Here is a 72,089-nt window from a genome sequence, read left to right as displayed (position 1 = left end):
CCCCACAGGCTCCGTTAAAGGCCTAGCTCATTATTTCACCCCCCTGGCCATGCATCCCCTCGGCACGGGTCGCATAACGCCTTGGGATTAGGGGTTAGGGACGATGGTCCCTTTGGTCGCACCCACTCTAGCTGATGTCAGAAGGACAACAGTGCCCAGGCTGCACTACCAGCTAAGTACAAAACCTTTAGCTGGCGGTCGATTGTCATGGGAAGACCCGTGGAAGCGTGAGATTGGAACTTGTGAGGACCAGAGCTGTGTACACACTTAATTTGTTTTACCGGGATCTCAGCAAAATGTTGAACTTTTACCGAGATTCGCACAGCCGTGCCCCAGCAAACATGTTTTTTGCCGATATTTCTGTCAAAATTGCTGAGAATCAGCAAATATTTTGCCGAAAATCAGCTAACAAACGTCATTTTCGCTGAAATATCAGTTTTTTATTTTGCTGGCGCACGGCTGTGCGGATTTTTGCCGAGCTGCAGAAATAAAAACTAAGTGTGTAGGTCGCTCCTTCCCCGATGTCAACTCACCATTTCGCAGCCCTTGGAAATGCGTTGCAGCCATCAGTACGTATAAGGGATGACTGAAAAGCTCCAACACTAGAAGGACCAATTTCCTCTTGTAAAGTTAGAACGGGAGGTTATGGATGGACAGATTGATGTTACAAGTAGTATGTATAACGGTAGTACTACTTTGGTAAGGCCGTTCCTTTTTTAATTTACATTTCCATGTAATGCGTTCACTGAACGCGCTTTATATGAATATATATAATTATTATAATGAACATTCTGCTAGGAGTACAGCATGGTAGAAAGTGACTCCCGCATAAATTATAATTACTTTTGCAAAACTAATTCATTAATGGCGATTACATGTTATTTACCTTAAACATATCTCGGTATTTTTCTATAAATCGCATTACTTTAAACCTGTTAATGCGAATGCGGAACGAATATTCCATAATATTTTATGAAATAGATAAAGTGTTTTCAAAAAGTTTTGTTTTGGGGTGATAATCCAGATAACGATTCCAGGAACGAAACATACGGAGCTCTTGTGTTGTAAGTAAATATGGAATAGTTCAATCAAAGGTAATTGCCTATTTCCGGGGATTAAACCACCCGACTTGGACGTTAATTTAGAATGTTATGAAAACTCATATGTGAATATGTACGTTATGTGGAAGATATTGATTTGAAAAATGTATTGGAGGTAACCACTTTCCCTTCGATGGGACTCGAACCCATGACCCTACAGTACGCTAGACTGGTGCTTTAACCAACTAAGCTACGAAGGACCTCCGTCGGCCTTCGCAACCTAGCGGCTACTGAACGAGCTCGAGATTCCCAAATTGGACGCATAGTCAAATCACTCGCAATCCATTTATCAAGCCAATATTTCCACATGTGTATTGTACACGTCCACATTAGAGGAGCGTGAGTATTTAGAATGTCTGGCGGCTATACACATTCTTCATCAGCAACGGTACTGATCAAGTGAGGTTGTGTAAGCTATTTGCCAGTCGGTCGTCAAGCTCAGACCCGACCGCATTGCGTAGGCAAGAGCACGAGCATCAAAAAACAAAAAAATATTTCCCCCTTGTGAGAAAAAAAAAGTGTTGATTAATTTTGAGCACCCCTAAATCATGTCCGATTTAGCTCAAATTTTGCATAGGGGGATATTTTTGGCTATTTTTTTGGGATAACATTGGATCTCGACGTTTCATGCATTTTTAAGTCATTTGGCATCACAAACAAAAATTCCGAAAAGATCAAGAAGGTCTATTTTGTAGCCATGCATATAACATCTGAATTTTAGGAGGTCTTAAATTCGCATTTGTGCGATTCGGTTTGGAACATTCTGACACAAACTAAAAAAAATGCATTTTCACACAGTAGGTTCCGATCCGCGTGTCTTCAAGCTAAGCGTAGTTAAAAATCCTTTTTTATCATCCCATCAAACGTCACCGCGAATCGCACCGTCATTGCACCATGGCAAACTTCACCTTCGTCCTTCTACTCCTTTCTCTACTCCTTCTGAGGACAAAGCTCCAGAATCGGACGCGAAACACCAAATTAGGCAAAACGGTGGCCCTCTGTGCAGTTCTGCCACTACTGTTTTATGTGCGCAGATGAGAGATGCATCACATGTTGAAACGTGCCCACGTACGCCACGTTTTCATTTAGCCTTATGTTACCTGGTCGGGAGATCAGAGATCAACCGTGCAGCTGGGTGACATCGAGCCACCGACTGACTTCAACCAACGAGCTTTCCAACGCGAACAAACAGGCTTTTGATACAGTGAGAAAACGGATCTCACCCCCGAGATGGTGAGCTCGATTCTTGGACCGGCCCAGGATGTTTTCGGGTGGGAAAAATTCTCGGCTCCCTGGGCAAATACTGCATTTATTGTACTTCCCGGATAAAAATTTCCAGTAACTTGTATGACATAACCCATTGAAATACAATAGATTGTGTGGCAAACATTACAAACTAGTGTATGCTTATTGTAAAATGTTCACGGTTGTAAAAGATCTTTATTGTACGTACATTAAAATAACAATATATTTAAATGTTTCCGTTATGTTCTATTATATTTGTATTGTTCGCTTATGTTTAGTATTGCTCATCCAAAAACTAAACAAATTTTAAAAGTATTCGGTTTGGATGATCTGGAAATCCATCTAATGTTATTGAATTAATATAATTTTGTAATATTTCATGGAATTATTATATTGATGAAATATCAATTGAAAACAATAAAATTACAATAGCTTTGTTTGTTAAATAAATGAAAATGTTATACCGATTCTCAAGTATATATTTGCATATTGCAGGTCTTGTTGCAGGTCTAGAAATGTTATGCAATACAAATTTGATTTCAAAAAAATGAAAGGGAACAAAAACTTTTGCTTATCATTTTACTCGGAGAATGGCTGGATTCATTTGAGCGTGTACAGTTTTGTTTATAATTAGTGAAGAGATGAAAATAATGAAACTGTATGGTGCAGAAAGTGTCTTTTTCATTACAGTTTCTGGTTCTGGGCAAGCGGTAGATCACTATGGCTTCTGTACCGTGGTAAATATCTAAAGTGTTAGAGCGCGTTAGAGCATCATTACTGGGCGCGAGTATTTTGATCACCCTCACTGTACTGCCATTTTAGATTATAGTCACTCTTTTTCGCATCGGTCACTATTTTCGGTATTTTCGGTTATCATTTTGGTGGCTGCATTCCGTATCGGTGACGTTCGACGTTTGATAGTTCATCAAATAGTAGCGTTGTTATCGCGGTGTCAAATTTGGTCACCTGTCAGCTGCGCTACTGTTTTAGCAGCGCGTTTAGTAGCGACCGGTAAAGTATCAAGTAATGATACTGCGCTGACAAACGGTTTATAGAGATGAGTGACGTTTAACGCTCGCACACTGATGTGCAATTCGGCATGTGTAAATACATGTTTGTTTTCCTTCTGCTCATAACCTCAAAATTGATCGAGTCATCACGATGGTTGCGAAGGAGTCAAAAAATATATGGAAATATACTCATTTTTACCCAAACTTTGCTGAGTAGCACCATCTAGGAGTGTTTGTTTTCCTTTTATCGCCACTCACACATTCGGACGTGAGAATCTCAATACTCACCATCGGTAATCGTAATCCTATACAACAAAAGTTCAATGCACATAATGAACGCAGTGGTTCACCCCGATCAAAAAATAAATGAAAATTTTATCATCATAATACCTGATGACATGCCTGGTAACATGTATCCTTGTTCCTTTACAGAAATGAAGCTTATGATAAATAAAACACTGCTGCTTGCTGGTCACTGATTCAAGATCGTTCAGTGGCTACCATTGGCCAATCTCACCAACGGGATATAATAAGAACTGATGCAGGTATTTTTTCTTTGCTTCTCGACGTATTTTTTCTAATAAAACTGACATTCTTTTATATGTTACATTTTTCACAGGTTTATATCTATATGTATTGTCTATTCGGAACAAAGTCAGTACGCTTTTTAAACCGATGTTGGATTTTTCTCCAGATACAGGCAACCCACTAAACTTTGGAAGTAGTGCGCTGGATTTGTCTAAAGATATGCTAAACAACCGGAGGAAAATAAAATAATTTGTAAAACAATTAATTGTATTGTATTTTTATTGTAATATTGGAGTATAATGTATTCTAAATCTTGTTGTATTTCTATTGTAAAACAATAGAAACAGTAATTAAAACATTTAAAACACAATGTTTTCTATTGTTTTGTCGCTCCAAATCATCCCATTGAAGAACCGTTAAATCAATTGTTTTGCTCCGAATTTTGTATGGAAAATTTTCGATTTTTTTATTGTAAAGATACATAACAACCCCCCTTTTTAATTGTAAAAGTCCCATTTACCATTCATTTTATCGTGGAAAACCATTATTTCTCATGTGATTTTATTGTCAAAATTCCATTATATTCAATGGTAAAAATTATGTTTTAAACGGTGTTGTAACAATAAAATTTATGATATTTTAATGATATTTTTTATCCGGGTTGCCACACACACTTTATATATAATCATGCATTTTGGCGGGCATCGAAAAGCTTTCATTTAATAACTGTGGAAATACTAGAATAAGTTGAAAAGCAGGTCAAGCTCCAGTTGGAATGTAGAGCCATCAAATAAGATGACAGTGAGAAACCATTACATAAGGACTGTTCATTAAAGTAAGTGGACACCTTTTTATGAATGATTTAAGGTTAAAACTTAACGAAAATTTGGTAATTTTCGCCCTGTGTGTAAAGAAATTGTTTAATTTTGCAGCACACCTGAACAATTTGAAAAACCTTAGAAATTAAGAATGATAGGTCGGATCAGTTTATCAACTCGCAGATTAATTCTGCACAAATGGTACAGTGCATTTTGATGGACGACGAGATATACGTTAAATTGGACTTCAGTACACTTCCAGGGCCTCATTTTTTCAACGTTGAATAGAGGACAGATGTGCCATATAAATGCGATATATCCGAACCGAAAAAAATGGGAAAATGTTTTGGTATGGCAAGCAATTAGCTCCTGTGACTCCGTATTTCACAAACAACGGTGAAAATTGAAGAAAATAATGTATCAAAAAACGACTTCTAACCATCTACCGAAATCATACGGATCCTCTATTGTTTTTGCCCTATCTAGCATCGGTTCACTACGTTTCTGCTACGTTGGAGACAGTGACGGGAAATGTCATATCGATGTCATGGGACTAACTTGCTAATAGGGTATCCAATCATGGTTTGAACTAAATTGCGGGTTTCAGATGATCCGTCAAAACAAAGTTGATTTATTTCATTAAAGGAACATGTTAGAACAGCGATTTCTAGTTTATATGGAAGCTTAGTTCATTATCTTTCTAAAAACATCCTGGGTGCACATATTTATGCTTAGTTTCATTGAAAAAACTTAATAATTACATAACTTTGATTCGTATCATGGTTTGAACTACACTGTTTATGGTTTGAACTAAAATCGTACCATGGTTTGAACTACTGCAGCAGCCAGCAGCTCCTAAATATAATACTAATCACATGCATGAAACGCTGAGGAAATCTATGGAAAAGCAAATTTGTTTTACTATTAATCTTCTCGCATTAGATTAGTAACTTGAAACGTGTGAAAATTGTCTACATTATCGATATGAAAATTGCGATTTTTTCATATTGGAAATGTAAACAAAACGCTCCAGCTAGGCGCATGCAGCGCTCCTAGCGGACAGCAGCAGAACATGACTGCATTTGCAAGTTCAAACCATGATACGAATTTAGTTCAAACCATGATCAGTTTTTACCTTGTATAAATGTTACTATTTTAACTATTTAAAACTGTTTCTCAATTGGATGATGGTGTCAATCGATTACAGATAAAAATAGCGTTCTTTTGATATATTGATCTCACTCCTGTGTCATAAAATGCGTCCTTTACGAGCTTTTTAAAATGATGCCACTGGTGGGGGGGATTTAGCGCAAATTCAGGACGTTTTTAAATCGCTTTATTTTATTACTTAAACGATATGTACGAATGTTTTAATAAACTCTATCACTTCCAGTATACCTAAATATGCCATTCATACTGTTTTAGGTTCTTCTTTTGCCAATAAGATGGTAATTTCTACTGAGTTCAAAATGGTTCAAACCATGATACGCTTTTCACTAGTTCAAACCATGATTGGATACCCTAACTTTTCTCACAAGTCATTTACAATTATGTTTTCCATATAAACATGTAGCCCTCAAATGACCCGAAAACTTTTTCTAATAGGTAATTTCTCTAAATGTGATCTTGGCGGCTTGAGAGCCGAATTAGTGTCAAATGACATTAATATCATGACATTCCGTGACATTTTTTCAGGCATTGCAATATCATCTGAGCACAGGATATCATCTTTGCTTGTGCAAAGATATTATCCCTCATCAAAGAGCACTCTGGAAAGATATTATCATTTGAGCATTTGATGATGATCCTGATAGCCAGCGCGGTTCGGAGTTTGTTCACGTTGCGAGGGCGTTGCTACAACAAGAGAAGTGAAAAAACTGTTCTCCATGGCGAACATTGCACTTTGTTTACCAAGATCGATATCCCAGCATATCATCAGTATCTTTGCTCAGAAGATCGAATGATGGGATAAATTGCAATGCCTGCATTTTTTTAATCTCGCTCGCATGGCTCACACTTTGTATTTAGAACAATGATCTGTTCGACAAAGTTTTAGGACCCTTTAAGTACTACATGTTAATAAAAAAATCCGAACTGTAAATGACTTTTGGAAAAAGTTATTACGAAATTAGTAATAGCAATGCCATGACATTTTTTTGACATTTCCCATCACTGGTTGGAGATGCTGAAGAAGGAAAAAAGTCGATTTTGTCGAAAAATGCCTAAATCCACCAAACTGCCCTGAACTGCGTCCTATCGAAAAATACTGGGCAATAATTACGCGGCATCTTAAGGTAGATAAGAGAGAAGCAAGTTCTGTTGGCTGCTTCCAGAAAATTTGGTCTGCGTACATTGAAAAGTTACGGAAGAAGTTGTGCAGAATCTAATGGGAGCTGTCAAGAAAAAAGTCCGAGCATTCTTCAGAAAAGAGAAGTGAATGCTTAAAATCACGTGAATTCGTTCACATGTATGTTGATTGTCATTTATATAAAGCAACCTTATGAATTTGTTTCAAAATAAACATGTTCCTTTAACCTTTCCACTTTCCACTTGAACTGTGTCCACTTGTCCACTTTCTTTAATGAACAGTCCTTATGAGTTTTCAGTCAAAATTTAATCGTTTTACTCATTCTTCGTAAGATCTTTCGTCCAAAACCCTGTGATCAGGCCTTGGAAACTTCGTTCAAAAACGAACGAATGCCTCGTTTTTAGCCCACAGTGAGGTTTTAATTTTGGTACACCGATTGATGTTCCTTCGATGACGTTCACTACCGAAGTACTACCGAAGAGGCATCGTTCAGTAGGGAAGCGTGAAATGAGGATGCTTCCTTCGTTTACGGCAGTGTTTCATATGCGAGTGAGTGTGGTGTAAATACAAAACCACATTAGCGGGAAAGAGATAACCTGCATTATATACCTCTCTTTTACACATTCATTCCAACAGAAATGCGCAACTCAGTAAAAGCTTGGCAAGAGAGTTAAATATTCTCTGAACAAGCGGGTGCTTGATTTCACTCTCCAGCTGTTTCGTACAGCGGTGCCATATGGAGCAAGGAAGCATTCTTCACTAAGTACTTAGAAACTGTTCTCTCATGAAGCTACCTTCCTCGGGAGTATATCTGGTGCTGAAGCATCGGTCCTCATCTTCATTGCTTCATTCATCCAAGCCCTGCCTGTGATTGATTTCAATGAATTATATGTCGTCCACTAAGCTCAAGAATGTATGCTATCCTTTAGATCCTCCAATCGCAGCCTCGAAAGCAAAGTTAAGTAGCAAATATGAAAGCGTTTCACTCTGATGCAATGCACCTTTAGGTTACAAATGATGTTGCACTTCGTCTGCAATACGAATACTCGATTACCGAACCCAAAACGTATCAGCCTAATCAATCTCACTGGAAAACCATGTCTTCTAGCTTATTGTTTTTCAGTGAGTCGCAGTTCAAGCAGTCTCCAGATCATACCAATGATTTCGGTCTTTTCCAGATCAGTATTATTTTTCATGGTGATGGTGATGATCAACTGACAGAACAATATAATAAATGTTTATTTCGAATGTACTGAACATGTAAACGACTGTAAGTTGTGAAAATACCTTACCTGTGTAAATACAAAGTTGGCTCCATTTACGGTACCGAGCCATATCAAACAGCGATCCACTCGAAATGGATTGCATACTGTCAATCAACTGAACTTTGGCTTTGTGCGCTTCTGCAGGTTGCGAACGCCTAAAAACCCCACCGCGCCACCACGGGGCAAAGTCAGATAAAGTGAATGAGTAAGTGCATTCTTGCAGGTTCTGACTTTTTGACTGACACCACCGCTCGGGAAAGTGGCATTCGGCCCAGCAGCAGCGCTGCGGTCTGTTGGTAAGCCGATCTTCGCAGAGCAGAACGCAGAAGAATGCACACGCGCACGGTCTCACGTTTTGCATTCACGAACTTGACTTGCGGTTCGGTTGCGGTCGCGGCTGACTGTCGCACCGACAGCAATTTATAACGCACCTAATAAAGTTTCCGTAATTTAAAAAATCAAAAATTGGTTATGGAATCAATAATGAATTTAAAATTGTGGAATGTCATCGATCATGGATTTCCAGTAACCCTTACAAGCAGAGGCGTAGAGTTGCCAATCCGGAGATGGCGAGTTCGATATTCGATCCTATCTAGGATGTTTTCAAGTAAGAAACATTCTCGACACCTTGGGCACTGCATACCTATCCATTGTACTTTCTCCTCAAGATACATACTCATGCAATGGTGGAGATTAAATTTGTTTTGATTATATATTAGATTATTTCTAATGAAGTTTAGTAATTTCGTTTGTGACATCGTATTTATTAATATTTGTTAAATTTTGTAAGAAAAACATTTCTTACAAGAGAAACGTATCCATTTTATTCGCGGCAATCATCGCTTGGTGATCGCTCGCTCGATTGCATTTATATTGCGGCTGAGGCTTTTTCGATTCTTTAATTTTCTCACTCGGCTTGCTCTATACCCGGCCCGGGCAAATCCAAAGATGGGAGGGTGGAATGTTGCGTCCAATAAAGGAGGCAATCAATATTATTCAATCTTCCTGTCGAAGCGATCCTGGCTGCTGGTTTGGTTGGTTCTCGGTTCTTGCTGCAGGGGCGGCTGCCGCATTCGGGTTGGCTTTTGACAGTAAATCGATTTTTTTTTATCGCTGAACTTCTGCAAGTGTGAGAACGCATCTTCTGGAATTACGTACAATGCCACAGACTCGGAGCATTTTGTTGACTGCGGTTCTAGAGGCTGTAATGTGTGGTGCTGAAGAAGAAGGATTGGTTGCGGTTCAGATGTCACCTGCATGCAATGTTTTACCGTAGCTACCGTTTTCCGCAAGCGAAGCCTCCTGATGTGGTAATTGCGTGATGACATCACGTGTGGTTTAAGTTTCAGAAGAATTGTGTTACAAAACCACAAAAAATATCGATAATGTTTGCATCTCTGAAGGTGAAGTAACAAAAAATATTGTTTTTTTTAAATTTAATCATTTACAACATCTTCAGCTTAATTTGTCTTTGTATTATGATATTGAAATCAAATGTGGGTACTCCGTTAAGCAAATTAAAACATTTTCCTAATGCTTGGTTTTCTCCAAACAGCGTGCGATTTTGATTTGTATGAAATAGAAAACGTTAACGGGAGTCGACGTGCTGGAACATAGAAATTTACCTGACGCATAGGCGTATCATCATTCAAAGAGAAGCTCAACTTTGGCTAATAGTCTCAAACCTTGTTCACTGACATCGGTTTTCGTTGGAGGGCAAGTGGAGCAAATTGTTCCATGGTAATCTTTTAGACAGGGCTCAAAAATCAATGATAACCAAGGTTTATTTTTCATTTGATATGAAATACCGTGAAAGAAAGGCATAAAGCTCGTACCTGTTAGCTTCACTTCTCAAAATTTATTAACTATTCGCATGTGGTTATTTGCATGTGGCCGAAAACTAATTTGGCCAAATATTTCAGCTGAACAACACGTTTGACCGAAGAAGTATTTGACCATAAGAGAAGTTTGGCGGAAAGGGTCATATGCCGTTTGACGGAACGGGTCTCTCGGCCGGAGATGTCGTTTCGTCGGACAGGTCATTTGGCAGAAAATGTGGCTTGGCCGAGCATGTTATTTGATAAGAAAATTATTTTGAGCTTTTTAGTGGAATGTTTTCACCGGTCATACGACGAGTTTATACAATCCCATTGAATTCCACCACTTATTTGGTCAAAAATGTCATTTGGTCGAACGAGTCTTACAGTCGAATAATTCTCTTGGCCGAACAGCTTATTTGAATTAGGGGCCATCCAGAAACCACGTGGTCATATTTTTGAAGATTTTCAACCCCCCTCCCCCCATATGGCTTATCGTGGTCATTTGGTAGACCCCCCCCTATGACCACGTGGTTTTTTTTTCAAGTACAAAAATTTAAAAAAAAAACCTTATGTAACTAAAACATATGGTTAATCCGATCAATTTTGAAGATGGACAATTTCAATTGATTCAAAATCAAACTAAACCCAGCATGGAAATTATAAATTTTCATGAATTCAAAAATGTTGATGTATCCGTGTATCGCTTAGCATCCAAGCAGGTCTATTGAGCCGATGCGATTTCATTTATTACTTTCTGGCTACAACAGACCTTCCATGAGTCGATGTTCTAAGATACGATATCGACTGAAGTAAAAACGCAGCCTGAAACTTTTTAAAAAAAATCCATAACAATTAGGAAATTTCCAATAAAGAAATTATGGTATGATCAAGAAAAAAAAAACACTGGCGCCTGCCACGTCAGAATGCAAGTCAATGTAGGGAAAGGGAAGGAAATGATGCTGCAATCACTCGCCTACTGCAAGCCGAATATTCCTCTGCACTTGCCACGAGTTTATGCGGAATTTGTTAGAATTTTTGGGTTAGGTTTGAGAGGCAGAGGTTCGTCTTGGTTAACGAGCTGCCAATGTGACAGATAGGAGAAAGCAACTGATAAGGAAACGAGCTTTTTCGTTCATTTCCAATTCTAGCAGCTACTACTAGAATAGTTAAAGTTGAGTATAGCATTGAAATAGAAACGATATGGAAGTCCATTTCCAGTTCAAGCGATTGTTAGAACATGAGAAATATTGAGAAAGATACAAAGTAGAAGAATGGAACGGACCTGCACAAGTAAAAATCCGTTGCAAAATCCATGACTAAAAAGTCATGATTTCATGAAACTTGTTACTTCTTGATATCATGACTACAATTCATGATATCATGACCTAAACTACGATAACCATGAATAATGACAGCATTTTTGTCTGAAACTAAGGTAGTAATCACCAGCGGCGTTATCAAAATGCTATTCCTATTTTCATAAATAAAATATCACGATTCGGAGCCACGTTTTCATGACTTTGAGTCATGAAATCATGACGCTGAGTCATGAAAAACGACGCTAAGTTTTAAAAACATGACTCAGAGTCATGAAAACATGACTCAGAATCAATAAAATATGTCAAAAAATTCTGAAATCAGCGTAACGCAATCTTGTCAGTTGGGTGTCGGCAAAGCAGCTAGAAAAAAAAAGTTTCTTTCGAAAAGTGTAAAATTTGTGTACTGGCAATCCGCCGTCTCCAGGCAGTCCGATTTCACAAAACAAATTCTCCTCGTAGCAGTCGAATCCGAATCGGATAGGGGTTAAATCGTTTTTATTTCTCGTTTTTATAACCAAATTGTGTTCTTGTACGTGAATAGAAAGTGTGATTATTTTGTCTTCGGTCTGAAATCGAATCGCGGAAGTGTCTGGTCCCGAGCCATCATTTTGTGTTAGTGAAAAGGGAGTAACATATCACGAAACGACGGGAAGGATGGTTAGGGAACCTCCTTCACTGTACAGTTCCTGCCTGCTGGCCTATGTGCGGAACCTGGATTACAAGATTTCCCAGTATCACAATTTAGGCCGATTTGGTTGCAGCAACTCATATGTGACTGAATTTGGTCGTGCGTATTTCACAGTATCTCGTTTATGACAAGACTGCTGCTAGGGTTCCAAAAGGCTGAGCACCGTAGTCGATTTATGGATGCTGCCGACGGCAGTATTGGCAAGCGTCTTGGAACAGAAGTGCAACCACGATTCACTCAAACTCCCGAATCAACACCTTCCAAATAGTGAGCCGACATGCCCCCCTCAAGCAGATAATGTTCAAGTGCGTTCAAACACTAATGACGGCCTGAGAGCCCGTCGTCTCAGAGCTGCGTATCAAATTCTGTCGAACGTGTACTATCAGAAGAACGAACACGTTCCGGCACTGAAGGAGGCACGCCTGGAGGACTTTCTAGGTTCTCACGGTGAGGTGTCACACGTTGAACGGATGGCGTTTACTTCATGAACAATGACCTCCAGTTGGGGTCGTCTTTGTGCGAGTTCGGTTGGCTGAAGAAGGCACTGTAGAACCACACTAACTATGATCCAGCTGTTGAAGGCTAGCTATCTTCGATCATTGCCAATAAGCTAACAAATGGATAATTGTAAGTATAGAAAATATTAAACAAGGAAAAAATCACACACTTTTTTCTTGAAATCATGACTCATTTTGCCACTTTTTGTTTCCGGATTTTTTCTCGTGTAGGTGGATTATTCTGGTTTTTTAAATGGTGAAAACATCGAAAAAGCTTGAGGGGTACGTTTTGGACTGTTCTCTCCTAAGTTTCTTGATGTTGCTTTATTGGGGGGTATATTGCAGTGTTTTTAAGCTGTTTCTTAAACAAATTTAATAAATTTCAGTTCTTTTGTTAATAAGTATTAGGCGATAACAATATCTCCGCCTTACCAACAAGAATTTGTTTACTTTGCTCGATAGGTAGACGGTTTGACAATTAAGTAGGTAGATTTAACTATTGACTATTTGCGAAACTCTTTATAATACACTCTGCATGGACAAATATAACACTTAGGACCAATACTATAGATCCAGTCCAATTCTACAATCCAGTTTAATGTTTCTCAGCCAGCTTTCTGAGGCTTGTTGGGCAAGTTTCTTTATTGAGGAACATCGCGCCTTCAATACCGCACTATTGGTCGAAAAAAAAAACTTTGTGGTAATTAGGTTCTGCAGCGTCTGTATCTAACCTCAAACTGATGACTGATTAGTAGTACTTCGCGTTGGACTCGGGGGCAGCCAACCAATCACGAACTCGATCCTTGTCGGAGTCAGTGGAAAGTACTACTGAACTGTCAAAAAAGTTCATTCGACGAGGACCGAATTCATTCGTGACGTCATGCTGCAGAACCTAATAGACCTGTGCAGGAGTTCATCAAATTCACTCACCCGATGGATTTTGACATTTGAGCGGGTCTTCTCGAACAAAAGTTCATTTTGCGTTCATTATGCGACCCGCTCAAACGTCATAATTTCTTGGAAGAGTTCATTTTGCGTTAGTCTATTCGTTATTTTGTAGCTTGAAATCCTTACGACTTCTTAAGGTCTGAGGGAAGGGTTTTCCGTTAAAAAAGCACGTTGTAGCACTCTCTGAGAGAGAAAATTGCCCAATTCAACGCGCCAGAATGACGCTGTCAGTGTCGCCAAAATTATTTCATCATTATGCAGTTTACAATTGCTTGAGAATTTGCCGTAAACGGAGAACAAAAGGAATTGGCAACAATGGGGAAGAAATTCATCACTCATGCAGTGGTTCGGCGAGAGAACAGCAGCAGCGCCGACCAATCACGCAATGAGGAAATCAAAATAAACAAACTCCAGCTGGTTTTGGAAAATGAAAACATGAGCCGTTTCTAGAACAACATTAGAAAATATCGTGAGAGGATTTCTGTACAAGGTTTCCACACAAGCTTTGAAAAGTATTTGGGTGATAACAGTGGTGCTGGTGTAAGTAAGACAAATAAGACAAATAAGACAAATAAGACAAATAAGGCAAATAAGACAAATTAGACAAATAAGACAAATAAGACAAATAAGACAAATAAGACAAATAAGACAAATAAGGCAAATAAGACAAATAAGACAAATAAGACAAATAAGACAAATAAGACAAAAAAGACAATAAGACAAATAAGACAAATAAGACAAATAAGACAAATAAGACAAATAAGACAAATAAGACAAATAAGACAAATAAGACAAATAAGACAAATAAGACAAATAAAACAAATAAGACAAATAAGACAAATAAGACAAATAAGACAAATAAGACAAATAAGACAAATAAGATAGATAGGACAGATGGGACCAAATGGGACAGATGGGACAGATGGGACAGATGGGACAGATGGGACAGATGGGACAGATGGGACAGATGGGACAGATGGGACAGATGGGACAGATGGGACAGATGGGGATAGATGGGACAGATGGGACAGATGATAGATGGGACAGATGGGACAGATGGGACAGATGGGACAGATGGGACAGATGGGACCAGATGGGACAGATGGGACAGATGGGACAACAAGACAAATAAGACAACATGGGGACAAATAAGACAAATAAGACAAATAAGAGAAAACAGATGGGACAAATAAGACAAATAAGACAAATAAGACAAATAAGACAAATAAGCCAAATAAGACAAATGGGACAAATAAGACAAATAAGACAAATAAGACAAATAAGACAAATAAGACAAATAAGACAAATAAGACAAATAAGACAAATAAGACAAATAAGACAAATAAGACAAATAAGACAAATAAGACAAATAAGACAAATAAGACAAATAAGACAAATAAGACAAATAAGACAAATAAGACAAATAAGACAAATAAGACAAATAAGACAAATAAGACAAATAAGACAAATAAGACAAATAAGAAAATAAGAAAAATAAGAAAATCAAGACAAATAAGACAAATAAGACAATTAAGACAAATAAGACAAATAAGACAAATAAGACAAATAAGACAAATAAGACAAATAAGACAAATAAGACAAATAAGACAAATAAGACAAATAAGACAAATAAGACAAATAAGACAAATAAGACAAATAAGACATATAAGACAAATAAGACAAAGACTTCATCCGGAAGCTCCTCCAGGAATTCTTCCAGAAGTTTTTTGAAGAATTATTTTGGAAGCTCCTCCAGGAATTCCTCCGGAAGTTCCTCCAGGAATTCCTCCGGAAGTTCCTCCAGGAATTCCTTCGGAAGTTCCTCCAGGAAGTCCTTCGGAAGTTTCTCCAGGAAGTCCTTCAGATGTTCTTCCAGGAATTCCTTCGGAAGTTCCTCCAGGAATTCCTTCGGAAGTTCCTCCAGGAATTCCTTCGGAAGTTCCTCCAGGAATTCCTTCGGAAGTTCCTCCAGGAATTCCTTCGGAAGTTCCTCCAGGAATTCCTTCGGAAGTTCCTCCAGGAATTCCTTCGGAAGTTCCTCCAGGAATTCCTTCGGAAGTTCCTCCAGGAATTCCTTCGAAGTTCCTCCAGGAATTCCTTCGGAAGTTCCTCCAGGAATTCCTTCGGAAGTTCCTCCAGGAATTCCTTCGGAAGTTCCTCCAGGAATTCCTTCGGAAGTTCCTCCAGGAATTCCTTCGGAAGTTCCTCCAGGAATTCCTTCGGAAGTTCCTCCAGGAATTCCTTCGGAAGTTCCTCCAGGAATTCCTTCGGAAGTTCCTCCAGGAATTCCTTCGGAAGTTCCTCCAGGAATTCCTTCGGAAATTCCTCCAGGAATTCCTTCGGAAGTTCCTCCAGGAATTCCTTCGGAAGTTCCTCCAGGAATTCCTTCGGAAATTCCTCCAGGAATTCCTTAGGAAAGTCCTCCAGGAATTCCTTCGGAAATTCCTCCAGGAATTCCTTCGGAAGTTCCTCCAGGAATTCCTTCGGAAGCTCCTCCAGGAATTCCTTCGGAAGTTCCTCCAGGAATTCCTTCGGAAGTTCCTCCAAGAATTCCTCCGGAGGAATTCCTGGAGGAACTTCCGAAGGAATTACTGGAGGAACTTCCGGAGGAATTCTTGAAGGAACTTCAGGAGGAATTCCTGGACAAACTTGTGGAGGAACTTCCGGAGGAATTCCTGGAGAAACTGCTGGAGGAATTCCCGGAAGAACTTCTGGAGGAATACCTGGAGGAACTTCCGTATGAATTTGACTTGTTTTTCTTATTTGTCCTATTTGTCTTATTAGCTTTATTTGTCTTATTTGTCTTATTTGTTTTATTTTGCCTATTTGTTTTATTTGTCTTATTTTCTTATTTATTTTCAACTGTATATTTGATTTCAATTTATATAGGGAAATGTTCCGATCTCCATCTCACTGTACATATATCCATCTCATCGCTAAACAAAGAAATAAGGCACCAAATTCGTCGTTTCTTTTTGCTAACATGCGTGCTCACTGCTGAAAAAATCACATCAAATCAAAATCCCTTTAATTGCTTTGTTTTTAATGGGATTGAAATGGGAGCTATGATATAAGGTGGCGAACCGTTCCCCTATTTGGTATCCTCGTGCTTACAAATAGGAATGCGCTTTTTTCTTGTGTCACGCTAGATACAAAGTTGACGGTCTTTCTATTGGCCCTGACGAAAGCGAGAAAACAAAATGGGGGCCGGCTGATGCTTTTTTATTTCACCCAGCAAGGGATATAGGACGTCAATTTTAAAATGCTTATTAAAGCGTTAAAACACATTTTAGCCTAAAATTGTTCACTTTTTCGGGTTAGAAATTTAATTTACTTTCATATAGGTAACACGAAAGTTGAATTATTTTGATTAAAAAAACATGTGTAGATAAGGAGCCTAACATGTAGTTTTTCAAAATTCTAATCCTACGTATTAAAAAGTTTTCAACATATCACTGTTGACAACATTTTAAAAGCATTTTAAAATATACTTCCTATACTTCACCATGTTGAAAAACAGTGATTTCACGCACACGTCCGTTGCCGCTAGATGGCAACAGCGCGGCTGCGTCAAAGCGAATCGCTCTCATCGCTCCTTTCCTGCCGTGCGCCACAAGAAAATATGCTGTTGGCTGCTCTCCCGAAATGGTAACTTTTGTATGGAATTTAAAAAACTTGGTTGAAGTAAAAGAGCTTCCTGCAAAGTTTATTGCGGTGACATGTACTTTTTATTACATCAAAATGATCGTTGGAAAAATTCAAAACTTTTGTCAGTTGGGTTTTGCGAAATTTGGTTCCTTTGTGCCTCAAATCATCGGAGAGAGGTACTGAGAAGCGAAAATTTCAGTTCTACAATAGTTCAGTATTTAGAGCTTAATTCAAATTTGGGAAATAGTAGGTCCATGAAATTTTGTAGGAACATTCTTTGATAAATTTCAAAGAGATTGTCAGTTGGGATAAGCGAAATTCGTTTCCAATTCCGAGTTATAGACATTTTAGTACGAAAATAGCACTCTACCGCGAGAGAGCTTCCCTCAGACCTTAAAACTCCAAAGAATCATCCGATCCTCACAAAATTAATCCGAAATCAATTCTACTAATCCGCATAACAGATTCCGCAGCTGCATCCTCAGTTCTTTAATCTCTAACATTTATCCGATTGCTCCATAAAACCTGATTTTAATTACCAACGGGCGGCATCCAATATTCACCCATCAAATGTGCAACTTTACGAACCAATAGGTTGTTTGCTCTTCAAATTGCATTCTTTTCTTCCTCGGATTCCCAATGCACTTCATCAACAAAGCCATCTGAGTGCACCGCGTTCTTCTGAAACCGTGACCGATAATCATCATAAAATTCCCTAATTGTGCAGTCGAACCGCAAAAGCAAAACTTTCATAAATCATCAAACACCGAATCGAATCGCGCGCACACACGCCATGGAACCGAAAGTTCCTCGGAAAAATGAACGAGTCTATTTGCGTGCGTTTGCACAAGTTTAGTAGAACCAGACCCAAACAACACCATCATCGGACCTTTTCGGGTGCAATTAGGAGCGCTGAGAGTCCTCATCGTCGCATCACCGTAGTTTTTGATTCTGCTGAAATTCGCGTGCGCCGTACCTCATCCGCGGACTCAACAAACTGATAGGCATTTGTGCGATTTGGTTGGCCAAAATAAAATGTTTTGGAAATATTCAAAATTGTAATTTGATTGGGCAATAACTGCCAGGCATCTAATGATTTTTTTTCGGCTGTTGGAAATACTGTTGCGTCAATCTTTATTTTATGCTTCCTTCAGGAAGATGTATCGTCCTCAAAGGAATCGGATGAAATCATCTGGAAATGTGGAGAAAACTTTTCCTCTACAACCAACAAATATTCTATTCCGATAATAGTGAGTTTACTATAATTGATGTTTTCGCTGCTTCCCAAACCTTCTCAAATGTTTCTATTCAATGTTTAACGTATTTGCGGGAGCAAAAGTTCGTACTCATGTACCAAAACAGATCGCTCAAACCTTCGACGACTTCGGCATGGTTTTGGTCAGCCTTGCTCGGAAAAACTCTACTGTGCGACATTTTAAACGTTGGGTATTTGCCGTGAGGAAGTTCGCACGGGATGTGTCGAAATGTCGAGACTCGATTCGTCTTGCTCTGCGCTTAAGCCTTGCAGACTTAGTCATACATAAAACGAAATCCCCCCGGCCTCCACTAATCGACAGCCCTATCGTCACTCTGCCCTAGCAGCGGGTCCCGGCAAAATCTCGAAAGGGTACGAAACGATTTCAGATTAAATCATTAGGATCAGGACCCAACACCGATTAGTTTAGAACTCCGGCACCGGCTGCTGTTGGTGGGGTTGGGGCAAGATTTGGATGACTAAATTTACGGCTCTGAACTAAATTGCAACTGCATGTGGCCGGGCTGTGATGGCCGCAGACATTTCGGTCGTCGTCGTCATCGTCTAAGGAAACCTGATTCCGGGAAGATATGCCATGCCGCCGAAGAGAATATTCGATGCACCTAATGATTTTGTTTGCAGCTGAAACTGGGTCGTTTAGAAAACCACACACGCCAAAACGTGCCGAGTTTTGAAAAGCAATTAAAACCGCATTTGGACCGAGCACATAAATCTTTTCGACTTTCAAGGCTGCTAATTAGAAACAGGATGAGAGATTCTCTGAAGTCCTTCGGATGTTGCAGGGTTGTGATGGTGTAAGATTTGCAAACCGAATTTGGATGGGATGGTTTACAATTGTAAATCATGTAATATGCTGAATGGCATTAAAGCATGTTATAATACTTATAATATATGTTAAAGATATTGACAATTGTTTGGAAGAACAATGCACGCTGAGACAACTTGCAGATGATGCCGTGGTCTCTCTAAGAGGTCCATGTGCAGATGTCTTGCAAGGACCATTGCAAAGTACCCTAGATAATCTGACTGTTTGGGCCAGACATTTAGGGATCGAGTTTTCACCGCAAAAAACTCAGTTGGTTGTGTTTACTAGGAAGCGGTACCCTGCTCAACTGAAACTAAAGCTGTTGAATGATGACATTAACCAATCTTTATCTTCTAAATACCTTGGGGTCGTGTTTGATTCCAAATGTACCTGGAAACTCCATTTTGAGTATTTGATAGAAAATGCCGGAAAGGATCAATTTTCTACGTTCTATCTCCGGAACATGGTGGGGTGCTCACCCGGAAGACCTCATCAAACTCTATAGAACGACTATTCTCTCTGTTTTAGAGTATGGCTCTTTCTGCTTCCTCTCAGCAGCTGATTGCCACCTGATCAAATTGGAACGTGTTCAGTATCGTTGTTTGCGTATTGCCCTTGGCTGCATGCATTCAACGCATAACATGAGCCTGGAGGTGCTTGCTGGAGTCACTCCTTTAAAGCACCGTTACTGGGAGCTCTCACTAAGAATACTCATCAAATGTGGAACAAGTAACACACTTGTCCTAGATAACTTCGAAAAATGCTTGAACTGACTTGCCGTTCAAGACTCCTTAGAGTTTATCTCAACTACATCTCACCAGATCTTTGTCTCCCGTGTTATAATCCATCTCGAGTTCACTTCACCAACGACAGTTCCTCCATTGAATACGATCTATCCATGAAACATGCCATTTAAGGAATACCAGATCATCTTCGAAAATATCCATTCCTCTCTTTTTCCGAAAAATATGAACATGTCAATTGCAACAACAGATACTTCACTGATGGTTCTCGCATTAACGGATCCACTGGCTTCGGTGTTTTCAATGTGACTTCAACCACCTTCCGAAAACTTCAGGAACCGTGTTCGGTTTATGTTGCTGAGCTGGCAGCAATTAACTTCGCTTTGGGGATAATTTCCAATCAGCCCGTAGACCATTATTTCATCTTCTCGGATAGTCTTAGTTCTATCGAGGCACTCCGGTCGATGAAACCTGTTAAGCACGCATCTTACTTTCTTACAAACATAAGAGAGCAGATGTGTGTTTTGGTCGAAAGATCATTCAAGATTACCTTTGTTTGGGTCCCATCTCACTGCGCAATCTACGGCAATGAGAAGGCGGACTCGCTAGCAAAGGTGGGCGCACAGGAAGGTGAGGTTTATAATAGACAACTCTCGAACAACGAGTTTTTCCCATTAGTCCGTCAGAGTACTCTTCAGAGTTGGCAAAGGAATTGGACACACAGCGAACTTGGACGGTGGCTATTTTCTATAGTTCCTAAAGTTTCTGCGCGAGCGTGGTTCAGAGGTGCGGACTTAAGTCGAGGCTTCATTCGCACGATGTCGAGACTTATGTCCAATCACTATTCACTAAACGCACATCTGTACAGAATAAACCTTGTCGATAGCAACTTATGTAGGTGCGGAGCCGATTATGATGACATCGATCACGTAGTTTGGTTCTGCTCGGAAAACGACGCCTCCAGAGAGCGACTATTGGATACCCTTGTGGCCCGAGGTAAACAACCCTTCAGGGAAGTTCGAGGTGTTTTGGGAGATCGTGATGTAGTCTATATGCAGGCCATTTATGGTTTTCTTTGTTCTTCTGACATCAAAATCTAATACTTTGTTTTTTTTCTTTCTTTCAAAGTCTCTGTCTGTCTGTTCCGTAGAGCTCCGTAGCTCTGGCCATCCGGAAGATGCTCCCAGTCGAACCATTCTTCGAGCACGACGACACACCACATCGTAACTGACACCAAATAACCGGATGAGCAGCTGACATTCTTTGATTATGATGATTCCCTGATTTCCGAATCCTAATCCCCTTCCATCCCTGAACATTGTAAATCTAACCTCGAGTCACCACGAGTACGTTGGCTTCTTCCCTTCTCTTATTAACTTCAAAAAAAAAATGATATTGATTTTACATATCCCAAAGAACCATGGCTCCGTAAAGTGTTATACACGCCTGAGCCTACCAAATAAACGAAATTGGAAAAAAAAAAAAAAAAAATACTTATAATATCACTAAGATATCGAGTAGTTGAAATCTTTTGGCCGAATGATCGCGTGTCATTTGACCGAAAGCCATTTGTTTATAATTTTTCATCAACGCTCTCACTTCTAGCTTCTCACTTCTAATTTATTTCTTCTTCTTTTCTCATTCTCACGTGGACCGCTTCTCAAGATGCGTTCCGATCTACATAAAGTGCTTTTGCCTATCAATTGGGAATAGTTTGAATATTTGGTCATTAATTAGATATTAATTAGAATATTTTGTCATTAATTTGACTCGAAATTGAAATGTTTATTGAAGATGATTATGAGAATTTGAATGAATAAATTTTCCAAATTTTAAAGTTGAGTGCATTTTGCCATGAACTTTTGAATGTAATAAAGGGCAACTTAACAGATTTCATGTATAATATCAAACGCTCCCATGTGCTAGCCAAAGCGAGACATGATTCATCGATTTTTTTGTACTCAAATAAGATTGGCTATCTACACGCTTAAAATCAATAACACAGAGATGTGTTTGCATCACACAAAACGGACCTAATGTGGAACATCCCCTAGATGAGCGATAGTTACACAGCCACAAAAATAGCTCGTGTGGTTTTATTGAAGACAGGATTTCAATATTTTCAACAGTATTTGGTTCCTCATGAAACAAGGAATCTGTACAAACGTTTACATGTTGAAAAGGACCGTTATCACGACCGTACGAGGCTTTTTTGTGCCTGTGTAACTGTCGCTCATTTAGGGGATGTTCCACATTAGGTCCGTTTTGTGTGATGCAAACACATCTCTGTGCTATTGATTTTAAGCGTGTATAGCCGAGCTCCTCTTTGCTCTTTATGGCATAATTAACTCCACCGTTCAGTTTCACGCTAGACACGTTTCTTTTCGGGTGTTTTCATACAAACGATTTCTTATCGGAATCTGATGACCACGCGCTGTTCTGTGTGAAGCAGTGTGCCATCTAGCTGATACCCTGCGTTGCCGTCTTTGTTTTGTTTTGTCGCAAGCTTCTCGCCGCACGTTCTTATTGGCTTGTATGAAATGTTTTCGTTCCTTCTTTTCGGGGAATAAGCACGCCTCGATATGACGGCTCATTCGCTTCCCACTGTGTACCGAGCTGATTGAATATGATTCATAGATACGCGTGATGGGAATCTAAAAATAGGAAAAATGCTTCCAAGTAGTAAGATACTATGTGAAGCAGAGTGGCGCAGTGGAAGCGTGCTGGGCCCATAACCCAGAGGTCCGTAGATCGAAACTACGCTCTGCTATCCATCTTTTTTGAACACTGCAATTCAAGTTAAAATGTTTAACACATGAAGAAGAATGTTACAGCTTTGGACACACAGCCTCGATGGCGCAGTAGGTAGCGCGTAAGTCTCATAATCTTAAGGTCGTGAGTTCGATCCTCACTCGGGGCATAGCCTTTTGAATCTATGGCCATTAACATGTATATGCTATTGAAAAAGTTTGCTTTGAAAAACTAGATTTGATAAAATGGAATGAAATGTTCTCAATGTGTCAAGGAGGATGATACTAGTATTACGGTTAATTTAGATACGATAATAGAATGACATCGCTTTATTCTTTCTATTAAATTTTTTATAGCAGTTTGAAAGACACCGCTTTATTTTTTCTATTAAATTTTTTATAGCGGTTTGTGCAACTAGTTGAAGAAAGTACGAATTGTACGTTTCTCGAGGCTTGTCGAGTTGGATAAATATTATGAGTGCTGAAAAAACGAGTTTTGCAACGAGTTACACACGCTATTTTTTACAATGACGCAACATGGACTTTAATGAGAAAAAATTGTAACAAAATTGTACAATTTAATTTACCTCACATGATTTATCTTGCCAATAAATCATGTTTCTGCAGTAAATCAGATTCCATGTTTTCGTGCCACATTACATAGCTTGACGAAAAACGAAGCAATAGATAAACTTGCCTTTGGAAAATTTTGATGTCATGTCCATTAAAGTATTTAAATTATTACGCGATGCAGAGAATACATCATTTAAACACTTACCCAAGCTGATTCAGCAAAACATAGTCTTATAACTGATATTGGTTTTTCATTATAACACCCAAATGAGTGTTATAATGGATTTTATGCAACTCATTTGCGTTGAATAATTGCCATATAATGGCCATAATCCATATCATTTGTATGGAAAAGTAGGCCGTTTTATCACTCAAACACGAACTGTGCCTGGTATTGTAAACAAAAATTGTAAAAAATATTGTTTGTGACTTTGCTTGTTAAATTACGAAGATTGAACAAATTGATTACGAAAATAACGTTTTCACTATACAGGAGCGTGAATCAGACCGTATCATTTTTTTAATTTAAGAGATTTCAAGCAGGTTTAAGAGGGTAAACGCTCCTAAAGCCGTGAGTGTTCCTATAGTTGCAGTAGTGTTGGTTTCACACAATCTACGTATTAAACGCGGCAACCCACATAGTCTTTCAAATTGACGACCTGTCATAGCACGAAATAAGAGAAAACAGGTTCGGAATTGCATCAAATTCGGTAAAGTATCATTGAAATATCTTATCCTTTTCTCTGCTTTGCATCAATAGTTGCGGTAGTGTTCCTATAGTTACGAGTCCCATATGGGATTCGCAACTATAGGAACTATAGGAACACGAATAAAAAAGTATCGCAACTTTTTCAACACTGCATCAATGATTGGAGGTTCAATTTTAGGTAACAATGATAGATTCTGCTGTGATCGGATTACTTTGAGAAAACCATTTAGAATATGCCTACTTTAGGGTTATCCTGTATTTAAAAAAATAGCTGGAATGTATGGCCTTGCGAAGTATTCTGCAACAAAATTATTAGTTTTGCGCTCGTTGCGTTGATTACTCGCAGAACTCTAGGACATGTTTTTGTAATGTTGTTCCCACGGCTTAAGTTAAATGAAACTAACAACACTTTATATGTGCATATGAGCATGAAAAAAGTATCACAGTTAGCAGAGCGTAGTTTCGATCTACGGACCTCTGGGTTATGGGCCCAGCACGCTTCCACTGCGCCACTCTGCTTCACATTGAACGGTTATCAATAACTCAATTTTTATTCATTGAGGAAGTTCAGCCTTTTCCTGTTTCTAGAAGTTTAACTAGTACAATCTTTGAATGATCAAAGTATGTAGATGAATACTTTAATCCACTTTGTTATTCACATCAAAACTGTGAACTTAATAGTTAGTTCCAAATTTTAATTAAAAGCTTTCTAAATTAATGATTAAAATGTAGAAAGTGGTGAACTAGCTTTCTAAATTTTAATTATTAGTTTGAAATTCTTGAGCGCCACAAGATCCACAAATGGTCGGAGTTCTGCCAAATCGCATCGAGTGCTAATGAAAAATATCCAATTTTTCTGGCAAAGTTATCGTGTATCATATTCAATTGATCACAAATCGCATTGGACATCGTTCAACGCCATAACTGACGATATCCTACAACAAATGTACGTATGAATTGCCATAAAATATTTTCTGTTTTCCCTTAGCGAACATAAAGTCAGTAAAAAAGCCGCTTGGTGCGGTTTGGCTGAACCCAGACCAAATGCTAATCTCAAGTAGAAATTTCGGACAAATGTAAAACTCGTTTTGATCATAAAAGATTGCGTAGCTGTTAATTTTGTTGGCTCTACAAAAGTGAAATATCTAAAAACATTCAAGAAGACTGTCAAGCTTTTTCGACATAGCCTCGATGGCGCAGTAGGTAGCGCGTAAGTCTCATAATCTTAAGGTCGTGAGTTCGATCCTCACTCGGGGCAATTTGTGTTTTGAAAATTGATCGTCTCTGCCATAAAACACAAGCTCTATTGCTAATGTTTGCTGTGATGGAAAAATAACGAAAGAAAGACCCAAATAGTGAGCAATTTTGAATAGTGTAAATAAAATTATTTGTGTTTGTTCCCAAAATAATCGATTAGCCATCCACCACCACTTCATTATTTATTTAGAGTTATCGATTTAATTTTTATGCCAGTTTTTGGTTTGCATTTACATGTCAAACTACATAGATCATACATGTTCATTATGAAAATGGCATAATCGATAGCAAAAAAGAGAGTGCGATTATTTTCATTTTTTGGCCATCACTCATTGTAGTACTGAAATGCAGTTTATGATGATGAATGACTCCACTTTAGCTTTAAATAAATAAAACTTGCTTCTTATTACCTTACAGTCGTTTCATTTTCATGATTTTTTAGAAAATCCATTCGAAATTTTTTGTTTTGTTTAGTCTAATCAGATTTCAATCCATGTTCTTAGAGTACACAAATAATAAAAATTATTCAAATATCAAATATTTTTAAAGATTTATACTCCTCAACTACGGACCCGAATAACCGATACGGTTCATTATGATGTTGATAATACAAAACAATCAACAAATAAACATCATTTTAGATTCAAATATATTCGCAACATTCTGCAATTAATCTGATGCGTGCCGACCATCGACCAAATACTCAAGCAAACTAGTTTGCGATTTTCAAAGGTAGCATCATATGGACAAACTCGACAGAGTCCCAAAATGCCACAATGACTGTCCAAGCCATTATCTCGCCTTTTAACGGCACAATTGTAAATTTATGGCAGAAAAATAAAATTTCCATGAAGAGTTAAAAACTATCCATAATTTTTTTTAGGAAATTGCCAATAAAGAAGGGTATGAGCAATAAATAAATATAAAATTGCTACAAAAAATTCAAAACTTTTTGAAGTAAAAATTGCAATTATAAAAAAAATCCATAAAAAATAAAAATGTTCCGCAAAAAAAAATTAAAAAAAATCCATAAATAAATCAATAACACCAATAAACAATTACAAAATTTTCCACAAAACCAACTTTTTTCCATAAAAAAACAAAGAATCTCCATAAAAATACAAAAAAGGAATAACATTTTCCATGAGCTTTAAACGCCTTCAAAGAAGGAGTCATCTATGGAAAAGTACTCAATTTTTTATATTTCTTTATGGATAATTTATTTTTGTTTTGTGAAAAAATCTTTTTTATTTTTATGCATTGCTGATACCCTGATTTCATTATTGACAATTTCCTATTTTTTATGGAAAATTCCTAATTTTTTAGGAGAAGTTTTTATTTTAGTAGTCAAGTAGTCGTTCATGCTACAACTGAGCGAAGAAGAAAAACAGTTTTACGCTGTTGCTTTTGAAGTTATGTGGCCTAAAAGCGTGATGAAGTTGGAATGGATTCGAACGCGATTCACCTTCAGTTTTCCGTGCAAAATTGCATAATGTTCTCCATTTGCCAGAAAATTTATGCAATTTAGCGCAGTTTAGTGTTTACTTATGCAATAAACAAATCCATTTTTTTCCTATGCGGGAAACGTTATTTCACTGTTCTCAACAATGAAGGACAAAACAAACGCATGATTATTGCAATAAGATAGTGGCGTATTTCAACTCGCACTTGATATGTTCATGACTATTGGTGAGTTTTTCCCAACTGACCTTTTTTTAGATGAAGATTAAAAAAATGAGCATATAAAAAAAGAAAGTTTAGCAGAGCGTAGTTTCGATCTACGGACCTCTGGGTTATGGGCCCAGCACGCTTCCACTGCGCCACTCTGCTTCACATGGCGTGGTTATCAGTTACTCAATTCTCATTAATAAAAGATGTTTAGTCTTTTCCTGTTTCTAGATGTTTAACCTTAAACAATTTATCTTTAAAAAATCAAAAGAGATGAGTACTTAAATCTACTTTGTTATTCTTTTTAGGGATTATGGAATTAAAACCATTAAATATTATTGTTTTAATTATTAATTTGATTTTCAAGCGCCACAAGATGATGCTTAGTTAGTTAAAACGTCGGACGATTAGTGATACTGCCTTACTCACATTCAGCTTACACAACAATCTTGTATCTATCGACATTCAAACGGAATGACCGATCGTTATTAAATTCAATACCAATCAACTACCTAGGCCTTTCCCCTATCAAACACAACTTGTTGCGAGAAATCGATTAAGGTTTACTATATGGAAAGTTGGCTAATGTTTGTCTTATGGTTTATGCATAAACATACACACACATACATACGGGCATACCGTGTCGTCCTAAACTTTGCGAAAAAAATTATGCTCTTTTGGAAATTGATGATCTATGCCATAAAACATGAACGCTATTGAAAAAGTTTGCTGTGATGAATACATAAATAGCGAAAGAGAGTCAGAGGTTGTGACTATGTAATCAAATAGTAAAAAATACTTATATATACGTGTGTTCCCGAGGTTAATTTTACATGTGAAATATTTAATAAAATGTTATTAGTGATCGACAAACACAATACTTTAGTTTGTATTCAAATAATAATATGCGTTATGCATGTGTGGGTGCGTATTTGTGCAAAATGGCTCCTAGCATCACGACGGATGCCAAAAATAGACGGTCTTCATTAAAAGCGTTTAAAAGCGTTTCAATTTCATGGGAAATTTTATCAGATTTATTGCTTTTTTGGTTTTTTTATGGAGATTCTTTTATGGTTCTTTATTGATTATTTTGTGGAAATGTTTTAATTTTTATGGAAAAAAAAGTTGGTTTTGTGGAAAATTTTGTAATTGTTTATTGCTGAAATTGATTTATTTATGAGTTTTTTTTTATTTTTTTTTGATGGAACATTTTGATTTCTTTGTGTATCTTCAATCTAACTCCTATACGGTCCGGCAGTGGTATTATGGAAGAAAGCTGTCTGTAATAAAGTCAGCTTTGGCCCGGGAGTTAGAAGGTGCTAGCGCTATTGCAGCTCCAGTGACCTATTTCAGACTTTCTGGTAACTCACGTACAGTCCGAGGCCACTTTCACTTGCAATAAGCCCCGCCTGTTTATTCTACCATTATCAATTGGATAATGGATCCATAAACAAACTTCCGGATTTTCAAATCCAGCGCGTATTTAGTTTTGAAATTATATAAAATACATATTGAAACAATCTCACCAAACTGATCCAATCCCGGTTAAATGAACTGAGGAAATTATGATCACTTCTAGTACCCACAAACAATTCACTTCACTTTTCCAGATCTATTCTGAGCAATTCATTATTGGTCAATGTATACAAATTTCACCAAGGACATCCCCGTAAACAAACTATCTAAATATATCTTAGAAAATATTTTCAGAGCTATGCAAGCAGTCAGCGAGATGAACAAAATAATATTAGAAGAAATAAGATAAAAAGAAAACACGCATCAGATTAATTGCAGACTGTTGCGAATATTTTTGGATCTGTAATTATTTTAATTTGTTGACCGTTTTGTATTGTCAACATCATAATCTTTTCATGAGTTGAGGAGTCTAAATCTTTAAAAAATATTTGAAATTTGAATAAATTTTATTATTTGTTTTATCTTAGAACATGGATCGAAATCTGATTAGACTAAACAAAAAAATTCGAATGAATTTTCTAAAAAATATGAAAATGAAATGACTGCAAGGTAATAAAAAGCAAGTATTATTTATTTAAAGCTGAAGTGGAGTCATTCATCATCATAAACTACATTTCAGTACTATAATGAGTGAAAGCCACAAAATGAAAATAGTCGCACTCTCTTTTTTTCTATCGATTATGCCATTTTCATAATGAACATGTATATTGTATAATCTATGTAGTTTGACATGGCAGAAATATTTAAATCGATAACTCTAAATAAATAATGAAGTGGTGGTGTATGGCTCATCGATTATTTTGGGAACACATGCAAGTAATTATTTACACTATATAAAATTGCTCACTATTTCGGTCTCTCTTTCACTATTTTTCCATCACAGCAAACTATAGCAATAGGTGTTTTATGGCAGAGACGATAAATTCTCAAAAGACAAATGCCCCGAATGAGGATCGAACTCACGACCTTAAGATTAGAGACTTACGCGCTACCTACTGTGCCATCGAGGCAATGTCGAAAAAGCTTGACAGTCTTCTTCTCAACTCAACGATTTTCTTGAATCATATTCTCTATAAATATATTTTGCGAATAAATGATTTAGAAGAAATGGTAAAAGATCTTTCACTTTTGTGAAACCAACAAAATTAACAACAAAATTTGTTCGAAGTTTCCACTTGAGATAAGCATTTGTGGATCTTGTGGCGCTCAAGAATTTCAAACTAATAATTAAAATTTAAAAAGCTAGCTTTCTAAATTGTAATCATTAGTTTAAAAAGCTTTTGATGTGAATAACAAAATGGATTTAAGTACTAATCTACATTTTTTATCATTCAAAGATTGTACTAGTTAAACGTCTAGAAACAGGAAAAGACTGAACTTCCGCAATGAATAAAAATTGAGTTATTGATAAACGTTCCATGTGAAGCAGAGTGGCGCAGTGGAAGCGTGCTGGGCCCATAACCCAGAGGTCCGTAGATCGAAACTACGCTCTGCTAACTGTGATACTTTTTTCATGCTCATATGCACATATAAAGTGTTCTTAGTTTCATTTAACTTAAGCCGTGAGAACAACATTACAAAAACATGTCCTAGAGATCTGCGAGTAATCAACGCAACGAGCGCAAAACTAATAAGTTTGTTGCAGAATACTTCGCAAGGCCATACATTCCAGGTTTTTTTAAATACAGGATAACCCTACTACGCTCTGCTAACTGTGATACTTTTTTCATGCTCATATATACATATAAGTGGAACAACATTACAAAAATATGTTCTAGAGTTCTTCAAGGTTCGGAGGTGAACTAGCCTTGTGCTAAAAACCTCTTTAATAAAGATTTTAATAATAATAAGTTCTTCAAGTAGTCAACGCAACGAGCGTAAAACTAATAATTGTCGCCGAATATTTCGAAAGGCCATACATTTCAGCTATTATTGACGTAAACTACGTCTAAGGGGAAGACTCAGATACAGGGTGTAAAACCGAAATTTCCAAATTCGAGACCGTCACGAAATTAGGATAGATTTCAAACGCTTATAGCGTCTTTATCTTATTTTCGACATTTGCTTATCAATCTTTTTTTTTTTTTTTTTTTTTTAAGCTTTATTAAAGTGATTTTTCAAAAATTAGAGTTCATCACTAATTTATTGCTTATCAATCGATTCGGAGACCCTTCAGCAATTTGCCAATTCTTTTGATACTATTGATTATCATTAATGCTTAATTTTTTTTTCTTACAACAAATATGATTTTGAAAAAGTATCACCGGCGCGTGCTTACTCGAAATCTACATGCTGATACATTTACAGTTACATCAAACAACTGAAAACCGAAATACGCCACTCCAAAATTACGAGGTGACAATGTTAGAAAAAGACAAAAGATAGGAAAAATAATACGGTGTGTAGTGCCTCCCCAAGTCACCTTAAGGGAAGATCCTTTAATTACGGAACGCAAAAATTAGGCATTTTCAACCCTCCCTCCCCCCTATGTCACACTTTTTGTATGAAGCATCTAAAAATTATGTATGGGTCGTCACACTTCGCCCAACCCCCCCCCCCCCCCTAAGCGTTACGTAATTTGTGGACGCTCCCAAGAGCCACTTTCATTGATGGTAGCCGATCGTTAGTACTTCATATCCAATATCATATCATATCATAGCATATCAAAGAATATTGTGGCCAAATTTCATAAAATTTGGTCAACAAAAAACCCGTACGTAATTTGTGGACGCTCCCAAGAGCCACTTTCATTGATGGTAGCCGATCGTTAGTACTTCATATCCAATATCATATCATATCATAGCATATCAAAGAATATTGTGGCCAAATTTCATAAAATTTGGTCAACAAAAAACCCACCTGACAATAATAGAACAAAACCTGCCAAAGCCGTCATTCCCCCTATTTCAGATTCAGACAAGAAAATTTAATCTGAGCGCTGCTAATGTTGATGACGACGACCGCGCGACCCACACCATCGCCGGGAATAAAATTTCCGGTAGGAGCTCCGCCGATGCCGAAGGTGGTATCACGGTCTGCTCTCCGCGACATCTCGAACGAAATGGCTCGCGCGCGCGGAAGAGCTGCTTTCTTGTAATCAATAAAGTTGAACCTGTAGCCACGCCCCTTTGGGGGGTGTGTGACGATTACACAATATTTGCAGTCATACCGGAGAACAAAGAGAGTCATACCGCAGAACTGCTCTCCCGCGCGCGCGTGGCATTTCAGCACCTAAAAGCTCATGGATGAGTTGAATCATCGTATGTTTTCTGTATGTATATAGAATCAGGAGCGCGCGTCAAACGGAGAAGCTGCAAAAATGTTTTCGCATGGATGACTATCTACCATAATTATAAGTCTTTCTCTGAATCGTGCTCTCGTGATTCTACTACCGACGGAAAACAATCTGCTATCACCAAGCAATTAAGTTTTACTTTGATCAAAATTCATCTCGCCTCAAGTTGTGACTTAAGAGCTACTTTCATTGATGGTAGCCAATCGTTAGTAGGGGAAATTACGGCTTTGGCAGGTTTTGTTCTATTATTGTCAGTGGGTTTTCTGTAACTAATTATGCTCAAATTTGGCCAAAACATTCTTTTCATATCAAAAAATATTGTGGCCAGATTTCATAAAATTTGGCCAACAAAACCCCCCTGACAATAGAACAAAACCTGCCAAAGCCGTCATTCCCCCTACTTCATACAAGAAAATTTAAACTGAGCGCTGCTAATGTTAATGACGACGACCGCGCGACCCACACCATCGCCGGGAATAAAATTTCCGGTAGGTGATCCGCCGATGCCAAAGGTGGTACCACGGTCTGCTCTTCGCGACATCTCAAACGAAATGGCTCGCGCGCGCGAAAGAGCTGCTTTCTTGTAATCAATAAAGTTGAACCTGTAGCCACGCCCCTTTGGGGGGTTTGTGACGGTTACGTAGGTGCTGAAAATATGTATTCGTATGGATGGCGTCAGTTGTTGCCAAGTGAAATTTTCTCTCAAGATTATGATTTTTCAGAATCACCATTTTACACAAAATAATTAATTTGCCAGCATTTTGACGTAAACTTCGTCTAAGGGGAAGCCTCGGATACAGGGTGCCAAATGAAAATTTCCAAATTGGGAGCCGTCACGAAATCATGTAAAATTTCAAAAGTTAATAGCGACTATATCTTTCGATACATTTTCGAGATTTTATTATCAATAGTTTCGGAAACTTTCCACCAATTCGTTAATTGTTTTAAAACTATTGATTATCAACGTTAAACTATTGAAAATTTTAGTTCTTTCACGTCTGGTAAAAGATTCAGAACTAACCAACTCCGTTCATGCATCCCCAACACGGACATCAGATTACTGTAACGCACGCACCTTTTGGCTCACCGCTTCATTTTTCCTGTGCATAGTCGTGTCCTGTCGTCGACGTGTCTTGTCTACCCGTCGACGGGTAGTTGTTGCAGAAAATTATTCACAAAGATGACGTATGTAGCAAATAAGCGGAAAATCATTAAGTGGCTGTCGTCGGTGACAGCAGAATTGTGTAAATGCAATTTTCTCCTCATTTTAACTCGCTGTCGACAAACCTGTTCTACTAAAAAATTTAAACAAATTCTATTGAACGCTGCCGATGCTGATGACAACCGCACGATGATTTCAAGCAAAACCGCAAACGCGCGCGTGAGAGCAGCTTTTTGAATTGACTTGAGACGATGGCTGCGCCAGTAGCGGTCCCACTAACATCTGTATGGTCGTCGGTGGTGATTGAGAAAAATGTTTGTTCTGAAAACAGTTTAAAATAATCTTTGGTTGAAATTCGCTATTGTGTCATGTATTTAACCTAATGTTTTTTTTATTCAGGATAACCCTAAGGTGGGCATATTTTAAATGTTTGTCTTATTATGAATTGAGGGATTTTAGCCTTGAAAATAAATTTCTTCTTAAATAATTTTCATTTCTTTATAGGTTAAAAGACCCAAAAGTGGAGGAACTAAGCAAGTTAAATCACTATTTCTTTACTCACACTAAGTCTGTACTTTATTTTGCTTACCTGAAGTATGCATCCAAAGGCTCATCAATAATATTTTAAACTAGAAAGAATCTATCATTATTAGGTACCTAAAATGGTACCTCCAATTATTGGTGCAATGTTGAAAAAGTTGCGGTACTTCTTAGTTCGTGTTCCTATAGTTGCGAATCCCATTGTTTTCATATGGGACTCGTAACTATAGGAGCACTACCGCAACTATTGTTGGAAAGCAGATAAAATGATAAGATATTTTAATAATACTTTACCGAATTTGTTGCGGTCCTCACTCTGGGCACATACTTTTGGAAATTGATGATCTATGCCATAAAACATGAACGCTTTTGAAAAAGTTTGCTGTGATGAATACATAAATAGCGAAAGAGAGTCAGAGGTTGTGAGTATGTAAAAAATACTTACATATTGTGTGTTCCCGAGGTTAATTTTTCATGTGAAATGCTTAATAAAATGTTATTAGTAATCGACAAACCCAATACTTCAGTTTGTATTCAAATAATAATATGCGGTATGCATGTGTGGGTGCGTATTTGTGCAAAATCACTCCTAGCATCACGGCGGATGCCAAAAATAGACGGTCTATTTTTTCCTGCTGTTGGAGATTGGCTTGATCGGCCATTGCACCTCGAAGTTATTGATGAAACATTGTTTTCTAAAATATCAAAATCCATTTTTCTGTAAGAGCGTAAGTGGAAGTAGATAGTAATCATGAGTTTTCTCAAAGTGCTGTTTCAATTTCTTTATTTTGCTCTCTTCATTTTATTTTATGATGCACGAGGAACGATTAGGATTTTAAGATAGCATACACAGCAAATAATTTTGAAAATTCAACGACGTAAAAATGCAATTAATCCCAACAAACGAATTAACATTTGATATTCAAATTAGCGCCGATTAGGAATTAATTTGATTGAATTTTACAAGCAAACACAGTTTAAATTTATTTAGATTTAAAAGAACACGTTGAATTATGTTGCAAGAATGTTGATTCTATATTCATCACGCTCGTGATTTAATTTATGCTCCTGTGTTCATTCCAATTGAGCGCAATCATCATTTGAGTGCAGTGATATCTCCTACGCAAATATTGAGTACCTAGTCCAATTTTTAATGAAAGTGAGTCGAATTTGACTATGTTTTGAGTAGTTAATTTCAAGCGTGAAGGTTTACAGTGATCCATAGACGCCTTGGGCAAAACTGTTACAGTGTTTAAAAATAATGAATAGCAGAGCGTAGTTTCGATCTACGGACCTCTGGGTTATGGGCCCAGCACGCTTCCACTGCGCCACTCTGCTTCACATGGAACAATTATCATTTACTCATTTACACACATTAACAATAATAGCGAATTATATATAGATTCTGCAAGGTTCTTATACAAAAAATGCAAGCTTCCCATACATATACTGTATTATACTTATGACACACTGGTGCAATAATCTTAAATTGTGTGCCATGCCAATTATACTCCTTAACAAAGATAGCCCTGAAAATTTTCCATGTCGCATAGGACATCCAATTATTCCACAACGGCATCAAATTTCGAAGTTTCATGCATCTACAGAACATTTGGGACCAAAAACTAAATTTCGATTTTCGGGAGTTCTTCTTGCATTGATTACGTAACGTATAAATTGCCCAGCTTTAACAACTCCCCTGCTATGTCAAACTTTTTGTATGAAGCATTTTCTATATGAATAGCCACACCGTGCGCAATACCTCCCCTTGCCCACAGCTTTTTTGAAGCTCTGCGTCATCTATACATGTTCTCTTCATATTAAACTTATACATAATTGTATGCTTTTAGTATAATGATATTCACAAATAAGTTGTTTCGAAGATCTGACGAGATTTCATTTTTTGAGGCAATAACACACGAACGGGATGACCGATTTGCAAGATTTCCTCACCAATCGATTAGTATTGGGATCAGAAATCAGACATACTAATAGCTGATCAATTTTACGGAGAAAGTTGAACAATTGACAAAATGCAACAGTTTCATGAGTTCTAAAGAAAGCCACCAAGATCGAACTAAAATCGATCTAGAGTGTGACGCTGCAATCAACTAAATAATTGACAGTCAAAAAATAAAAACCGAGCGAGATAAGGCAGGTTCGCCTAGTAAGTAGTAATTAATAAGAAACGCAATACTGGAGAATTTTTAGCAATATCAAAATGTTAGTAAATTCTGAAAACTGAAAATAAATCAGAAGATTTCAATATCTACTCTGGGTTGATAATTTGCTGCTATCTCCGAAGATACCACTTACAAAAACCCTGATTAATCCACCTAGCGGTGCTGTTACCTTTCTCGTGCACGTAAAAAAAAGTATTTTGGCCATAACTTTCAATCCCGCAGCGCGATCTGGCCAATCAAAAGGAAACCATTTTCAATAGGAGCTGAGTCGATTGGTATATCACTATGGCCTCCTATAAAATGTTTGTTTTCCGAGCGAACGTATAGCCTTTACGCATACTGAGTATACGAGTAAGGCAAAACCATGTTCTAAACTATCTTTGCTGTTGTATGCACTTACTTACATAAAAAAAAACATTCCCATACCGGGAATCGAACCCGGGCCTTCTGGGTGAAAGCCAGATATCCTAGCCACTAGACCATATGGGACCATATATGTTTAATTCAGATCATACACGTATTAGGGGAACTGTTCCATTTTCCATCTCACGGAACATATATTCATCTCATCGCAAAAAAGAGAAATACAGCACCAATCTTGTTGCTTCACTTCTTGTTGCTAATATGCGTGCTCACTGCTGAAAAAAATCACAAAATTAAATAACAAATCAAATGCCTTTTCATTGGTTAGTTTTTGATGAGATGGAAATGGGAGCTATGAGATGAAGTGCCGAACCGTTTCCCTACTTAATAGCTGGTCAGTTGAATCACGACTTCTGCAAAAGATCGCTAATATGGTTCGGGTGAGAATTTCTATGAAGGTCAACAGCCCAAATACACCACTAAGGCTTTTTCAATGTTATAACCAATAAAAAAATATCTTATTATTATTGTCTTTATTTGTAATAATACACAATTTTACGAGTGATTTTATGTGTTGAACCAAAGCCACATTCCACAAACAACATTCTGTATAAATTAGAAGCACATTCTTTTATAGATGATATAGATATGTATGATATTTCTATTTGATTTCATTCATGAGTCAAGTCTGGCGCCCGTTCATTCATCATACTGAAAACACACTCATTGATGCTTTTCGTCGGCATATGTTTCCCGAACAAAAACTCTTCCTTACAAATGGACGTCGGTCCATTCATAAAATAGCAATCCTCTCTCCACCACGTAGCGAGAGAGTAATTATTGTTTGTGTTTAGCATTCGTTCCGCACCGTGCCTTTTTTGATCAAACTGATTCTAAGAGGTCTTTTACCATGTCATCTCGCACTCTCATTCGGTAAAATTATCTTCCACTGCAATACGAGAACATCGTACGGATGGAGCAAACGTTTTTCTTGGATCATTCTCTCGTAAGTAGACTCCCTACGCAATTATGGGTTAGCTACGTTGGCGTTATTTTTGTAACTTTTCTCTAAATTTACATGAAGTTCAGCTTACAACTAGTTCTTTCCTTGTTATAAGACGAATTTGTACAATTCCATTTAATTCCACTACTTTATTGTACCTTTGACAGATAGGTATTTCGACCTCAACAGTCGAGTCAAGTACGAGACACTGAAGACGGCCTTACTGTTGAGGACGAAATACGTATCTGTCAAAGGTACACACTTAATTTTTTTTACCGGGATCTCAGCAAAATGTTCAACTTTTACCGAGATTCGCACAGCCGTACCCCAGCAAACATGATTTTTGCCGAGATTTCTGTCAAAATTGCTGAAAACCAGCAAATAATTTGCCGAAAATCAGCTAACAAACGTCATTTTTGCCGGGATATCAGTTTTTTATTTTGCTGACGCACGGCTGTGCGGATTTTTGCCGAGCTGCAGAAATAAAAACTGAGTGTGTACAATAAAGTAGTGGAATTAAATGGAATTGTACAAATTTGTCTTTTGACAAGTAAATACATTCCACTAAAAGCTTAAAATAATTTTCGTATCAACTAGTTCTTTACTCAAATTTTGGGACTGAAACCTTTGATTTTCTTTTTAATGATCAAAGCGAAAAAGAAATCTAAATCTTTGTTTTCACTCTGTTTTTATCAATAAAAGAAAGGTAATTGATTACTGACTCCAAACATTGGACAAAATTGGATACCGTTACTTAGAATTGTGAAATAATTTGTCCCCATGGGATGCTTCGGCTTAGGAATTCGAGAATATTTTAATCCGTTAACAACAATACAAGAGAATACAAAAACGCTTCATCAACTACGCCACCGCCTACGCACCGCTTACCATGGAACGATCCATCAAACCTGCCTCCATACCGAAATCGTTGTGCTTTGATTGACTTACAACTATTGGCAAACCGTCGAGTGATGCTTCAGAGGTTGTTTATTTTCGACGTCATAACGTGCAACATCGACTGCCGTTACATCTTGGAGAATGTTCGATTTCATGCACCGTCTCGTCAACTGTTATGGATCCGTGGCCACCGCACACATTACTTAGTTAGTTTAGTTTAGTTTATTAAAGACACTTTATCACTTCGATGACATTCGTGTCCGCTTAATACTAGTTTTTTTTTTACATTTCAATTCAATTTAAATTTCATCAAACAGTTTACAGGCTTTCAAAAACTTTATAACTGCATTCTCTTTATCTTTGTTGTAAGCGAGTGTTTCAGAGAGTGATCCCGTAATGCAACATTCCTCCCTGATCTTTCCAAGACCTCTACATTCAACTAGAATGTGATGGATTGTTAGTTGCACTCCGCAGTAGTTGCACACAGGTTGGGCGGTACGGCTTATCAGGTGTGCATGAGTGAGACGTGTATGTCCTATGCGAGCTCGTGTAAGAACGCGCTGTTCTGAAGGGCATTTACGGTCTGGGTACTTTGACGGTGATGACTTAACTTGTCGTAGATGTGATTGACTGTGGTGCCATTCCAAAGACCATGCTTCCCATATTTTATTTTTCGCTTCACGTACAATATCCTGTCCTGGCATAGGGATGCCCAGTTGTATTTGGAGTCGTCCTTGTCTGGCTAATTCGTCGGCATTCTCATTACCAGCTATTCCAGCATGTCCAGGAATCCAACAAAAAGTAATGTTTTTGTTTTCAATGCTTTTTTCAATTGATTGTATCCATGGATGTTTAGATTGGCAACCATTTAGGGCATCGATACAGCTTGCCGAATCTGTGAAGATAACAAACTTTCCAGTGTTATGAATAACTGAGACAGCTGTTTTGATAGCGAAAGCTTCGGCAGAGAACACGCTGCATGGATCAGGAAGCCGCAGACTAATTTTGTTGGTGGGAGTAACAATACCCGCCCCAGTTCTGTTATTGTCTTTGGAGCCATCAATGTATATTTGCTCGTGTGTTTCGTAGTACTTTGCAATAAGTTCGTTGAATTGTGGCAGTACAGTAATCTTACTAGCGCCAGCTCTGATGCTGCGTTTAAGGCTATTGTCGATTTTTGGGGGTAGTGCGTACCATGCTCTGTCTGAAGTTCGCGTATTTTTGCATACATCTGCGAAGGTCCACTTGGTTGCGTCCATCAGAAGTGATCTGGCTCTCTGTATTACAGGATATCCCACGCAGTCGTTTTTTTCCAATAGTCGAACGGACAGCTGGCAAAGTCGCTGAATAAGTGCTAATCGAAAGGGGAGGCATCCGGCTTCAGCCATAACAGAAGGCACAGGACTTGTGCGAAAGACACCAGAGGCTTTTCGAATTACTTCGTTGTAGATGGGACTTAGAGCTATTTCCATCGCTTTGATATTAGAACTCGTGAGCCCTACACCGAAAAGTAGTTTCGATACAACTAAGCTGAAACCTATTTTAAGCAGAGTTATCCTACTGCTTCGTTTGAGTCGATTCCCGAGTATCTGAAGAATACGGAATCTTGATCGACAAGATTGCTTAACAGCTGCGAAGTGTTTCAAGAAATTAAACTTGCAGTCAAGGGATATGCCCAAAATTCTTAGAGTTCGTACTCGAGGAATAGGAATTCGATTTATTTTAATGGTCCGTCCCCGTTTACGGTGGTGTATCGAGCATGCATGGAGTAATTTAGATTTTGTTGGGGCTATTTCAAATCCTGCCCCGTTGGCCCATTTCACTACTGCACCAACTGTTCTCCTTAGTATCTTGCGGATCGTACCATGGTTTTTACCTTTCACTATCAGTATGACATCGTCTGCATACAGCAGGATTTCTGCATCGCTTGGGATTTTGTCGAATATTGGCTGCATAGCGACAAGAAAGAGTGTTACAGACAGGATGGAGCCCTGTGGTACTCCGTTTTCTGCTCTTCTCATTGTGGATAGTGCGCCATTCGCAGCTACTTGGAAGTATCTATCGCATAGGAAACTGGAAATGATATTCATTAACCTTCCCGAAATTCGCCATCTGGCGAGGGTGTGCAGGATAGTGGGTCTGTGTGTCGTATCATAAGCTTTTGAGATATCAAGCGAGACTATCTCTACATGCTCATCACTTTCGTGTTGAATGAGCGATTCCATCCTGGCGAGGTGAGAGTCAACACCTTTTCCTGGGCGGAAAGCGTGTTGACGTGCGTCTAATTTTCCCTTTGCCTCCAACTCGGTGATAAGCCTGCGGTTAACCATTCTTTCGAATAGTTTTCCTAGACAGCTGAGTAGCGATATTGGTCTGTATCCTTCGGGTTTACTACGGTCTGATTCGGGCTTTGGGATGGGTACTATGATGCCGATTTTCCACTGTGCCGGGAAATTGCCACTTTCCCATACTCTATTGAATAGCTCCAACATAGCGATTTTCGCAGTAGGTGGGAGACGCTGCAAAAGTGTGTAGTTTATGTCGTCTACTCCTGAAGAACCACCGCCTCGATGTTTTAGTGCCCACGTGAGCTCTTCTACGGTGAAATCTGTGTTGTAATATTTGTGTACGTTTGCGCGCTGGGTCTTATACATAGAGCAGGTATTTGTTTTGTGTTTCTTGCGAAAACTTTCTGCATATTGCGCGTCTGATGATTTTTGTTGGTACTCGTCAGCAAGTGCATTCGCAACCAGCTGCCCATCGTTTGAGTGGCCTGACGGTAGGTTGAGTGTTATCGTGCTGTTTTGTCTTTTTCCTTGAAGCCTATTTATGTTATTCCATACTTGGCTTGTAGGGGTAGCTGGGTTGATACTCTCTACAAAGTTCTCCCAACTTTTCTGTTTCGCTTCATTTATTGCTCTGCGACAGACCGAGCGTGCCTCCTGGAACTCTTTGAGTGCGGCGACTTTCTGTGGGTCATTTTCTTTCAGGCGGCGCAGGGTGCGCAGACGTTTTCGTCTGATTTTGATTGCTGATTTCACTTCCTCGTTCCACCAGGGGACAGATTTTCGTCCTGTATTACCTGTAGTTTTTGGGATGCTTGCCTCAGCAGCATCAATCATCTTCTTGGTGAATTCTTCTACCGTATACTTGCATCCTGAACGTAGGGTTGCATTCGTAATGTTTTCGTAAAGCTCCCAGTTGGCTTTTTTGAGAATCCATTTTGGTCGGAGATTGGATCTCTTTGGGTTGCCGGGTACGTCGATCAGAATTGGTAGGTGATCACTACCAGAGTAGTCCAGTAATATTTTCCAAGTAAAACTGGTAGCATGAGACACCGAGCATAGTGATACATCGAGGGCTTGCGATAATCCGGTGGAAGGGTCGATGCGGGTATGCGTGCCATTATTAAGGACGACCATGTCGTGGTACACAGCCAAATCTAGGATAGCTTCGCCTCTCTTTTTAGATTCTGGAGCTGAGTTGACGGTACTACTCCCCCAGGCAGCGTGGTGAGCGTTAAGATCACCTAGTATGAGGATTGGTTTCGGCATCTCGTCCAAAAGTTTGCCTAGCATCTCGACAGCATTTTTATCTTTTGGTGGGAGGTAGATAGATACAACCGTCATTGTTGTTGGTGTGTACAACTGGACTGCTACTGCTTGGATGTTAGTTTTGAAATTTATTTGCTGGTATAGTGTTCCATTTTTAATTGCTAATCCAGCTCCTTGCCTGCCGTGAGTTGAGCAATGACTGAGCAGTAGATGATAGTTTTGTCCTAGGAAGTCAGATTGTAATCGACTGCTATCAGCATTCGTTTCTTGCAAGCATATTACAATCGGTTGATAATTTGCGATCAAGATTTGAAGCTCGTTTTTGTGAGAGCGGAGTCCATTTATGTTCCATTGAACTGCAAATGATGAGGTCTGTTGCGTCGCTGTGTCAGATTCTGTTGAAGCTTCAGACGGAGTTGTAGGTTCTTGATAGTCGTGATGGGGCTCCATTAGTTGGCTGGATGATGAGCAGTGTGCTGAAAACTGTGGTTGCTCTTCGCTCACCCTGTTGTTCACTGTATGGCACCTATTGTAACCTAATGCGTCAGTGACTGAACTGTTGCAGTGTGTTGGTGGATACGTTTTTTCCGCAGCACTTGAGGTGGTGATATGAGAAGTGGGATTTGGACGATTCATTGGAGGAAAAGGTATTTGAATACTTGCCCGGAGTTTTGGGCGACCCACGCCGACTGCCGCCAGAAGCTCCTCAGATTTCTCTGGTACATCTCTGATCAGGGTCGACGTGGGGAGCCTCGCGCTTGGCGAATCGAATGTTGATGGTTTGATGATCTGGCAGATTGATGGATTTCTGTTGAAGTGGTTCTTTGCATGGAACGTCTTGCTAGTTGGAGAAATTATCTTCCTGGCTGAGTATGCGGGAATAGTTTGATTGTGGTTTGTAAGTTGTGTGGAGAAGTGATCGTGAATGGCCATGTCGAACGGATTCCATGGGGAGGGTATTGATGCATGGCACTGGTGGCTGGCCTCGTCAGATTTCCGCTGGACATCCACTCTCTGTGATAGGAGGGGGGAGGCTACTGCACGCTCTTCCTCCCCTCGTCGAGTGATGCCGATAGGCGCGATGATTTTGTTGCTTATAATATGAGGTGAGGCGATTTTCCTTGAATTAATTGGAAATGCAGTGGTACGTGTCTGTTTACGAGGTACTATATAGGAAAGGGTACTTGCCTGTGAAGGCGGGCTGCCCACGCCGACTGCCGCCAGAGGTTCATCGGAATTTTCCGGTACATCCCTGGTCAGGGTCGGCGTGGAAGGCCTCGCGCATGGCGAATCATGTTGTAGGTAGTTGGTCGTCTTGCTGGTCGATGGTATGCTGTTGAGGTTGTGTATTCTATCGTATTCGGCAGCGTTTATTGTGGTCGTCGATAGTTGTCTGAAAGCAGTATCCAGGTGGTTGTTGAGGTGATGAAGAGTGGCCATGTCGGCCGGATTCCATGAGAGGGGTAATGATGCATGGCACTGGTGGATGGCCTCGTCCGATTTCCGCTGGACATCCGATCTCTGTGATAGGAGGGGGGAGGTTACTGCACGCTCTCCCTCCCCTCTTCGAGTAACGCCGATAGGGGCGATAATTTTGTTGCTTACAATGCGAGGTGGGGCGATTTTTCTTGAATTAATTGGAAATGCGGTGGTACGTGACTGTTTACGAGGTACTATAAAGGAAAAGGTACTTGCCTGTGAAGGCGGGCTGCCCACGCCGACTGCCGCCAGAGGTTCATCGGAATTTTCCGGTACATCCCTGGTCAGGGTCGGCGTGGAAGGCCTCGCGCATGGCGAATCATGTTGTAGGTAGTTTGTCGTCTTGCTGGTCGATGGTATGCTGTTGAGGTTGTGTATTTTATCGTATTCGGCAGCGTTCATTGTGGTTATCGATGGTTGACTGAGAGCAGTTTCCAGGAGATTGCTGAGGTTACCGGTGTTGTCAAAAGCTGTTTGAATTTGTTCATTCATTCTCGTGTCCTTTTTTTTGCGGGGTCGTTACCTTGGGTGTTCCAGTGTGGTATTCTATAGGGCTTCTTGTCCATTATTCTTGTCGTTGTTTGAGGTGGTGCTGTTTGTGTTTGGCGTTGATATACGTTTCCCCCGATAGTTGTTGTTTTCAATAGGAGATATTTCCATCTGCCGTTTTCCGCTCCTACTACGGGTATTGACGTCATAATCCTGTTTGTCGAATTTGCGGTTATCTCGTCGCTTCGATGGTGGGGAGGTAAAAGGTTGTTCTTTACGGGGTATTCGATCGCCGTGCTCAGGTACCTTTGGATGTTTAGCTGTAGATGTCGATAGATTTCGAATATCGGATGTTGTTGGTGGATTGCGTGGTGAGGGTGATTGACTCTGTGGGCGTGATTTCAATATTTGTTTAAGATCGGCTAGATCTTTCCTTAGGGCAGCTATTTGTTTTTGTAGAGTAGCAATCGTTTGGTCCTTTTCAGTAAGTTGTTTTTGAATATGTTCCTGCACAACTCCAGCGTATGTCTCCTGCCTTGTATTCTCAAGAAATATGCGTCTTGCTTCGGCGAACGATATACCTTTGTCAACTTTTAGACGGACGATTTGTTCTTCCTGCTTATATTTTGGACATTCACGAGAGGTTGTGGGATGGTCAGCTTTGCATTGAATACAGCACGGGGGGTTCTCGCATTGTTCTCCCTCTGATATGCCGTGTAGGCCAGAGCATCGAAGGCAGATTTCAGGCTGTCTACAGAGTTTCCGAGAGTGTCCATATGAGCCGCATTTGTAACACATCATTGGCGTGGGGTAGTAGGCACGTACTTGCATTCGCAGAAGGCCAAAGAATACATGTTTCGGAAGCATCGTGCCATGAAACGAAAGGACTAACAAGGGGGTATTTTTTAATGTTCCATGCATTCGTTTCTTAATTCGGCGTACAGCGTGAACTCCCTGTGTTTTTAGGTAGTCTCTAATTTCTTCTTCATCTGTATTTACGGTATCCGGGTCATATACTATTCCTTATACAGTATTAAGAGTTGGGTGGGGTATAATTTCGATGTTGGTGCCGTCTGTTAGCTTTGTTATTTTTGTCAGTTTATCTACAATGCATTTGGAGTTAGTCCGTAGGATGTAGCGCGATCCTCGGCCTTCTCGGGATGCTTTGATTGTTCTGGCCTCTTTGACACCAACTTCTTGCTCGATAGACCTACCCACTATGAAAGAGTCTGGCAGAGGAACATCTTCTCTATGCTGATCATTTGTGACGTTATCGTTTAATTTGCGGCGCAAAACAAGCACCATTACCTGACCCAATTCGTTTGAGCCAAGCAGCCACTCAGGTACATTTCTTTGACCTGTTATTCCTGCTGTGCCCTCGGGGGGGCCAGCGGAGCTGCTGGACATTTGTCCGGTTGAACCAGTAACTTTTTCTCACTTTCAGCCTTCGCAATAGAGAAAATACACGCAAATACGACGTTACTGTTATTGTTGTTTGTTTGGCACTATCTAGCACTCGGCGCACGGCACTTTGTTTCAGATATTTTGACTATGAGTGTGTGGGTATTATGAAACACGGCGGCGATACCGCGTGATATTTGCACTACCAAATTTTCACTAAAATCACTGCTGTTCCATCAAATTTCACGAAATCTTCAATTTACCGAGGAAGACTGGTGTTTGACGCCACTGTTACACTACCGACGGTTGGTGTTAAGGCCAAACAGACACCCGAAATAGGTAATTACTTTCTAGAGGTAATTTGCGCGAGTTGATATACCACTGTGCACACACGCACACATTACGGTAAAAATAATCCATTAGACATTTTTCGACTTTAATGCTAGCAAATTAGTTTTTAAAAATAGGATTAAGTCAAACAATCATTCTGTGCATTTTATAAGTTGTACAATAAATAAGTAAAATCTTGAATATCTCAAATTATTCTAAATCTCTGCATATACAATGTCACAATGAGGTTTTCCTAGCAGCTTTTATATTATTTTTTTAACCTGATCCTCATACCTGTGGGACGCGGTACGGTTGGTTCAAAACGACCATTTTTCTCGGCAAATTATTTCATGAGCCAGTACGTAAAATAATTCAATAAACTTTTGCCGACATTTCGTCGGTCAGGTCCTAAGCATATTCTTTTATAACTAATAAGTTCTTAATGATGATGGTTGTTTTTAACTACCCACCGAGAAAATTTTGTTAGAAATTTAAATTAGGGACATGTGACTTTGAAGCCATAAACTTGTTGGACTTCAATTCACTTAGGGAATCAGCTTCAACATTAGTTAAAATTTGCATCTTCAATTTATATGATAATTTGGTATCCTTCAGAACCCATGACATCAACGATATCAGGGGAAAAAAACACGCGCGACACTTCATCCCAAAATTTTATGTACAATGTCAATTTTATGAGTCGCCTCAGGCAGGGAGAGTTGCACAACGCCGCCGCATGCATCAAACGCGTGCACAAGCATAGGCTCATTAAGAGCCACCGCCACGCCGACATGAGCCATCGATCCCTGCTCGAAGTGGATGCTGATCACTTTTAAATTGATCCTAATGAGAATGGGAATTCATCCGCATCCACAGTTAAAATGTTGCAACTCGTTGAAAAGTGATCTGATGTGATGATGGCCCTCATACTGATTGAAAATTTCGAATTTCTTGACGCTTCAGGGTACAAAATAACCGGTATCGGATTTCGATATTCGTAAGGCAAGAAATGCACTGGTCAAAAGCTACAAAGTTGCAACTCAGATTATGAAATGGAATGGTACTTAATTAAAAGATAATTTTCAAATAATGACTTCGTATGTATTCTCGTTCATGCCGCGACTGCATTTAGCAAACAGATAACAGGTACATATTATAATAATGATTATTTAAGCCAGAGGTGCCAGACTTTCCATACCGTTCTGCTCTTGAAGCGAGTATTTGAAAAGTTTGTTTTATTTTGTGTTGTTATTTTTCGTTATTTGTAGGTACCAGGAAAAGTCATTCAATTTAAATGACAATTGATTAAATAAATATGTTTGAAATATTGAGAAACAATCAACAGGGTCAAACACTAAACCATATCTGAGGTTTAGAAATCCCATTGCAACCAATGGACATCGCGATTTTTACATTTTCTCCATCGACCAGCGTAATTTGTATCCTGGCAACACTACTTTCTGCACTGAAATTATTGCATGGCTGGTTGAACACTTAGTCTCAAAATGGAATCGTAATCGACGGCCAAATGGGTATTTTCGCACCTTCTGGACATTTCGGCTTGGTAGAAGGGTGTCTCATTGAAATTTGGTGCATTCCTCGGTGATGGTCATTAATTTGACTTTAATTTGTAAAGTGAATTGCAAAGTATGCATAACAACATCTGTCCTGGAAACCTTTTAATGAAGCTTACAATGTCTCCTGAGTCCTGGTTAAGAATACGTATTGCAATGATACAAATTCAATACTTCAATACAAAAACTGATGTGAGAACCATGAATATGCTACGAACGATGAAATTCATAATTTCAATTTGCGTTACCGATAGTGGTGGTCTGGGCAGAACAGGTAGAAGCTCTGCAGTTATGCACTGCCATTGACGAATATGAGACATTTGTTTTGCTATCATTAATCAATTAGGTCATTTATCTTGAGTTGAATTTTTAGTTAAGTTGCCAAGGTGACCCAGAGTGAACGATACAAAGAGTGTAAAATTAAGGAGCGTAAATTATATTCTCTGATCTTATCTTTCAACAGCATCTCAATCGTTGACATCGTTCTGGAGGAAGCTGAAGTAAAACAGTCAGGAGCCGCGTGGCACGGAGCCAACCAGGTTGCTGTATCAATCAATGTCTAGCTTGGTTCGGGTGCGAATGATCAAGATAACTGCCAGGATACTTCATCGCATCTTTTTGTAAGATGGTGCCAAGTGGGACTGTGGGACACGTTTGGAAAAAACAAGCGACCCCGCAATCCGGATCACAAAGAAATATTTATAATATATGAAACACAGTAAAATGACGTTAAAAAGTTACCTAAATCATAAAAAAATATATTGGGTAGGCAACGACACTTGGTTTGGCGAAAAATAAGTTTTTGACTGACAATTAGTTTAATTGCTAATAATGACGAGTGGGCATGGCAAATGCTATGTAATGCGTACCATTGGTGCTTCGCGTACCTGACGGAATAAAATAGACCCCATCTGGCGGTCCTTAGACCCAGCAACTCCTGTCCCTACCTCGTGGAGCCGGGCGGCCGGGGTACGAGCAACCTTAGGAAAGACCGGGTACCCAACCTCAGTGGGAACTATGGTCGAACGGTGGCAGGGAAGGGGTTGCTCCACTCCTGGGTGAAAATCTGATCGAGTGTCCGTTCTCCATCTGGGAAGTGACTTGCAAAGAGGAAAAAATGTAACTTTATTTGCAACCAGCAAGCGCTGTCACGAATTGTCAGATGCAACCAGCACCTTTTTGTGTGAAAGTATTGGTATCCATTAAAAAGTATTTCGAATGATTTTGATTTATGAGTAGTATTTCTCTTTGAAAAGTATTCTAGAATACTTTTATTGTTATATTTATTTATTTACAAACACTTTTATTGTGCTCAGAAGATTCTACCCGGAATTTAGGTGAATAACTCAAGGAAACAGTTGAAAAAATCGATGATCAACTGTGATGAAAAGAAGAACAAGTGTCAGAACTAGGAAAATGAAGCCGTCTTTGCAGGTCTCGTCTCAGTTCTCCATGTTAGGAGCGGCTCGCAACCTCGCAACAGCGTCTGTTGCTCATAGGTATTTAGGTCGGCTGATCATCATCCGAGTGTCAGTGAGGGACTCTAAGCAAAATTGTGCACTATGTTCCACAGGAAATTTAGGTGGAATGGTTCTCCGGAAATTCAGGGGAGTGCACTATGGGGAATTCTCATACAAATGGGCGGCCAAAAATATTTTTCCAATGAAAACTGTTTCTATGCAACATATATTATGTGAAGGAATATTTAAGAACCTTTTGTAAACTCCATCGTTAACCCTTCACAAAATGTCAACAACGAAAAAAAAATTTTTTTGGGGCATTTTTTTTGTTTGTATCTAATACAGCATGCATAAAATAGCAAACAATCATATTTCTAGTGATAATGTTGCTCGTTTTTTAATCATTATCAGGTATAGAGAATAAAAACCACAATTTTCAAGAAAATTTTGATTGCTGCGTTCTTGTAAACGCGCAAATATGCGCAAGCAAATCACTCACAAAAAGGTGGTACTAGGGTTATATTTCAATCTCCCATTTACAGATGAGGGGACATTTGGGGACATTAGGTTTGCGGGACCATTTTATAGCAAATAATTATGATAACTAAAGTTTTTCTTCTACAACTTTTTGATATTAATCTTTGCGTGTAAAACAAACCAAACTATCTCAAAGCTAAGGTTTTAAGCTTTGAAATGGTATATAAAACCTTATATTTGGATAAAAATTGACTTCATAACATACAAATCAAAGTAAGGAATGATTTTTTATTTTCATCAGCTTTTTTCCCTTCGCCAGCCCATATCTTTTGACTGAATAAACACAGCGCTTCAATATTTCCCGATTCTCTTATCTAGGTTATATGCTTTCATATGATATATAAATTAGACAAATTGAAGATAGTAATTTTTTCGATTAATGACCACCCTTTTCCCCATAGTGGGGTAGTATCAGGCTAGCAAATAAGCTAAAAAACTAGCAATGAATAATCAGCGAGAGGACCACCGATGTGCTCAAGGACCGTGGGTTAGACATCGTAGCGCAGCAGGAGGTTTGTTGTCCGCTTGACTATGGACCAGAACTTTACTGACCGGCGAGTGTGGGGCACAATCGAGGATCGAGAGATGTGGTCTTGAACCGTGTATTGTGGCGTCAAATTGTTCATTATGTATTATCTGTTAAGATGGAAGCTAAATGAATGAAACATTGTCAGAAAAAAATGGTACGTACCTAGCTTCTCGTATGTCCTAAGAATTTACTCCGGAACGACAGATAAGCTAAAAAAATCACTCACTTTGTCCTGAATCCAAGATCTAGTCTCTTTGAGCGCTTCGTTATGTAACGTATGAATTGTGCGAAATCTCCTTCCAGCAAAATGATCCAACAAATTGACTGATGGAATTTGCAATACTTGTCAAGCTTTCCACGGGATGGACTGTTTAAAGAATTGCGCGTCAACTGGTTAACAACTGTTGGAGATAGTAGTAATAGACTAATACTTCCCTCCCTTGACTCCGATTGGCTACCACTTCATTGTCCAGCTGTTACTTCATTGATGTACTGATGCACCATCCAATAGAATATAATTTCAAGAGATTTTCGTTCTGTAATCGTTGTAATCTAGACACATGGTTACGTGTAGCATGATTTGCTTTCTCAACTGTAAGTCACAAAAAAGACTTATCTTATAATGGATTGTCGACGTTTTTCAATATTGTGAACATTATGAACATGATTAATAATTCTGACTGATGTAGACTAATGTTGAAACCACCCATGGACATCCACACGTCCTGAGGTGTCGACGTCCATACGCCCAGGCCAGCTCACCTTCTCAGTTGCCTCAGGGTCAGCTTTGGACCAGGGAAACTGAGTAACCCTATACCTACCTCCTTACTTTCGTGCGCGAACCAGGGAAGGCCAATCAATTTATTGGAATGGTTTTCTTGTTTTAAATTTATATAACGCTTGGATGTATGCCTCACAATCTATTTTAAAAAAAGGGGGGGCGGTTACAATTTTTGTTTTGCTAATCGTTCGGGCCCATTGCTGATGGAGATGCATAGAAGATGGAAACATACCTTCCCACCACGTACTCGACGTCGCTGAGAGAGTGCGGCGCTCCTGGAATTGGCGGGGTCGGGGTTTGGTACCGTGCGTCGAAAATGGTTTCACAAGCCGTCACGCACGCGGTCACTAATGGATACTTGTGTTGCATGGAGATGTGCATTGTATACACACCGAAAAAAAAAATCCGTGGTAGAAACTACTATTTCGTACACTCTGAGATAAATTAAAACCAAATAGTATAAATTTCATGCTAAATCGCTATTTGCCTGGTTGACCCCAGCTTCGATTAAGTTATGGTTATTCATGGTTAGTATAACTTTGACAAAAACGAAGTTTAGTATTATATAGCTATATTTAATATAGTTTAACTTATATTTATTTTATTTTTATTTTATTTTTATTTATTTGAACATTTGTAACATAAGACTTCTGTCTTTTTAGGCGTTACATATATCTTGTTAGCGTAGCAGTGTGTCGTTGCATCATTTTATTCATTGAAGTCGAAGAACAATTCAAACTAAATACTAAAACTAATTACAAATTAAAGTGCTCTATACATTTCCTCTTAAATGCTAATGTTGATTCTTCTAGGGTTATTTTATTGGGTAATGAGTTCCAGTAGGAAATACCTCTTACGAAAAATGAATTACCGTATGCAGACGTGTTATGGCTTGGTATAAGATATTTTTTGGCGCGAATTGTTCTTAATGGTCTAAGTTTGTCATGTAAATATCTGGGAATTTTTGCTTTAACGAGCTTAAATAGAAATAAACAACATCTCATTTGTGAGAATTTTGCGTATGGACACACCAATAAGTTGTGTTGCATGTGTGAAACACTGGCATATCTATTCAAACCATAAACATAGCGTACGCATGAATTTAATGCTATTTTCAGTCTATTTCCGGCGAACATTGACGATTCACCTAGGAGGAAATCACAGGCTATGAAATGGGGGAGTATGAGACTTTTGAAAAGTTTGAGTTTAATGTCACTTTTTAAGATAGACGAGAAGGCATAGAGTGTTCGTAAACTTGCGTAAATCTTGCCGCATTGTTTGAATATAAATTTATCGAATTTGTAATTAGATTGAATAGTGATACCCAAACTCACCCCTTCTTCAGTAAAATTTATATTTATATTGTTTAACTTAAGTAATGGTTTCAAGACAATATTAGAATAAGAGTGGCTTAGAAATAAAGCGCTAGTTTTGTCGGCATTCAATGATAACCTATTCTCAGTTGACCAAGCATGAATATTAGCAAGATCTTCGTTTATTTTCTGGGAAATTATAGTGGCGGAATCATCTAAACACCCGAAATACAGTTGCACATCGTCAGCGAAAATGTGTAATTTACAATATTTTAGGACCTCTGGAAGATCGTTAATATACATCGAGAAAAGAATTGGCCCCAGAATTGAACCCTGGGGGACACCAGAAGATATTGCAATATAGCTGGAATATATCCCATCGTTTAAAACTGATTGTGCCCGTTCGGTTAAATAAGATTTGATAAGATTCATTGCACGATTAGAGAAGCCAAACCTTTCAGTGAGTTTAGCACAGAGCTTCTTATGTGAAATGGTATCGAAAGCTTTAGAAAAGTCGAGAAGTAGCAATACAACTGGACGTCCTTTGTCTAAGATGATTCCGATGTCATCAAAAACTTTCAGCATTGCAGTTTTAGTGCTGTGTTTGGGCCGATATCCAGATTGATGGGGAATCAATAAGTTCTCGCGATTGATAAACTTACTGATTTGATTTTTTATTATGCGCTCAAAGACTTTTGATAGAGCAGAAAGAATACTTATTGGACGCAAGTTTTGGAGAGTGTTGAGATGACTTTTCTTCTTAAGAGGTAAAACTTTAGACTTTTTCCATTCATCTGGAAAGATGAAAGGTTTCAAAATAAGTGGACTAATGAGTTTCAAAAATTTTAATGGTACTTTATCCAGTCCAATGGCATTAGATTTCATGTGGTATAATGCGCTAAAACATCTAAATCATCAATCTGATTGAAATAAAACGGTTCTGTTACTGACTGGCGGTTGGAAATATTTATAATTCGTGATTCAATGGTATCTTTTGTAAAGTTATTTGCAAAATGCACATTAATTTCATTTGATTCAAACTGTATAATTGATGTTTTGGCGGTCTTAACCACACCAAAGTTTTTTAATCTTCTCCATAGTTCTTTAGAAGGTAATCGAGTATCAATTTTTGATTCATAAAACGAGGTTTTTGCTTTACGAATTTGAGTAGTTACGCGATTACGAAGGACTTTGAATAATCTAAAATCAGTATCGCTTTTAGAATACTTCCACTGCTTATAGGCTAAATCGCGATCTAAAATCAGTTTCCCTATCGTATTGTTAAACCAGAGATTATGGTTATTGTCTGGTACTACCGATCGTACAGGAACATATTTATCATGTAAATCAACAAGGCAGCAATTGAAAAAGTTAAGCAATGCATTAGGATCATTGGAACGATAGTAGTTTGACCAGTTTAAGGAATTGAAGTCATGAGTAAGACCGTGTACATCCATGGAACGGTAATCACGAAATTTTATTTTATTGGGTACATGAACCATGTCAATATCGAGCGAAGCGAAAATCAGGTCATGATTTGAAAAGCATGGAACATCAATTTGATTGAATTTTAGAACACGTTCTCTGGAGTTAGAAAGCATAAGGTCTAGTTGTGACGAACCATTTCTGTGGAAAAAAGTTGGCTCGGAGCCAAGACTATACATATTATGAATACTGAGCGTTGAAATGAGTTGTGCACTCTTAGGTAAGCTGTGGTTCAGTAAATTCGTGTTGAAATCACCAACAAGAAAAATATCGTTGTAGTGTGTTCCATAATTTGTCATCAAACAGTCTATTGATTCGACGCAGTTCACTTCGGGTGGATTGTAGACAGTTCCAAATAATAGCTTTACTTAGTTATAGGGAACTAACTAATTCAACAAAGATGTATTCTGTATATGAACCACCTGGGGTCGCAGTCGATTTCTCTAAGAGACTACACTGTATGCCTTTTTTAAATAAAGATTAAGATACCACCTCCTAATCGCCCCATTATGTCATGCCTAATTGCATAATATCCATCGATTTCCAGAACTGCGTCATCGATTTTTTCGTTCAGCCAGGTTTCTGTGACACATATGAGATCAACAGCACTTGATTGGGATATTTGTCGCAATTCGTCTAACTTGGAAAAATTACGGGCACAAATACTCTGAATGTTTACACAACATACCGACAGTTTGTTTTTAATCAACGCACTTCTCATTACGGTCCCAGGCAAACACCAATTCGTAGAGGCACTTCTGACTACATCACTAGCCATAAGGATGATTGAAAGTCATAGCAATCAAGAGGAAAAATGTAAAGAGCACTAATGTAAATTCATATACTAAAAATAATATTTCCATAATTTCAATTTTTTCTGAAGGTGCAACGCAAAAATAGAAGAGTTAAAACAAATCTAGTACTAAATATGGCTCGACGGTTCAACAGCATACAGCATCATCCATCAATGACATCCCCAACAGCAGCAGCAACATCGTTATGACTTTCAGGAGGGGATTCATAGGATAACAAGGATGGGGGAGTGGGAATGAACAAGAACTTTTTAGGATTAGGTTAAAGTACAAATGGTATAAGATCCCTTTTTGCCTTTCTCGTATACTAAGTATACGTAAAGGCTATAATTTCACTCCAAAACCAAACTTTTGATAGAAGGCTCGGAGACCCATAGTGTTATATACCAATCGACTCAGCTCGACGAATTTAGGTGATGTCTGTTTGTGTGTATGTATGTATGTGTGTGTGTGTGTGTATGTGTGTATGTGTACAAATTTTGTAGACACACTTTTTGGAACTTAGCATTATCCGATTTACTTGCAATAAGTTGCATTCGACGGGAATGCGGTCCCATTGTTTGCTATAGAAAATTGGCCTGATCGGACATTGCATTTCGGAATTATTGACAAATCATTGTTTTTTCCAAGGGTCCCCTTGGAAAAAAATTTCAAAATCGAAAAAAATTTTTTCAAGAATGGTGGGAATGTATAGTAATTAATGCAAAACATGCAAAATGATAGAAAATATGCGATCTATCCCCTAAAGTCCTTTTGACCTTTCCTATGTGATTTTTTCAGTACATTTTACGATCCACGAGAAAGGCATCATCGCCGCTAGGTGGATTAATCTGGGTTTTTGTTAATTTTTGTTCTAAAAATAAGAAGAAAAAGCATTGTGCAAAATTGTAAAATAATGTTGGATTATTTATTTAGAATAATATTTATAAATATTTATGATGTTTGCCCAATGGATTTACATTTTACATATAGTTTGCTGTTGAACGGGAATCGCGAGAACCAGAATGAACCAAGGCATGCATAATATTGAAAACAGAATCCGTTGCGGTGTCTATTAATGAAACTCATTGCAGTCTGTGGAAGGAAACCGGACGAGAATTGAATAGTTGATGTCGTGATTCCGTGATTTCAATCTGCGGAAATTTTGGAAAAATATAAACAATGTTAGAAATGTGGATTATCCCATGCTAGGTAAATTACAAACCGCTGGCAAAGTTGACAACACTCCCTCTAATTCCTTCAAATCTTTTTCCACGAACATTTCTCCACTCTGTAGTAATTGATTATATGATGAGCTGTAATTAATAATAAATCACCGCTGTAAATTTTACTGTTTGATAATTGGCATGTATGAATGTAAGAGATTTGTTTCTTACCGTGATAAAATAATAAAGTTTTTAGCTGCAAGCAAAGCTGGATCTTGTTTGAAGCACGCCATTTTTTTCACTCCGAACGACAACAAGTATTCTTTTGGAACATTAGTTCATTCAATGCGAGCATAGATTAAATAGTAAACGTAAATAGTATACATATTAAACTATGTATCGTATAACTTTCAAATATAATGGAAAAGATTTAATTTTAATCTAATTTCGATTTTCTTTATTTCTGAGTGTAGATTACACTCTGTTTTTAAAACAACCATGGAATTTCAGTAATTCTTACCATTGTTTCAGACAAGTTCACCACTGTTTCAGTTAAAGTGACAACATTCCGCAAGGGCCACAGTTGACTGTTACTGCGCGTATGGTTAAATCAAACGGGTTTGTTTTCTGCCGAAATCGTCGGTGCATATTCTTAAAATAACCCTCGGAATGGTAGTTTCGACTGCAATATTTTTTTGCGTGCAGGGTTATGACAGGGTTGAACATATCTTCTAGGATTGTTCGACGTTTGCCTAGGAAATTGGGTGTCTGGGTGATTTTAGAACCTGGGGCACGCTTGAAAGCAGCATAGACAATCTTACTCCGAATTGACGAAAAGAGATCGGACCTCACGGTGTGACCGAGTTGTTGTTCGCAATTTGAAAGATTTTCCTTAGCGTCCCACGCACTCCACTTTTTATTCTTCACTACCCGATTCAACCACTGACTTGTGAGCAACTTTTTCAAAAATACGTGTTGTTCGCTTTCTTTACCGGACTTAAGTGTCCCGAGACCAAGCGCGTTTCTCTACACCTCTTGAAATCCGAAGTCTCCAAATCCCTCCACATCTCCTTGAACTTCATGATGCTCTTTTTCCAATTCCTCATTCCTCCAAATCTGGTGTTGTTGTAGGGTAATCTATTCCCTATTTGCTCAATTTTTAGAAGTAAGAGTTTCGAAGTGAGAAATGAGAAGTAAGTAGTTGTGAGAATGAGAATTTAGAAATGAGAAGTTTGAAGCGAGTATTCTGAAGTGAAAAGTAAGAAGTGCAAAGTTAGAAGTGAAAAGTGAGAAATGAGAAGTCAGAAGTGAGGTATTAGAAGTTATAAGTGAGAAGTGAAAAATGATAAGTGAGAAATGTGATGTGTGAATTGAGAGATGTGAAATTAATAGTTAAAAAACAGAAGTGCAAAGTGAGAGAGAAGTGAGTAGTGGGAAAACGAGGTTATAAGAAATATAGACCAACATTTGAAAAGGGTGTAACAGCCAAAATTCATTCCTTCTGATTCCTCGTCTACATATATAACTATATATGTAGACAAAGAATCAAAAGGAATAAATTTTGGCTGTTACGCCCTTTTCAAATGTTGGTCTAGAAATATGTGCGAAGGGACAAGTACGAAGTAAGTAGTGAGAAATGGAAAGGGAGAAATGAGGAATGAGAAGTAAGTTGTGAGAAGGGATTTGTAAGTGAGGACCAAGGAACAAAAATTGAGAAACGAGATTCTCTATCCTTCTTTCTTTTTTCTTCTTTTTTCTTCTGTCTTCCTACTCCTTTCTATCTTATATCTGTCCACTTATTGCTCACTACTCAACATCTCGCATTTCACTTAATATTTATCATCTCTTTTTCTCACTCCTTGCTTCTGTTTTTCTCACATCCATCTTCTCACTTCTCAACCATCACATTTTACTTCTCACCACTTTTTTTCTCACTTCTCATTTCTACTCACATGTTACTGCACACAGCTCACCACTCATTACTCTTTTCCGTTTCTCAGTACTCACTTCTTACTACTCTGTACTCATTTTAAACACATCATTTCACGCTTCTCAGTTCTCGCTGCTCACCATTCACTTTTCACTTCAATTAATAAGGAAACAAATTTTAAGTGTTTGGCTAAACGGCATTCGGCCGAATATAAATGTGTTCCCTGTCAGGATATCTCCCTAGATCGATGGTTCCTTCAATATCGAGTAAGGGAGAGCTCACAGTAGATATACTTCGTAGTTGCATGTTGTGTGTTATCCATTTGTGATGCATACCAGCATGGATGATTAGCTGGAAATTAAATTTTTCAATGATACGGAAATGCTAATATCATCTTCCAAACTTAGACGTACATGTTCACGATAGAATTAGAGGCGAAAGTATAGAATTGATAGTTCCGTTAGGATACGGCAGGCATGAAGAATGTTTTTATAGAAGTCGATTTGAAAGCGAGCGGAGGGCAATATTTGTGATGGCACATATCGCACGACCTTCCTTCTGCCAAGCTCCCGTATGAAGGGGGAGGGAAGAATATCAGTGTGGAAGCTGATATATCTTCACTGGCCAGTGAAGATATATCAGCTTCCACACTGATATTCTTGATTGAAAATGTCTTCGAAGCTCCGTGTAACCTGATCCTCAATTGGACTAGTGAGACCTAGACTAAAATTATGGGCACTAATCTCCACTGGCAAAAGGAAGGTGGTTTGATTTGCTCATATGCCATCACGTGCGGAAGGATTTTCTATCGACATCGTAATATTACACTTAATACACAGTATAAGAAAAGTTCAACCCTGTACTGCTTACCGTTTTTAATTAAATTGCTTCTAGAATTTTTGGGAAGAGTTTTAATTGTCGTATGGTTTCCCGTTGAGATTTTTTCGATTATCATCATTCTGCTTCTTCTTCTTCATGCAACATCAGAGCGCGAATAGGTTTCATAGACGAGCTGAGGCAAAGGCGAGTGTAGCCAAACGAGCATGACGTCATGATTGGAATAGGGCATTTTATAACGTTTCGTGGTGGCCCGATTGCGATTATTTACTTTTAATGTTTTGTTTTGGTATGATTCTGCACGAACATTTCGTTAGGTCCGAACACAAAATAATGTTTGTAACGTTTCACTTTTCATTCGTGTTTTCTTCAACATTTAATTCTTAGAATGCAATGGTATGGATAATCTAACGACACGTTTTAAGAATCATATGAAAAACTTTGTTCTAAAGCTCTGGTAGACGAAAAGTAAAGCAGGAAGAATTGATGATGGGACCCATTGGAATGTTCAACGCGAAATTGCCAAACAAACGGGCCTCCACTAATTGTCAAAGTAGATAAATAGGAGAAAACAGCTGTTTCGATCTGTCTCATAATATGCCTTACACGCCCGTTTCAAATCACTCAGAGACTGAGTGAAATTGAATTGCCGTCTGTTTTTTTCTCACGGAAATCTTACTAAATTTTCGTAAAAAGTGGAACTACTCAAATTTTGAGTAGTTCCACTTTTTACGAAAATTTAGTAACTTTTCCGTGAAAAAAAAACGGCGATACAATTTCACTCAGTCTCTGAGTGATTTGAAACGGGTGTGTATCCAAGCAACGGAGCGTGTGACGTCAAATTCACGAGGTACACTGTTAAAAAGTGGAAAAACACACTTAATCGAAATTACCCTACCGTTCCTGTGCTCGTCTATGGAACCTATAGTGTCTATAATTCGGAGGCCTATACCCCATGATAAATTTCTTTTAAAAGCGCTAAACGTGGAGAGCACTGGTTCTGATGATGCATTTCAATTTGTTCTACAAAGCTGTGCGGTTCCCAACACAAAATGAGTGTAAACAAAGCGAAAATCATCATTTCTTTGTGGAGGCTGCCTATTCGATTCTGTTTTTTCGCACTTGTATACAAGTTTAATAAATTTGTTATCATGGCATGTTATGATTCGGAACAGTTGTGACGATGCAAGATTCGATGAGAAAAACTTGAACGTCCGCAGCAGCCACACTGCTCAATCATCTTATCCTTATCAATCCTTATCCTGAACGGTCTGGGGGTCGGATAACGAAATCGTTCATAAAGTTACATAAAGGATACTTTAGTTTTTTTGTCTATAGGTACATTGATTTCTTTATACAGATTCCTTTATACAGACATTCTCATTCTCAGAAACAGTGGCTCATTCTCACACCCATTTGGCCCATTGTCAGTTCCGATGACGGTACGTCATAATACTTACGAGCCAGTTTGAGGTGTAGAATCAATGCATGCCTTTTCAATGGAATGCATTATTATTATTTATTCAGACTAAGGCCGAAGTGGCCTGTGCGGTATATAAGAGTCTTCTCCATTCGGCTCGGTCCATGGCTACACGTCGCCAACCACGCAGTCTACGGAGGGTCCGCTAGTCATCTTCCACCTGATCGATCCACCTTGCCCGCTGCGCACCTCGCCTTCTTGTGCCCGTCGGATCGTTGTCGAGAACCATTTTCACCGGGTTACTGTCCGACATTCTGGCTACGTGCCCGGCCCATCGCAGTCGTCCGATTTTCGCGGTGTGAACGATGGATGGTTTTCCCAACAGCTGATGCAACTCGTGGTTCATTCGCCTCCTCCACGTACCGTCCGCCATATGCACCCCACCATAGATGGTACGCAGCACTTTTCTTTTGAAAACTCCCAATGCGCGTTGGTCTTCCACGAGCATCGTCTGGTCTCGTGTCCGTAGAGGACTACCGGTCTAATGAGCGTTTTGTAGATTGTCAGTTTGGTACGGCGGCGAACTCTATTCGATCGCAGCGTCTTGCGGAGTCCAAAGTACGTACGATTTTCAGCCACTATGCGTCTTCGAGTTTCTCTGTTGGTATCATTTTCGGCAGTCCCCAGTGAGCCCAAGTACACAATTTTTTCTACCACCTCGATTTCGTCACCACCGATGCAAACTCGCGGTGGGTGGCTCACATTGTCTTCTCTTGAACCACTTCATATCATGTACTTCGTCTTCGACGTGTAGATGACTAGTCCGATCCACTTAGCCTCCCTCGTGAGTCTGGGCGGACTTATTGAAAATTGTACCACTCGTGTTAATTCCTGCTCTTCGTATTACCTCTTCCAAAGCGATGTTGAATAGCAGACACGAAAGACCATCACCTTGTCGTAACCCTCTGCGGGTTTCGATGGGACTCGAGAATGCCCCAGAAACTCGAACTACGCATATCACCCGATCCATCGTCGCTTTGATCAACCGTGTCAGTTTATCCGGAAATCCGTTTTCGTACATTAGCTGCCACAGCTGATCCCGATCGATTGTATGATATGCGGCTTTGGAGTCGATGAATAGATGATGTGTCGACACGTTGTATTCGCGGCATTTCTGCAGTACTTGGCGAATGGCGAACACCTGGTCCGTGGTGGAGCGTTCGCCCATAAAACCCGCCTGGTACTGCCCCACGAACTACCTTGCAACTGGTGCTAGTCGACGGCATCACATTTGGGAGAGTACCTTGTAGGCGGCGTTCAGCAATGTGATTGCGCAGTAGTTGCTACAATCCAGCTTATCGCCCTTTGTGGGACACACGGCACCTTCCATTCACTCCTTCGGCAAAACTCCCAAATCTTGGTAATGACCCATTGCAGCGCTCTAGCCAGTGCCTCACCACCGTGTTTAAATAGTTCTCCTGATAGTTGGTCAACCCCAGGGGCTTTGTTGTTCTTCAGCCGGCCAATCCTGGATTTGCTGGAGATCCGGAGCCGGTAAAATTATGTCCTGCACGCGTACTCTCAGGTCCATCACCATACCGTCATCTTCATCTGCCACATCGCCATTCAGGTGTTCTTCGTAGTGCTTTGGATCACCTCACGCTTGTTCGTAAGAAGGTTCCCGTTTATGTCCTTACACATATCAGGCTGTGGCACGTGGCCCTTACGTGAACGGTTTAACTTCTCATAGAACTTTCGTGTGTTATTAGCGCGGTACAGTTGCTCCGTCTCTTCACGGTCTCGATCTTCCTCCTGGCGCTTTTTCCTCCGGAAAATCGAGTTTTGTCTGTTCCGCGCCCGTTTATACCGTGCCTCGTTTGCCCTCGTGCGGTTTTGCAGCAGTCTCTTCCATGCTGCATTCTTCTCTTCCACTAACTGCTCATTTTCGCGGTCATACCAGTCATTTCTCTGATCCGGGGGCACCGTGCCTAGTGCAGCGGTTTCGGTGCTACCAATGGCGGATCGAATATCTCTACAGCCATCTTCAACGTCCGCAGCAGCCAGCCACACTGCACAATCATCTTATCCTTATCATTCCTTATCCTGAATGGTCTGGGGGTCCGATAAAGAAATCGTTCATAAAATTACAAAAAGTATACTTTAGTTTTCTTGACTATGGATACATTGATTCGTTTATACAGACATTCTCATTCTCAGAAAAAGTGGCTTATTCTTACACCCATTTGGCCCATTGTCACCTCCGATGACGGTACGTCATAATACTTACGAGCCGGTTTGAGGTGTAGAATCAATGCATGCCTTTTCAATGGAATGCAATTAAACTCTAATTTATTGCAACAGCTTTTCGCTACCTTTCGCCAGCGGCATGTCGAACGGTAATAATGATGATTGATCCCTTTTTTCACATGTGTTTTTGGTTTATGTTGCGCTAACAAGATAAGTATAAAATAAGATGGAATGGTATAGATAGCGTTTACTCAACTGAGTTATATTCACTCAACGGAAATTTCTTATGGAAGATTTGAAGCTCTTACCTCACGCAAATGAACAATTTAATCTTTTCTTATATCCATTATTGAACACTTCATGAGCAGAGCCAGAGGCGCATCCAAGGTCTGAGTCTAGGGTAGGACAACTAGGAAATGTCGATGTGGGTCGATTTCTGGTTCTGTTATTAGCATTAGCTTAAGAGCCAGTTCGCGAGAAGCGCGACTCCCTCTTGTATCGATATTCTCCGTAAAAAAAGACATTTTGCAAACTGTCAGATTTTTTCATTGAGTGGGGTAAATTGGGGGAGTGGGGTAAAACGGCTCTTCAAAAAATTTTGTTCAAAAATCGCCAAAACCAAAAAAATGCAATAATTGATTGACCGATCTTGTTCAAAATTTGCACGCTTTTTCTACTCAATCGGTACTATATACCAAGTGGTTAATATGGTTATAAAAATGAAAGTGCTTGAGTATCTTAATAAGACTGTGTAGTTGATGTGTAAAAAATATGCTTTGAATACCAGCCTTTTTCTCCTAAAATCTTTTCTAACCTTATATGAAGATATTTCCATCCAACCATCCAAGGTGTGGTTTGCTAAGAAGTAGTACTTGGGTAGTAATAGCTTGGAATACTTTTTGAGAATTATATGTATTTTTTTTTTATTCACTGAGGAATAGCCTGCCGTGTTGAAGTACCAAAACAAATGTTCACACTTCCAAATAGATGGAAACTAGCTAAAGCATTTCATTGTGCTTTAAATCGTTCTTGAACCATCGTTCTTGCAGGTATGACGTGACCCATATATGGAGGAACTGGTGGGAATATATTTTAGTTTGGCCATATTTTAGAACGGAAGTTTAAGACGGCGCTAAGTTTACAATACCTCCGCCGCAATATTATATAAAAACATGACTAGATGACCAGTTCACGTTATTTTATGAGATTGAGAGATTGTGAAGTATTTAATCGTTGATAGATAAAAAACCATAAAAATACTATGCCTGGAAGAATTTCGAAGCAAACTAGCAAAATCGCTAGATCAAATTGTTCTGAAGTTCAATGTTATATTTAGTTCAACAGTTGCCAGTTGGGTTGGAATAATCAAATCTAAGAAGGTACTTTACCCCTCTCTCCCCATCCTAATATTTTGCCAAATAGTTGCATCTACATTTAAAAATAAACCTTGTAAGTTTCAGCCAGATCCTGAAACATCGATAAAAATGGAGTCGCGATTCTCACAAACTGGCTCGCAAACAAATAGTGTGCAGAAACTTATAATTTAATTGATTATTCCTAAGTTGGCGCACTGAAGTAAGTTTGAATAAGCTTTCAATTTAGAAAGGAAATACGTCATGTTTTTATACTAATGTACATATTTTCAGCTTGAGCTCACATATAAAAATTTATGAATTTTCGACATTTTATTTTCACAAAACTATTTTACCCTACTCTCCCGTAATGGAAAATCCTGATTTTTAATTTCTACTTAGACTTAAAAGCTTGGACAGTTTTCACCAGGTCGGAAATCATCAGCATAAGTATAGGGTCGAAATTTGTGTGAACTTTCTTTTAAATTAACAGTGCTGCAGAAAATTGCGATTTTCTTAGAAATTCTTGAATTGGCGCTTCTGAATCTTATATGAGATGAAAGCTCTTTAGTTATCCTAGATCTGTTGGTGAAAAATATACCATTTGAAAAAAAAAAACGACTATTTTTTTCGAAAAAGTGAATTTTCTCCTAAAGTAAACATTTTTGTAACCATATTAATTACTTGGTATAAAGTACTAATTAAGTAGAAAAAGCATGCAAAATTTAAACAAAATCGGTCAGTCATAGCAAAAGTTATTGTTTTTTTTTATTTTGGCGATTTTTGAACAATAATTTTTGATGGGCCGTTTTACCCCACTTCTCCTCAATGAAAAAATCTGAAAATTTGCTAAATGTTTTCTCTTACATATATGAACAAACCCTGAAAAATTCATCCATTTCGGAGAACATCGTGTACAACGTGCCCACACATCATCTATTTATCGACTTCAAAGCCGCATATGATACAATCGATCGGGACCAGCTATGGCAGCTAATGCACGAAAACGGATTTCCGGATAAACTGATACGGTTGATCAAGGCGACGATGGATCGGGTGATGTGCGTAGTTCGAGTTTCAGGGGCATTCTCGAGTCCCTTCGAAACCCGTAGAGGGTTACGGCAAGGTGATGGTCTTTTGTGTCTGCTATTCAACATCGCTTTGGAGGGAGTAATACGAAGGGCAGGGATTGACACGAGTGGTACGATTTTCACGAAGTCCGTCCAGTTATTTGGTTTCGCCGACGACATTGATATCATGGCACGTAACTTTGAGAGGATGGAGGAAGCCTACATCAGACTGAAAAGCGAAGCTAAACGGATTGGACTAGTCATCAACACGTCGAAGACGAAGTACATGATAGGAAGAGGCTCAAGAGAGGTCATTGTGAGCCACCCACCACGGGTTTCTATCGGTGGTGACGAAATCGAGGTGGTTGAAGAATTCGTGTACTTGGGCTCACTGGTGACCGCCGATAACGATACCAGCAGAGAAATTCGGAGACGCATAGTGGCTGGAAATCGTACGTACTTTGGACTCCGCAAGACACTCCGATCGAATAGAGTTCGCCGCCGTACCAAACTGACTATCTACAAAACGCTTATAAGACCGGTAGTTCTCTACGGACACGAGACCTGGACGATGCTCGTGGAGGACCAACGCGCACTGGGAGTTTTCGAAAGGAAAGTGTTGCGTACCATCTATGGTGGGTTGCAGATGGCGGACGGTACGTGGAGGAAACGAATGAACCACGAGTTGCATCAGCTGTTGGGAGAACCATCCATCGTTCACACCGCGAAAATCGGAAGACTGCGGTGGGCCGGGCACGTAGCCAGAATATCGGACAGTAATCCGGTGAAAATGGTTCTCGACAACGATCCGACGGGAACAAGAAGGCGAGGTGCACAGCGGGCAAGGTGGATCGATCAGGTGGAGGACGACTTGCGGACCCTCCGCAGACTGCGTGGTTGGCGAAGTGCAGCCATGAACCGAGCTGAATGGAGAAGTCTTTTATGTGCAGCACAGGCCACTCCGGCCTTAGTCTGATGATAAATAAATAAATGTCTTTCTGTTCCATTTCTGTTAGGAAGAAATGAAGTAGTCGTTTTTTATTCATATATTTCTCAAGCTTAATTTAAGGCCTCTTTAGATTAAGGTACCGCTATTTATACCCTTTGAGAAATGGCTTATACCAACTCTCAAAGGCGCGCCCCTCAATCAGTTTCGGCTCAATAATAAGTGGGATAATACTGATTTTGGCCATGCATCGGTACTGAAGTTCAAACATGTTTTTGCTTCTTCTTCATTTATTCATTCATTTCATTTATTTAGTTAACATCTAAGCAGATAACACTGAATCAACAATTTGACGCCACAATGCACGGTTCGAGGCCGCATCTCTCCATCCTCGGATACGCCCCACGCTCGCCAAGTCGTTCTGCACCTGGTCTGCCCATCTCGCTCGCTGCGCTCCACGCCGTCTCGTACCTGCCGGATCGGAAGCGAAAACCATCTTTGCAGGGTTGCTGTCCGGCATTCTTGCAACATGTCCTGCCCATCGTACCCTTCCGGCTTTAGCTACCTTCTGGATACTGGGTTCGCCGTAGAGTTGGGCGAGCTCATGGTTCATTCTTCGCCGCCACACACCGTCTTCTTGCACACCGCCAAAGATGGTCCTAAGCACCCGTCTCTCGAATATTCCGAGTGCTTGCAAGTCCTCCTCGAGCATTGACCACGTTTCATGTCCGTAGAGGACAACCGGTCTTATAAGCGTCTTGTACATGACACATTTGGTGCGGTGGCGAATCTTTTTCGACCGCAGTTTCTTCTGGTGCCCGTAGTAGGCCCGACTTCCACAGATGATGCGCCTTCGTATTTCACGACTAACGTTGTTGTCAGCCGTTAGCAAGGATCCGAGGTAGACGAATTCCTCGACCACCTCGAAGGTATCCCCGTCTATCGTAACACTGCTTCCCAGGCGGGCCCTGTCGCGCTCGGTTCCGCCCACAAGCATGTACTTTGTCTTTGACGCATTCACCACCAGTCCAACTTTTGTTGCTTCACGTTTCAGGCGGGTGTACAGTTCTGCCACCTTTGCAAATGTTTGGCCGACAATGGCCATGTCATCCGCGAAGCAAATAAATTGACTGGATCGGTTGAAAATCGTACCCCGGCTGTTACACCCGGCTCTCCGCATGACACCTTCTAGCGCAATGTTGAACAACAGGCACGAAAGTCCATCACCTTGTCTTAGTCCCCGGCGCGATTCGAACGAACTGGAGTGTTCGCCCGAAATCTTCACACAGTTTTGCACACCATCCACCGTTGCTTTGATCAGTCTGGTAAGCTTCCCAGGAAGCTCTGCTTCTTCATATGAGATCCGAATTCGTTTTTGTACAGAGATCTGATTTCATTGCGTTTGGAATTTCTGAATCTCACCTTTACACAGAGCTCTAATCAGTCAGAGGGTTCAGCAGATCCACCAAATTCGTATCCGCTTCTTTCCTAATTTATCAGCGCTCTGGAGCTTGAAGATTCATGTCGTCGGCTTCGAAACCAGCCTAAGATTGAGTTACGTTTTCATAATTTACTCTATTGACTCCATCCAGAGAGGAAAAGATGGGTCATCTAAAAGCAAATTATAGTCGTTCCATACTCTTCCGACCATCACTCATAAGTATTAAGGTCCTTATTTATGCCGATGACATGAAATTGTACATGGAAATTTGTGATGATGCTGACTTAGCCGTATTTCAACAAGAAATTGACGATTTTTATAACTGGTGCTCAAAAAACCTTCTCGATATAAACGTGAAAAAATGTAGCATAATTTCATTGACTAGAAAGCAGATATTACAAAACATTACCTGTAAGCTAGGCCAGGAACGAATTATACGATGCACAAAAGTGAGAGACTTAGGGGTATTATTAGACTCAAGTTGACCTTTGTAGAACATTATAACGTCATTATTCATAAAGCACATAACATGCTTGGATTCATTAAACGTTTCAGTTATCATTTCAATGACCCTTACACGATAAAACACTCTATGTGTCCTACGTCAGATCAATATTAGAATACTGTAGCATTGTCTGGTCACCCTATCAAGAAGTCCACTCAAATCGAATCGAATCAGTACAAAAACAGTTTTTGCTTTTTGCTCTTAGAAAGTTAGGTTGGTCAACCCTACCGCTTCCGTCATATGAATCTCGGTGCCTACTAATTAATATCGAAACACTTAAGAAAAGAAGAGAAGTTGGTTGTGTAACATTCGTTAATGGTTTAATCTCACAATCAATGAAAACAATGAATAGTATAGCATAATAGTTGTCTAGTGATTAAAACAGATAGTGTTTAAGTGAAACAATGTGTTTGTAGTCTAAAATGCTTGACGAAATAAATAAATATTAACAAGAATAGCAAGAGCTAGAGCACAGTGTGTTAAATCTTACTCGGTAATACACCACGAAAAGTGTCTACCCAGCATTACCCAGCTCCGTTAACTGCCTGGCTAATTATTTCATCCCCGAGGCCATTCGTCCCCTCGGCACGGGTCGCATGACACCTTGGGATACGGGGTTAGGGACGTCATATTGTTAGCTTCAGTGTTGTACTGAGCCTGGAGATATTCCCGTAACACGGTAGATCACTTTGACGTAGTGTGTTGCGGTGTAAGATCTACCAAACAGAGCCCTAGCCTAATCCATTTTTCTAGCTAGGGCAATGGTTGTGGTAATTAAGGATTCATCGTATTTAGTCCTCGCTATCAACAGCAGTCTCAGAAATAAAACATAATTAATGTTACCTTGCAGACAGTTGAAAGACTCGAATTCCTCTTGTTTGAGGCTAAACTATATGCAGCGGAAACAACTGAATCATTTGTTTGAGAACCTGCATAAGTCCATTTTACACTATTTCGAGAAAACAACAAAAAACTGTTTTTGAACAAATTTGCACCGAATGTTTTGATTTCTTCGATACAGATCAATAGTTTTTGGCAAAACTTAACACCCTGGGGCAGTTTCAGTGCAAAAAATGTAAGCAGTACTCCACAATTGCTCTTCAAAGTACGTTATGGACATATGTAGTTTCTCAAACAAACGATTTTTTTTTCATACATTCCTGAACAAAAATTTTTGTTTTCGTATTTTTTGCCACAATACGTACTTTTGGACGAGGATTCAGAATATATAAAAATCTCATTTTGGCCAAAAATGTTACATATGCAGTTTCTCAAACAAACGGTTCAACTTTTCAAGCAATTAGTTAAAAAACCTCGGTACCCGGTCCTAGGCTGAACTGACTGCTGGAAAAATCGAGTTAGGGGTTTAAATACGTACTAACTCTTCTTGAACTGGTGAACAATGGTAGTAGGAGATCGAAGTAGGTTGCGCTTCAAAGTGGACGCAAAAAATTTACGTCCGTCATTTTTTCGGACAAATATTTGATCCGATTTTTCAAGCTTACCTGAAAATCTTCGTTGCCCGGCTCGCTTTTTCATCATTATCAAGAGGATTGAACTTACGCCAACTTTCAACCTGATTGGACACCGACAACCAATTCGCGACGACCTGGAAAACACTCGTTCCTGGGGACTCTTTTGTGCTGTCCTGTTCATGATCAGCGATTCAGTTGCTTGGAGTGCGGTGGGAAATGTTAAAATTTGGTGAGGTAACTCTAGGGAGAAGATCTGTTTGAGCAACTCCTTCTGTTCCCACACCTGGTCAAGATCAACCAGTCAAATTTCAGCCAAATAGTTTCTAATGCATAATCACTAAATATATACTGATTTGCTGACAGAGAAGTGAATATTTGTACGGCAATACAAATAGATCTTTTCCCTACTGTTCTTCGCATTCCAAAGGGGTAAGTATAACGTATCTGCACCGCTGGTGCTATTTTTTTAAATATTATTTGTATAATTTAATTAGTTTCAACGTGATTTTTTTTTAAAGCAAATTTTTTAGTTTTAAGATTAACTGAAATCAGTTGGTCTTTCAGAATCAGATAAAGTTGGCTATAAAAACATTTCCTGGACGTCCCTGTGTTTTTTTTAGATTTTATCTGTTTCATGCAGCGAGGATTTCTCTGAAGATTTTTTTTTAATATACCTTTTGGAATTAAGACATATCTTAAATTTTAGGGATCTTACTCATTTGCAAAATTTCCAAAATTTGTAAAATGTACAAAAGGCATCAGAGAACCTAAAATAATTTATAATGTGCGAAGCATAATGCCTAATTTGACATTCATTAGATATAATTGGGCAGTAGCTGCTCACCGCTCTAAAATGAAACAATCAGCATCTACAAAATACTTGCAAGTTGCTATTCAACATAAATAGTTAGATTATATTGATGATTTGAAATATACTTCAAATGTATTTAAAATATTTCTCATCTGTCCAAATATATTTAAAACTGAAATCATTATATATTGTAGAATCATTTCCAATGGATTTCAGCACATCGAGTATTTGAGTGGTGCTAAAATACTCAGCATCTACCGCATGGCCATCCCAGACCAGGAATAGTATGCCACAGAACATATTGATCAAATTCGTATTCGTATTCGTATCAATATAATCCCATCTATTGTTCCTAAACACTTATTCATTTTTCGACCTCAAAGCTCAGTTCGGAGAATCTTTCCCACTAGAGTATTGAAAAAAAAAATAACTTTGACAACAACTGTCTACATTTTTTTGCAGAATCTACTTTTTGAAGTACCTGAAACTCATGTATCCTTCATTAATTGCTTTAATAATCTCTTCCAAATATTTTACATTAGAAAAAAATGAAATCAACCCAGAATTATGAGACATTAAAAAGTTTGTGCAAACTCACAGCAAATGACAATTTAAGAATTATTTTTATAATGCAAAAATGTTAGTAACGATATATTATAACATTTTAACAATCTCTTCGAAATTTACGAATCTAAATTAATCTAAGTAATAATTTCGTAATCTTTGAATCTATTAGGAAAAACCTAATTTTGAAACTCTGGAATGACATCTCAATCTTATTTTATTTTTTAAGTTCTTTTGAGTGCTGATTCAAAAATGACATCTACTACTTTTCTAGATCTTAAGACCTTCCCGCATCACCCCTCTATATCCGCTTAGCTTTTCTGTATACCGAGAGTGAGAACAGTCTCCCTCAAACTGTGGAAGTCAATTTTGAACGGTCCCTGATGATTCATAGAAGTTTCGCTTCAAGATTTCAAATTACGAAATGCAGTTTGATGCATATTTTATTGTTTTTTAATGTACCTTTTATAAACTTTGGGAAATTCAAAATTACTGACAAAGAATTGACAAAGAAAAATGTATTTCCACAGTAGGTGCTTTAATCAAAATTCTAGTAAACCTTGGATCTTTATTGAGGGTATAAAGAATGACAATTATATACGAAGGTTAAACATGTTACCGTTTTAGCCAGAGATCAAAATTTAAATTTTTCAATTGTTTATCTATATATTTCTCATAATTTTCTTGTATCATAAACATTTAAAGTTGAGGCCGAAACACATTATGTTAAGTCCACTATGTTTATAATTGTACGAAGCGTACCAGAAATACTACGGATGGATCAGTGACTGCACGCAGAAAAAAAAACAGAGTGCTTCATATATAGACTGTCCCAAAAAGTAAGGGCACATGTTTCTAACACTGCCACATGAATATACATTTTTATTCGGGTAGTCTGTCTGCTCCATCTCATTGTTTACATGCAAACGTCAAACTGAACACAATTCAAAGCAAAGTTACACGCGCATTTCGAGAGATGGGAAAGATTTCCGTTGAAAAACGCCGTGCCATCGTGCACAAATGGTGCAGTATTCCGGGCTTATCTCTACGAAAGTTGGCGAAACTGGAAAATGTTGGTGTGAAAGCGGTACGTATTGCGATCCGGAAGTTTGGGGAGGAGTATTCCCTTGAGGACCTGCCACGAAGTGGACGAAAAAAAGGAGCGATTTGCTCTTGCGGTAAATTTACGAAGCCATACATCGTAAATGGAGTAATGAATGCAGATATTTACGTCAACCAATGCTTGAAAAAATATCTGTTACCGCTGATACGTCAACATGACACTCCAGTAATATTCTGGCCCGACCTTGCTTCGTGTCATTACGCTAAGTTGACCATGGACTGGTACACATCGAAAAATGTGATAATTGTACCGAAACACATGAATACCCCAACTTGCCCTGAAATTCATCCCATTGAACAATTTTGGGCTCTGGTCAAAAAGATATCTTCGTACACAGGTTCAGCCAGCTGACACAGTGGAAAAATTCAAAAGAGATTGGACAAAAGCATCAAAAATCGTAGCAAACCAGTCTGCGCAGAACCTTATAAAGAATGTTAGAGGAAAAGTTCGAAAACTTGCTTATGAATGAAAAACATTGAACATATTTCATGAACTGTTGATAAACAATGTTGAGAAACCATATGTAAGAACAAAAGTTAATAAAAATAAAAATACAAATGTTTTTTAATGAACTGGAGTTGTGCCCTTTCTTTCTGGGACCGTCTATACACGATATTCATTATAATACTAGCAGACCCGACGAACTTTGTTTCGCCTAAAATTAATTTATTCTTTGATTAGTTCTCGAGTTAAGCAGAAATGTTTGTTCCATTTGTATGGGAACCCCCCTTTACAAAAGGGGGAGGGGTCTCAAACTATCTTAAGAACCTTCCCCGACCCCAAAAACCTCTGCATGTAAATTTTCACGCCGATCGGTTCAGTAGTTTCCGAGTCTATAAGGGTCAGACAGACAGAAATTCATTTTTATGTATATAGATTACGATATTTGTTCTTCTGTTCATATTAATTACATTCAAGATATTCTCCAATCATTCAACATTCAATCATTCAAAATACTAATTTTGTAAGTTATTTGCTTAAGATTTTTTTGACGGTAATAACATGAATTTGTATTTCGCATGGAAAACACGATTATTTTGAAAAGACAGCGATCTTGCTATTTAAACATTTGAACGTATTTAAGTAAACAAAGTGAATATATTGAAATTGGTGTTAATCATAATAGTATATCAGTTTTATGCTCATATGTTCCTTTAAATATTTCCGCAGAAAATTGAATTTTGAAAATAATTCGAAGTACGTGAGATTCCAAGAAGGTCGAGGATGTTTTCCACTTCCACGGAAGTCAGGCACACATACTAGTTACTGGAGGATGAAACGAGGCTAGAAATCCAGTGTATTTCAAGAATATTTACATAACATCAAACTGAAATGAAGTTCAATCAAATTCAAATTTGGTGAGTCCGTTCCATACTTGTAATATATAAAATTGATTTTACTAAATACGCGCTAGGATCACAGATATGTATTAATGATGTGTATCATTGATATAAATCTTCATCCTGGAAGTTTAAATACACTACAAATGTCCATTTGATGTCTGAGTATATTTAAGCGGGGTTTACTGTGCTGAAAATTACCTCAAGTTGTGGTCTGTAGCTTCTTGTTGTAGGGTCTTTGGATG

At 38.9% G+C, this 72,089-nt stretch overlaps 1 protein-coding gene, 1 long non-coding RNA gene and 8 other non-coding genes across 10 annotated transcripts; 5 read left to right on the top strand and 5 right to left on the bottom strand.

Moving 5' to 3' along the window:
* The first annotated feature begins 2,846 nt into the window (after positions 1-2,846).
* LOC134215657 (uncharacterized) lies at positions 2,847-4,118 on the top strand. Its single transcript, XR_009980259.1, has 3 exons — positions 2,847-3,082; positions 3,788-3,900; positions 3,975-4,118. It is a non-coding gene; the product is annotated as an uncharacterized LOC134215657 (long non-coding RNA).
* An 18,598-nt stretch (positions 4,119-22,716) lies between these two features.
* On the top strand, positions 22,717-22,788 carry Trnam-cau (transfer RNA methionine (anticodon CAU)). The gene has a single exon. It is a non-coding gene; the product is annotated as a tRNA-Met (tRNA).
* A 77-nt stretch (positions 22,789-22,865) lies between these two features.
* Positions 22,866-22,938, top strand: Trnam-cau (transfer RNA methionine (anticodon CAU)). Its single transcript has one exon. It is a non-coding gene; the product is annotated as a tRNA-Met (tRNA).
* Positions 22,939-24,497: 1,559 nt separating this feature from the next.
* Positions 24,498-24,569, bottom strand: Trnam-cau (transfer RNA methionine (anticodon CAU)). The gene has a single exon. It is a non-coding gene; the product is annotated as a tRNA-Met (tRNA).
* A 666-nt stretch (positions 24,570-25,235) lies between these two features.
* Positions 25,236-25,308, top strand: Trnam-cau (transfer RNA methionine (anticodon CAU)). The gene has a single exon. It is a non-coding gene; the product is annotated as a tRNA-Met (tRNA).
* A 1,757-nt stretch (positions 25,309-27,065) lies between these two features.
* Trnam-cau (transfer RNA methionine (anticodon CAU)) lies at positions 27,066-27,137 on the bottom strand. The gene has a single exon. It is a non-coding gene; the product is annotated as a tRNA-Met (tRNA).
* Positions 27,138-29,875: 2,738 nt separating this feature from the next.
* Trnam-cau (transfer RNA methionine (anticodon CAU)) lies at positions 29,876-29,947 on the top strand. Its single transcript has one exon. It is a non-coding gene; the product is annotated as a tRNA-Met (tRNA).
* Positions 29,948-34,714: 4,767 nt separating this feature from the next.
* Trnam-cau (transfer RNA methionine (anticodon CAU)) lies at positions 34,715-34,786 on the bottom strand. Its single transcript has one exon. It is a non-coding gene; the product is annotated as a tRNA-Met (tRNA).
* Positions 34,787-36,048: 1,262 nt separating this feature from the next.
* On the bottom strand, positions 36,049-36,120 carry Trnae-uuc (transfer RNA glutamic acid (anticodon UUC)). The gene has a single exon. It is a non-coding gene; the product is annotated as a tRNA-Glu (tRNA).
* A 7,353-nt stretch (positions 36,121-43,473) lies between these two features.
* On the bottom strand, positions 43,474-50,409 carry LOC134209448 (uncharacterized). Its single transcript, XM_062685433.1, has 2 exons — positions 50,261-50,409; positions 43,474-44,167 (listed from the first exon to the last, which is right to left on the bottom strand). Exons 1-2 carry the CDS (start codon positions 50,407-50,409, stop codon positions 43,474-43,476), a joined length of 843 nt encoding a protein of 280 aa, XP_062541417.1.
* Positions 50,410-72,089: the final 21,680 nt, after the last annotated feature.

This window comes from Armigeres subalbatus, chromosome 2, assembly GCF_024139115.2.
Source record: "Armigeres subalbatus isolate Guangzhou_Male chromosome 2, GZ_Asu_2, whole genome shotgun sequence".
In the NCBI taxonomy this organism is placed as follows: domain Eukaryota; kingdom Metazoa; phylum Arthropoda; class Insecta; order Diptera; family Culicidae; genus Armigeres; species Armigeres subalbatus.
The sequence above is the reverse complement of the archived record's forward strand: the minus strand, read 5'-3'. Positions and strand labels throughout refer to the sequence as shown.

Coding starts and splice junctions, on each gene's coding strand:
- LOC134209448 (XM_062685433.1), bottom strand. CDS start 50,409: ATGCACATCTCCATGCAACACAAGTATCCATTAGTGACCGCGTGCGTG. Junction 44,168..50,260: donor GTCGAGTACGTGGTGGGAAG/GTATGTTTCCAT, acceptor GAAACTCTGTAG/ACAGCCTGAAATCTGCCTTC.